Raw genomic sequence first — 60948 nt, forward strand, 5'->3', positions numbered from 1 at the left:
GAACTTACACAAAGTGCCACTGAGAATTAGACATATGGTACATGAGTGCCTCTATATTGTGCGTACGCGTTCAATAAGACGCAACAATAAAAAAGCCCTTTCTGGAATTCACAGAAACAGATAATATGCATACATTGTGAGTAAAAATATAGAGACAACGCCAACCTAAATAACGATGTCAGAAGGACAAGTACAGCTTAACAAAAACATGACCAGCTAGAGATAGAAATTATGCAATTGAAAGTTCATCTGAGTAAAGTCTGATTAAAATGGCTTCATAATTGAGTTGTGTTGGATATATTTGTATGCGTATATTTATTAAGTATTCACGGGAATTATGAGATAACAATTGCCACTCATATAAGGTAGGTGATATAGAGCCGGGTTTTTTGTGTTTAATACAGTGTTGTGATACGTCACTCCCGCTAGTGATGCTAACAAGAACTAATGGATGTTGAAGGCACATGTTTCACATGTTGTGAAATACACTGAATTTATATAGGCAGTCAGTTCTGATAAATTATGCTTCGGAATAGATACTGCGTACTCGGCGAAGGTTCAATCGTTTCAATATGCCCCGTAATCATATTTTGAAGAACCGAAATAATATGCGCATCGATGTGCGTAGTAGTCGAGTACACTATGCTGCAATAACTAATGCATGAAAAGAAAAGGGAGTATTATATTTGTAGTAAGCTTTAAGCGGAAGAGGACATTCACCGCGAGATAATTCCTGTCAGCGCGGAAGTTTCTTAGAGAGGTGGTCGATATGTGTGGGAGCGCAAGCTTGGAGAAGAAGTGGGCGAGAAGCGGAGGCACGGAGAGGTGCAGTCAACCATCAAAGGATCGTAACGGCCAAGCCGAAGGGACCAGAGCCGGTATGGCGCGACGAGCTTGTCTCGAAATCGAAGCAAGTCAAGGAACCGATCCGTCTCCTTCCCTCGCCTGCCACCTCTGAGAACTGAAACTCCATCGACCGCTAAAAGTTCGAGTGCAAACAACGGCAGTGCCCGTATATGGCCGGAAAACTCGAAGACGAACGCAGCAAAGGTAGGTTGGGTGACTGAAGCCTCCCAAGATGCAAATGCGGAGGTCGCAAAGGAATTGAGAGAACAAAATAGTGAATGATGGAGCAAAATAAGTCTATAATGGAGCGAAACGCGTAAGTGGAACGACAGCGTGACAAAATTAGGACCGCCATCACAGCGAAGGCATCGGAACAGGTAGCCGATTCGATGCAGGTAGTCCAGTTTCCTTCTCCCGAACAACTCGAATCCAAACTCAACGATTTTGACGAAAAACGCGGCGGTAAAGGATTGAAACAAGGAGAGATTTTCGTAGCAGTGTAAGAGTTGAAGAGCCCGAAAAAGGCAGAGGATAGACTACTGGAAATGGAGAAATGCATAGATCGGTTAGACAAGTCTAACATTAGACGGCAAAAGAGCGCGAAAAATCAAGAACCCAACAGACCCCATGGATCACAGACAACCGTCTCTTACAGCCTGGCAGTGGTATAATAGGGGATACGGCAGAAAGCGTTCGGTTTTGCACGCTTTCCTCGACATCGGCGAAGATCGTCCGGAAATAATTGCGATTAAAGCGTGGGGGAAAATTCCTAATTTTCGGGGTACGAAGCTTTCCCGGGTGTCGGAGCGACACACGGGTAGTCATGTTCGTCAAGGGAAACGTAACGGCCGTGCAGCGCAAGATTGGGAATACCGAGATAAACCCCTCGATGGTGGAACTCATCTCGCGCAGGAGCACGGATAAGAGTCTATACGTCTTGAATGTGTTTCAAATCCACCCTGCTTAGACCTCTATTAAAATTAGTGCTGCTCAGCATTGAAGACATGCTGTCCAAGTGCTAGTTCAGGAGGAGAAGAAGGGGGGGGGGAGGCGCTTTGATATCCACGAGCTAAAAGCGATTTGCAAGAGAGCTCCCTTCCTTCTTCTTTCCGTCTAAGTTCTGCTTGCTCCTTTTATCTCATGGGAGTCAGGCTAAAATGCGGAACCATAAGGGCACCCCTATTCGACCAACGATTGTATGGCAGTGGAATTGTCGGTCGTACCGAAGTAAACAAAGCTCGCTATCTCATTTCGTATTGCTATACTCACCGACAGTCATTGCGCTTCAAGAGAGAAATGCAGAACAAGTGACTCTCCGGGGTTACCAAACGTACGCTACTGATAAGACAGCGAGTACAGCGATCCTGGTTCAAGCAAGCCAAACAGCGCAGATGCATATCCTACCAACAGACTTGGATTATACATTTGTCGAGATCATCCCGGACAAGAAGATGCAAGCCAGCATCTTCATTTTGAATATTTACAGTCCCCCATCATCATCCCTGGGTAAAATCGATCAACTTTTCAAGACGGTTAAGCAGCGCTCCAAAGGACATGACTTGATAATCGTCGGTGATTTTAATGCACAGCATACTACGGGGGGTATCAAAGAGACAACACGAAAGGGCAGAAATTATACGAAGCGATTTGTAATAAAAATTTCCATCTGTGTAACAACATAGATACCCCAACCAGAATTGCCAAGAGCGTCTCTTGCGACACGACCGCGGACCTTACGCTGACCCGTGGCATCAAAGATCCAATTTGGGAATGCCTAGACGAAACACTCGGCAGTGATCATTACATCATCTAGCTGCAGCTACCCCATCATGCCCGACCCTTGAAAATAGGCACAGCTCGCATCACAGATTGACAAAAATTCCGCAATACAGCACCAGCCTGCCCCATCCAAGCAATAGAAGAATGGACAGCACAAATGCTTGCAGCCGCCCAAAAACACACGAAGGCAAGTACGCTGACCGAAGATTGCCCGGCTGGAGACACACACTTACTACACCTTTGGGAATCCCGAAGAGGACTAACCAAAAGGTTGAAAAAACCGTAGAACCAACAGGAAGATTCGGGTCAAAATAGCTCGGCTAACGAAAGAAGCAGTTGAATATGCAAAGCAGCTTAGCCAGCAAAATTGGTTCCAATTCTACACACCACTACAAGGTACACTCGGCACTCGTCGTACGTGGCACCTACTTCGGTCTTTAATGGAAAACAGAGAGAGTAAAATGCCAATAACACATCAGCTCAAAAGATTGGTACATGACTACCAAGGCACAGACGAAGTCCTTATCGAGGAATTGAAGAAACCGTGGGAGGATACAAGCAAAACGGCACCGCTCCCTATGGCACCGTACGCGGGCGCTCCTAACCCAGAAATGGACGCCCCTTTCAGCCTAGTCGAAATAGAGTCAGCAGCGCACCATCTAACCCAAAATACAACGCCAGGAAATGACAAAATACCCAACAAATTACTCCGGAATCTGGATACAGAAGCATTACAGGTTCTTCTAAATTACATCAGCGAACAATAGACGACCGGCAAGTTTCCTTCTTCATGGAAGCATGCAGACATCACACTAATACCCAAACCTGGAAAACCGCTCGCTCCCGGCAACCTGCGGCCCATCTCCCTCACATCATGTGTAGGAAAGCTACTGGAACACATGGTGCACAATCGCCTTTCTCCTTATATCAAAGATGGTGGACACTTCCCCGGCGCTATGTACGGGTTTCGGCCACACGTATCCACGCAAGATGTCCTGCTGCAACTGAAAGAAGAGATCATTGACCGCCTCACCAATACCCACAAGAGATGCATTTTAACCCTGGACATCAAGGGCGCGTTTGATAACATCAGTGATAAGGCCACCCTCCAAGGTCTAGCCTGCATTGATGGCGGACAGCGCAGGTACGACTACGTCGCAGGCTTTCTAACCAACCCTACGGCGAGAATTGGCATCGGACACCTCCGCTCAACAAAATTCAATACAATTTCTCGAGGCACTCCCCAAGGCTCAGTTATTTCCCCGCTCTTATTCAATATTACTATGAAGGACCTTCCTCCCCTACTGAAAGATATCCCGCATCTTAGACATGCCCTCTATGCGGAAGATCTCACCCTGTGGGCACCAACAGAATCAATAGGGGAACAACAAGATGCTCTGCAAGCAGCCATAGATGAAGCCCAACGTTACCTTCACGATAAAGGGCTCGAATGTGCTCCGGAGAAGTCGGCTCTCCTCATTCTCTGCACCGGGACGGCGCACCAACGAAAGCGCAGCGTTCCAGTCCCGGAGCTTACCATCAACGACCAGACAGTGCCAAATGTATCTAAACTACGCATCCTAGGTCTTACATTACCAAAAAATGGATCAGGCCTTCATACAGTTGCACCGCTTCAACAGACACTCAATCAGCTAATCCGCCTCATAAGACGCGTGTCAAACCGCCGATTTGGCTTGCAAGAGTCAGAAGCAGTGCGCATTGTCCCAGCCATACTCATAAGCCATGGAGGTAGCTTACGAAACATCTTATTTGGCCCTGAAAACAACCGAAAAATTCCGGCTCAATGCCACCATTCGTCAAGCATATAAGACAGCTTTAAGACTGCACCAAAAAACATCGACGAATAGATTATTGCATCTTGGACTACATAACACATGGGAGGAAATACAGGAGGCGCATCATAGCTCTCAACTGGAACGCTTACGCCTAACACCAACGGGACCAGCTACACTGCGACGGCTTGGATATGGTATACCGCCACTGCAGGAGCATAAGGAGCCGGTTCCACTCCAACTCAGACAAGCCATCCTAAGAAACATGCACCCACTACACAACAAAGCTCGACGCATAGCAAGAGTACGAGCCATGAATAATAAATACGGCAACAATCCAACAACAAGGTATACGGACGCGTCTCCATACATAAACAAGCCAGCCCACGTCGTGTGTGTCGCCAACGCAGCAGGGCAAGTAACAACCGCCCTCACCGTCCGCACAACATCAACGGAAGCTGCTGAAGAAGTCGCTATTGCCCTGGCCATCACGACGGAAAAAATGCAGTTACAATTTTGACGGATTCGCAGGCAGCGTGCCGCAAGTTACCAATGAGGCCGCATCAGCAAAACGGCACTTCACATTCTTAAGAATACTGCCCACATACCTGAAACGCGGCTCATCTGGATACCTGGACAGAATCTCTCGACGGTAATGAGGCGGCTCACGCCGCTGCCCGCGCGCTTATACACCGGGCCATTACCATATAGGGGCAAAGACCGCTTGCGGCCCCCAAAACAGAACCGCTTGTCAGGTATGCTGACATTCTCATATACTACCGTCAAGGCCGAAGAACCTTCCCGACTCCGCACTCCCAATTAACAAGAGCAGAAGCCACCACCCTTCGAAGACTACAGACAAATACGTACCCCCACAGAACCCTACTCCATGTGATTTACCCCACCCATTACCCGTCTACCTGCAATTTCTGCCTAACGCTCGGTACACTGTACCACCAGATTTGGGAGTGGCAGAAGACCCCAGGCCTTGCCCCAATAACCTCCCCCTTATACAAGCAGTGGGCGAACCGCCTGACGAGCCCGGACCTTGGGATCCAGTGTGAACTTGTGAAGAGGGCCTGGACCGCCAGCCGAGCTCAGGGTATCCCAGAATAGGGAAGCCCCCCACCGGGCGGTTGCCCTAACATCTGCACCAGCTTGACAAATAAATATTTATTCGTCATCATTGCGATGGTCGTCGAACATTACCGTAGTACTTCTAAAGCAGTTAGGAAACAAAGCACGACGTTTCGTCGTATTGCCACGGGAGAATGGTTTGTGGAAACTGCGGTCGGGATTTTGGCCCGCTGGGATTATGGCGCGCCGCAGTTGTCTATTGCAGACACGGGGCTGACGTCGCAAGGCTTTCGTGAAAGGGGTTCTGCGGCGGCTGTAGAGTGGTCTCAATTTCAGCGTCGCTGCATTTGTTAATCCAAAGTGTAGGGCCGTTGCCCTAGCAACCAAATTTACGATTAGGTATTTTTTGGAGTTATTGTGGGATCGGCAAGATGACTAGATTTAACAGTAAGGGGGAACATTCGGCGCCTTGTGGCGTGCGTTTTGAAGTGAGAGGCAAGTGCTGGAAGTGGGATTTAGTATAATAGCTATCCTGTTTCTGAGAAAGCGCCGGATGTAATTGAGTGAGCGTGATCCTAGGTCTATGGAGTGCACACCGTCGAGTCTGATTGTGTGTGAAACATTTTCAGGAGCTGCGGTTAAATGTAATGCTAGTATTGCGGCGTTGTCAGGTTTGATAGTTTGATAGTTTAGTTCTGAAGGAAGGAGTTGCTGGTGCTGAAAATCCTTTACGATGTTTCTATGTATAAGATGTTGCATGAGCCTTCCAAGGCAAGAAGTAAGGAAGATCGGTCGGAGATATTTAGGCTCGAGTGTTTTACCTGGTTTAATTGGGAATAAACGTGATTATACCACGGGAGGGTTGCCATGGGGGACGAATATCGCACAGCGGGAAATGTTTGAAAAAAAAAAGCTTGTGAATCCCTGTAAAATCAAGCAAGCAGACGGACAAACAAATGCACACGATCGTCTCGCGGTTCAAAGGTACCTGGATCTTCTGGAATGCGTTCAAGCGCGAATGACTACCGCCACCTCGAAGAGCCGGAGGCAACTTTCCACGCATGTGATTAGCGCGTGGACATGGAAAGGGCCCATTATGTTTTTGTTGAAGAACCACAAAAATACCCGTAAGGCTGGTCATATAGGATCAGAACAGATGGAGGAAGTAGGCAACTAATTTCTTCTGTTTTTTTGTTCGTTGAAATTTGAAATCAGCACATGGATTATCTATTTTACGCGACGGAAGGATGGTCAAGCTTTCTTCATGCTTTACACGTTAGCGTTTTAACACATGGTCACCGATAAACATGTACTCATTCCCATGTTTTAAAAAAGGACTGATATGAAGTTTCTGCACACTTGTTACAATTTATATTCGCCGTTGTTAAAATATTATCAAAAAGGTTTTTCCGCAAGTCGAACCACCTCTTGGGTCAAGCCTGGCTCGATTGTATTTCAACAGGCTTAACAGTACGAAAATACGTTTGTGGCCCCATATATGAGTGAAGTGGGTCAAAGCGCGTTGGAAAACTACTTCAGCCATCCAGCTGTGGCGCTTTATTCGGACGGCGGAACAAAACCAGCTGCTTTCTTGTCATATCCGACAAAAAGAGTGCAGCGGTGCACCTAAAGGCAGTTCTAAATGGTCCAAATTTCGCGCGCGAAGTCGCAGCTGCGGCGCCGAACGTGCGGCAAGATGACCTATTTCGCTATTTTCATTGCTGCGACAAATTTCCAAAGGCCACGCGTCGTTCACAATAAACGTTGGACGGTTCCAAATATTTGGAAATTTGACGCACCAACGGGAATAGATCGTCGTGCTGCCCGAGCGGCGCCGAAACTGCGAATTTGCACGCCACATTCGCACCATGTAGAAAGCGCTTTCGTGAGTGCCGGTGCAGTTGTGCACGAGCTCGCGAACACTGTAGTTCGTTGCGACCCTTGACCCCGGGGAAAGGTCAACGCATTAGGGCTTGCTGTTTTGTGATCAATTTAGCGCTGCCTTGCTGACGACGAAGTGCCGCTCTTAGTAAAGGTCCAACCTCAATTAGAAGCAACAAATTTTCGCCGTTCCGAAAATACTACCGTCAAAACTGTATCGATCAAAACCCGATATTACATATTTCCCAATCTAACGAACTTATTCAGATTCCCTCGGGGGTGCCCACACGGCTCAATGGATTCATGAATTCTCACTAACGAAAGAGAGTTAGGGCCATTCCTGATTTAATGAAGTATTTTGAGTAACAGGCACATTAAAAAGGAAAAATTTCGAAGGTGTGTCGTCCAAGCGCAACAAAGAACAGCGCCGAAAGCGGGCCCGGATAATCACGTGATACGCTTCGAGGTGTGTGTCGCAAGCGGTGTGTTTGGGGTAAAACGGTAAACTTGCGCATCCGCGGCGAAACCACTGTACGAAAGTAGTGAAGCTTTGCTTTAATCACCTCAGGACCTTGAATCCGGTTTCCGCTCACATCATGATAGGGAAGTCAGGGAATCGTATCTCATTCACAAATTCAAATCCATGAAATCGGTTTTAAATGAAAGCGTTGGCGCGCTGGCTTTCTTGTCGCACTGATCGCATCTGTGTAACCTTTTTACTGCTGTTTACCTAGATATATTTGTGTTTGAATTGGTCCGCGTGTATGTGGTAGCGTTCGTGCCCCAAATAAGCATTTTTTAAACATTTTTTTTCATCTTAGCTCCGGCATTAGTATCACAAGTGATGCTATATATACTGCATTCCTTGCGACCAGCTGACTGCTCAGATGTTACTGTTTTATCTTTTTCTCTTTTTTGCCGCTCTGCATTGTATATATTTTATGCTCACTCCGCTGTTCAGTAGAACGCTTGTTTTTTATCCAATACCCTTTACCCATTTTTCGTCACTCTATCTACCTTTTTTGTACAGCTGTCAGTGTATCTTGCCAGTGTAAGTCACCTGGCACTTAAACATCCTGTTAGCCTTGATCTGAAATCAAATGTTCATTAACTGTTGTCGTCCTGCCCAACACAACACGTGTCACTATGTTTACCGTGATTGGCTCCTGCTGCTTTATAAGCCAGTTTACTTGCCATTTGTATTTATTCTGACGAAGGCTTACCCCAAGCTGAAACGTGAATACATTTTCGTTCGTTACCCTTTAGTCTTCTCTTTTACTGTACATTTTTACCCGCCCCATTGTACTTTATTCATACCCCTTATATATATATATATATATATATATATATATATATATATATATATATATATATATATATATATATATATATATATATATATATATATATATATATATATATATATATATATATAGCCTCTGGCTACCAAACCCAACTGCAGCAATAAAAACATACCGTAACATAAATAACTGAGAAAGTGGAGGGGAAACAGCTACGCCGGTAGCGTAGTGGTTATCGCACCAGACCGGTATTCTGGAGGTCGTGAGTTCGGATCCCACCCGGCAGGCATTTTTTCACCACTTTCTTTCTGACTCAAAAAATTGTTCATCTGTTTCCATGACCTACCGCATTCCCCCCTTAGCTTTCCGAGGTTTTCTCGACTGCCTAACCTTATTCTGTCTTAATTCACTGAGCCCCTCAATTTCCATTTCTCATTCGGTGCATGCATAGCGAGGGCCTCTGTTCTGGCAGTCTTGGTGCCAAAGGTAGCTTAAGAGGGTTCAACGCTGGTCGACCACTCTCGACATGCCGTAGACACTCGAGTCACGGCCCGGGGGTTAAAAAGAAGGTCCCCTTCACCCCGAGTAGTCCGAGTGGCGCTGGCTACCACCCCCAAGTGCAGGAAACAAAAATACCTTAACATAAATACACAAGAAAGTGGTGGGGAAATAGCCCTGCCGGTAGCGTAGTGGTTATCCAACCGGACCGGTATTGTGGAGGTCGTGGGCTCGGATACCACCCGGCGGGCATTTTTTCACCAATTTCTTTCTGACTCAAAACATTCTTCATCTGTTTCTATGACCTACCGCATTCCCCCCTTAGCTTTCCGAGGTTTTCTCGACTGCCTAACCTTATTGTCTTAATTCACTGAGCCCCTCATTTTCCATTTCTCATTCGGTACATGCATAGCGAGGGCCTCTGTTCTGGCGGTCTTGGTGCCAAAGGTAGCTTAAGAGGGTTCAACGCTGGTCGACCACTCTCGACATGCCGTAGACACTCGAGTCACGGCCCGGGGTTAAAAAGAAGGTCCCCTTCACCCCGAGTAGTCCGAGTGGCGCTGGCTACCACCCCCAAGTGCAGGAAACAAAATACCTTAACATAAATACCCAAGAAAGTGGTGGGAATAGCCCTGCCGGGTAGCGTAGTGGTTATCCAACCGGACCGGTATTGTGGAGGTCGTGGGCTCGTTACCACCCGACGGGCATTTTTTCACCAATTTCTTTCTGACTCAAAACATTATTCATCTGTTTCTATGACCTAACGCATTCCCCCCTTTGCTTTCGGATGTTTTCGTGACTGCCAAACCTTATGCTGTCGTAAGTCACTGAGCCCCTCATTTTCCATTTCTAATTCGGTATATATATATATATATATATATATATATATATATATATATATATATATATATATATATATATATATATAAGGAGTTGAAACTTGATTTTAGAAACCCGATTTTACAAATACGAATTCTCCGATTTAACAAATTCGGGTTCCCTCCGCATTTGCTCATAGGCCTAATGCATTTTCGAACTCGAAATAAGGAAACAAACCTCGCCGTCAAACCCGATTTAACGAAGCATTCCGGGAAAAAAGATGCATAAAAAAGAGGTTTTTATAGCATTAGAATGTCTGGCAGTGAGCTGCCAACGCAGTGCAAGCACACGAGCTCGTGTGATGACGGCACACGGCCAGCACACGCGCTGGCAGTGTGTTGTTAGCTTGTGTTGCGGGCTCTACAAGCCTGCAACCCAAGCAGGAAAAGACGTCGCCCCGTTACCTGCGGCCACCTCGTCGGCGTGACGAGGTGGCCGCAGATCAGAACTTCGACGACTTCGTGAACGCTGATGCACACGCGCACACCGCAAAACAGATGGAAGTTTTGAACTACGAGGAGATAATGCAGATGTTTCCGGCGCTCAATAGAAGTCTGAAGATGCGAACGATTCGGGTACTATCAAAGCTCCCATGCCCTCACCTAGCAGGTGATGGACGCCGTCCACCTTCTGAGGCAGTTTGCTGGGGCACGTGAGGGTGCCGATGACGTTCTTACTTCACTGCCCTCTGAAGAGAAGGGTTTACTACCGCTGCTCACGAAGCGAGCGCAGGCGAAAATCACAAGCCTTATCTCCAGGCAATAAATTTGCCCTCTCAATTTTACGAAGTTCCTTATTTAACAAAATCATTTGAGGGTCTCGGAGTGATGAATTTTCGTTGCAGTAATTTCAAAGTAATTACATTACTTTTGAAAAGTAATGGTAATGTAATGTCATTACTTTCGGCCACCTGTAATTTATAATGTAATTTAATTATATTTTATAAAATTCTAGAAAAGTAATGAGTAACGTAATTTATTACTTTTTCGAAGTAGGAGGAAGGAGGAAGTGGTTGTTGGGGGGGGAAGGGGAGATAGAGGCCGGTAACTGTCTGGCGTTTCGCCGACACCTCAACCGGCCGATTTTCGAAGTAATTTTGCCATCTCTCGCGTACCTGTTTCCTTCTCTTTCACAGAGGACATGGCTAGGTCATTGTGGCAGACGCTGATATTAGCGGTATGGGCAAGCATGTGTTCAATGTTGATGAGGAAGAAACTCTCACTAAATGCACATAATGTACTCACAAGACAGAGAAAACGGGCTGACGTTGCTGCGCTGGCATCCGTGTCTGTTTTGATTTTCCGCACTGTGACTGTGGCAGCCACTTACTGCTCGAACTGTTGTCACCTCGCAGCAAACTCGTTTCAGCACGTTCCGTTTTGGTGCTGTCCTGTTCGGTGGTCATGGTAATAAATTCCCCGACAACAATGCATTTCGCGTCACTTTGCAAAGTGACTGGTGGTGGTGCGCGGAGTTTTTATTATGTTTTTTTTTATCGCTTTCTTATGTTTATGAGACCTATTGTAAAAATGTTGACCAACAATTTGCTTCCGGTTTCTGTGCTCAAACGTGTTCCGCGATAAAATTTATCCCGAATAATGAACGCACCCTTAATTTCACATAGAATTTTTCGGGGAAAAAATGTGCGATGATTACGCAAATAATACACAATATATATATATATATATATATATATATATATATATATATATATATATATATATATATATATATATATATATATATATATATATATGTCAGAAGATGATGCAACGGGCCCGGTGAAAATACCGTAGAGCGAACAGACGAAGGGGTAACGAACAAACTGTATTGACGTTTCGGCCTGGGACAGGCCTTCGTCAGAAACGAAGGCCTGTCGAAGGCCTGTCCCACGCCTGACGAAGGCCTCTCCCAGGACGAAATGTCAATAAAGTTTGTTCGTTACCCGTTCGTCTGTTCGCTCTACGGTATATATATATATATATATATATATATATTGTAACGAAGAAGAGAGGTCCGGGTCAAGGGATTAAAGCTCAGGCCGAAATTCAAGCTGAAGCAGGGCAATCCAAACGGACAATCCGCACGCATCAATCGCGCAGCATGCGCAGCGTGATCGAGTTCAGTTCTGGCTGCCCCTGTTTCTTCGGCTGCTCGAGCTCCTTCGGCCTACGTCGCTTGATCCCCTCGGTTCCTTGGCTGTCTAAATAAACCCCACTACATTTTGGTGGAGGTGCGGGTTCGAGCTCAGCTCCCATCACCCTGGAACTTCGAAATCGGCGGCTTCCAACCCCAACCATGCCCGGTAACGACAACGCCACTCAACCGCAGCCGACGCCCTTGCCTGTGATCTGCTCTGGCGCGCTCCGGGAGCAGGATCCTGCCAAGTTCACCGGCACTGGCGACTATGACGCTGACGATTGGCTTTCGTCATACGAGCGCGTCAGCAACTACAACAGATGGGACGACCCGATGAAACTCACCAACGTGAGTTTTTCCCTCGAGAAGGTCGCAGAGCTGTGGTACAACAACAACAAGACCGACATTCATACCTGGACGGACTTCAAAACGCGCTTTTTGTTTTTGGAAGCTTTTGATCGCCCTGCCGTGCGGAGAATTCTCGCCGAACAGCGCCTTCGCGGACGAGCCCAGCAGCTGGGAGAAAATTTCACCAGCTACATCGAAGACGTCCTGGACTTGTGTAGGCGGGTCGACCCCGCAATGACTGACGCCGAGAAGATCCGGCACATCTTGAAAGGCATCGACGACGGTGCTTTTCAGATGCTCATTGCGAAAGATCCGACCACGGTGAGACAAGTTATAAGTCTATGCCAAAGCTATGACGAACTGCGCAGGCGCCGGGTCGTGGCCCGTCAATCTTTGGGACCAGTGAATACCGTGTCGGGCCTCGCTCTCCCTTTGGAAAGCCCGTCCCTTTGGGCAAAAATACAAGATTTTGTGCGCGAAGAAGTGGCGCGCCAAATATCTCTTGTGCCCCACGTTCAGGAGACGTCATCATCTCTGGCTCCTGCTCTTCAAACTGTTATTAAGGAGCAAATCGCCGAAGCGCTTCCGACGTCTGAACTTACTGCTGAAGACGCCGCACCGCTCACTTACGCTCAATTAGCGGCCCGAGCTCCACGCTAGTTCCCCGCAATTCGTCGTCTGGGGCCAACGTTTTCTCCGCCCCCTTCTCACATGACGCCACCAGTCACCACTCCTTGGCGAACACCTGACAACCGGCCTATCTGCTTCGCCTGCCGCATACCGGGCCATGTCGCACGTTATTGCCGCCGTATGCCACTATCTCGTCCCGACGCACTTCGTGCAGCTGCCTACTCACCCCATCCCATGTCGATGTATCAGCCGCCGCTTCGTCGTGGGGCACACCCTGGTCCTACTCCTGATCGGTTTCCGCCCAATCGTGCCGTTGACGCCAGCCGCCGTTCACAGTCACCACGCCGCCGCTCACTGTCGCCCATGCGTCGCCGCCCCGAAGATGTGCAAGAGGGAAACTAACGTGCGCAGTTCACGAGGCACGAACTGCGCACCCATCTAAATGCACATGACCTCGATCGCCCCCAAGAAATGTCATCGACGTAACAATTGACGGTATACGCACAGTCGCCCTCGTAGATACAGGAGCCGCTATTTCTGTCATAAGTGAAAAACTTTGTCGCTTATTGAAAAAAGTTACCACACCCCTCACAGGCCTTTCGCTTCGTACCGCAAGCGCTGTACAAATCGAACCTTATGCGACGTGTACAGCCCGTGTAGTTATTCAGGACGCCATTTACCCCATTGAGCTCGTCGTCCTGGCCTCGTGTTCGCACGACATTATCCTGGGCTGGGATTTCCTGTCTCGCCATCACGCGATCGTCGATTGTGCCCGTGCCGAGGTCGAGTTATCTGCTCAATATGATGAGACTTTGTGCGATGTTTCCGATTCGTCCTCTTCCAGCGACAAAATCATCATCTCCGAAGACGCTCATATTCCGCCGTACAGCTCTATTCTTGTACCTCTGTCTTGCTACTCTATCTCCGATGACACGGTTCTGTTTACTCCTTCCGAAGTATTCCTCCACCGGAAAAACCTACCCCTTCCTTTCGCCGTTTTGGAGCTCCAGTCTGGCGGCACGTCAATGTGGATTACGAATCCGACGCCCTGCCCTTTGAGTTTGCTGTGCGCGAATCCCTCGGCAATATTGAACCCATAGCCTCCATTCTCTACTTCGACGATGCCGAATTGAGTACATCTGCCCTGGACATCAACGCTCTCACCACTCCGTCCTCCCATGCCCATCCGCTACCGGCCGACGCTTTCGCCTCTTCATTAGACAGCAGCTTGACCTTAACGCAGCGCACGCAATTGCTCGCACTGCTAAGCGCCTTCCATTCTTCCTTTGACTCGAACCAAACTGCCTTGGGCCGCACGTCAACTGTCGCCCATCACATCGACACTGGCGCACAGCCACCTTTGCGCCAGCGTCCATATCGAGTATCACCATCTGAACGCCGCGTCATTGGTGAGCAAGTGGAAGACATGCTTCGGCGAGGTGTCATCCGACCGTCGCAAAGCCCGTGGTCATCGCCGGTAGTGCTCGTAACTAAAAAAGACGGCTCCATACGCTTTTGCGTTGACTATCGGAGGCTTAACAAGGTGACCCGCAAAGATGTCTACCCTTTGCCCCGCATTGACGATGCCCTTGACTGCTTGCACGGTGCGGAATTTTTCTCTTCATTAGATTTGCGATCCGGCTATTGGCAGGTTCCGATGGCCGAATCTGACCGACCGAAAACAGCCTTTGTTACTCCCGACGGCTTATATGAGTTTAATGTAATGCCATTTGGCCTTTGCAACGCGCCCGCAACGTTTGAACGGATGATGGACAACATCTTAAGAGGTCTCAAGTGGAACACGTGTCTCTGTTATTTAGACGATGTTGTCGTGTTTTCTCCAGATTTCGAGACACACCTCATCCGGCTCAAACAAATTCTGACCTGCCTGACGGCCGCTGGACTACAGCTAAACTTGAAAAAGTGTCGGTTCGGGGCCCGAAAATTGACAATCTTAGGCCATGTGGTGTCCAAGGAGGGTGTTCTACCTGACCCGAACAAGCTGCAAGCAGTCGCGGAGTTTCCCAAGCCGACGTCACTCAAGGCCTTCCGCAGCTTCATTGGCCTCTGCTCTTATTTCCGCCGGTTTGTCCGAAATTTCGCTTCCATCATAGCGCCCCTAACCAGACTACTCGGCAGCGACAATGGAATAACTTCGTGGTCGCCAGACTGTGACGAGGCTTTTTCTACTTTAAGGCGCTTGCTGACATCACCGCCCATTTTGCGCCACTACGACCCTAGCGCCCCAACCGAAGTGCACACGGACGCCAGTGGTGTCGGCCTCGGTGCTGTTCTCGCACAGCGGAAGTCTGGCTACCCGGAATACGTCGTTGCCTATGCCAGCCGGACCGTCACGAAAGCGGAGTCCAATTATTCCGTAACGGAAAAAGAGTGTTTGGCCATTGTTTGGGCCTTGGCAAAATTCCGGCCTTACTTATACGGCCGCGCATTCGACGTTGTTACCGACCACCACGCCCTATGTTGGTTGTCGTCTCTCAAAGACCCCACGGGACGGCTTGCACGTTGGGCCCTACGTATTCAAGAATACGACATTCGCGTCGTTTACAGATCAGGGCGCAAACACTCTGACGCCGATGCCCTCTCTCGCTCGCCTCTGCCAGATTCGACGACGTGCTCCGATTCTCCGGAGTCCATCGTCTCTGCGCTCACGCTTACTGACCTGACCCTTCACCAGCAACAAGACCCTTGGGTCTCTTCTATTATGAAGTACCTTAACGCCCCGACGGCCACCTCCCAACCTCGAGCACTACGACGGCAAGCAGCTCATTTCGCTGTGCGGGAGGGTCTTCTATACCGTCGCAACTATATGACCGACGGAAGGAAATGGCTGCTCGTAATGCCACGCCATCTACGAGCCGAAATATGTGCAGCTTTCCACGCTGACCCCCAATCCGCCCACGCTGGAGTCTTGAAAACTTACGCTAGGCTTCGTCAGCGGTATTACTGGAAGGGAATGTATAGTTTTGTGCGCAAGTACATCCGTGGCTGTGAGGCCTGCCAACGACGCAAGCAACCCCATCCAAAGCCTGAAGCAGACTTGCAACCTCTACCGTGCCCTTCACGCCCCTTTGACCGGGTTGGAATTGACCTTTACGGACCTTTACCATTCACGCCTTCTGGGAACAGGTGGATTATCGTCGCCGTAGACCATCTTACGCGCTACGCGGAAACGTCCGCGCTTCCCAGCGCTACGGCACGCGACGTCACCCTGTTCCTTCTTCATCACTTTATCCTACGTCATGGTTCCCCCAAGGAGCTTCTCAGCGACAGAGGACGAGTATTTCTATCCGAAGTCCTTGAAGCTCTCCTCAGTGAATGCAAGATCGTTCACCGGACGTGTACTGCCTACCACCCGCAGACAAATGCTTTGACGGAACGATTCAATCGCAGGCTTGGTGACATGCTTGCCATGTACATAGCATCGGACCACTCTAACTGGGACGTGGTGCTTCCATTCGGGACTTTCGCGTATAATACCGCAACGCAAACCACCACCGGGTTTTCTCCCTTTTTCCTTCTTTACGGACGCGAGCCCTCACGCACCATGGACGCCATCCTCCCATACAGCCCCGATGCCTCGGAAAGCAAGCCCGTCTCCGAGATAGCGCGACACGCCGAAGAATGTCGCCAGTTAGCTCGTGCCTTCACGTCCCGTGAACAAAGTCGCCAAAAGTACCAACATGACCTTGGTGGGTAATCTCCGCCCTCTTTTCCCCCTGGATCTCTTGTTTGGCTATGGATACCGCTCACAACGCCTGGCCTGTCTTCGAAGTTCCTCGCCAAATATCATGGCCCGTATCGCATCATAGAGCGCGCATCACCGGTAAACTACGTCGTCGAGCCGCTCACACCATCTGACGACCTTCGTCGCCGTGGCCGCGAGACTGTTCACGCCAACCGTTTGAAGCCCTACCACGAGCCCATCGTCTCGCCCTCGCCATGAAGTCGCCAGGATGGCTCCTTATCACCCGGGGGTAATTGTAACGAAGAAGAGAGGTCCGGGTCAAGGGATTAAAGCTCAGGCCGAAATTCAAGCTGAAGCAGGGCAATCCCCACGGACAATCCGCACGCATCAATCGCGCAGCATGCTCAGCGTGATCGAGTTCAGTTCTGGCTGCCCCTGTTTCTTCGGCTGCTCGAGCTCCTTCGGCCTACGTCGCTTGATCCCCTCGGTTCCTTGGCTGTCTAAATAAACCCCACTACAATATATATATACACATATGTGTATATATATATAAAGGATCGAATACGCCGTAAAAACAGAGGTAGCCTGAAAGCAGTGAAGAGACGTCTTGGCGTGGGGAAAAAGCAGATGTATGCACTTAAAGACAAGCAAGGCAATATGTCATCACAAATGGGGATAAAATAGTCACAGTAGCAGAGGAGTTCTATAAGGATCTGTACAGTAGCCGGGACATCCAGGATAATGCCGAATGACAAAGTAGTTCAGAGGAGATGAACATCCCACCAGTAACGACAGAAGAAGTAAGGAAGGCTTTGAAAAAAATTAAAGGGGGCAAAGCACCGGAGGATCAGATAACAGCAGACCTCTTGAAGGATGGTGGAGAAATTGTACTTAAAAAACTTGCAAACCTGTATAAGCAATGCCTAATGACCGCGAATGTACCGGAATCTCGGGAGAACGCAAACACCATTCTAATTCATAAGGAAGGTGACATGAAGGACTTGAAAAATTACAGGCCGATCAGCTTACTGTCAGTCGTCTACAAGGTATTTACCAAGGTAATCGCTAACAGAGTTTTTGCAACCTAAGATTTCAGTCAACCTAAAGAACAAGCAGGGTTCCGTAAAGGATATTCAACGATGGACCATATTCACACAATCAATCAGGTGATAGAGAAGTGTGCTGAGTATACTGAACCCCTATATACAGCCTTCATAGATTATGAGAAAGCATTTGACTGGGTCGAAACTTCAGCAGTCATTCAGGCATTACGGAATCAGGGGGTAGATGAGCATTATGTAAGAATACTAGAGGATATCTGCAATGGGTCCATAGCTACCATAATTCACCATAAGGAGAGCAGTAAAATACTTATAAGGAAGGGCGTTAGACAAGGAAACACAATCTCTCCATTGTTATTCACAGCATGTTTACAAGAAGCATTCAGAAAATTAGATTGGGCACAGGTGGGAGTAAGGGTTAATGGAGAATACCACAGTAACCTCAGATTTGCTGATGACGTTGCCATGCTAAGTAACTCGCGGGACGAATTGCAAAGCATGCTTTCCGCACTGGACAAACAGTGTAGAACCGTGGGCCGCAAAACTACACTGTAAACGCAAACTAGCCGGAAATGGAGTTTTAATCAAGTAATGTGCCCTGAAAAGTACTTATAGCAAAAAATGTACTCCCTAGGCATGGTCTAAAAAAGTGGACGAACCTCCATGGTAGTACCGTTGCCCATACGTGTAGCAAAAGGGAGGATTTAGAACGACTTAACACCATTTGTGAGATGGCGTTCGGTTCCTTGTATACGACCACGTCCACAATAAACTCCCCATCTGGGGTAATCATCTCAAGCGGGCGGTCGCCGTGTTAGTCTTGTGTTGTTTCCGTGTATCAGCACTTCAATCATGGCCTAATGGACCTCTCCCTGTATGTAAACAACGTGACGTCACTAAGCGCACGTGCGCGACGGGTGGCGCCTACTGGCGGCCGCGAAGTGAGGTGGCGGTTGGCAGAAAGCGCCTGCGCCGACGGCACGGCCTGGCCGCGCGGCGCCCGAAAGGAACGATGTGCCGTTGGTTCGGGCCGTCACTGGCTTCCCACATTGCAGGTGGGGGTCTAGCTATCCTAGCTGTGGCCGTCGCACCTCCATGTAGCTTTCCGCATCTACAACCTCCGCAACACTTTCGTTTACCGTACGGTCAACTGAACAGCGACGCTCTCGGATAATCAGTGCACGGCAGAACAGCCTAAACGAGTCATTCTGAAGGTTGGTGCTGTTGCGACGCATCCCAAAATGTTTTTTAAGATTCTTTGTGTTCGGACACATACCAAGGAAAGCTAATTTATTGTTGCTTTTGAGGTCCGCTTAAGCTAAGCGCGGTGCCTCAGGCAGCTAAACGCTCACCCGCCGCGGTGGCTCAGTGGCTAAGGCGTTGCGCTGCTGAGCACGAGGTCGCGGGTTCGATTCCCGGCCGCGGCGGCCGCTTTTCTGATGGAGGCTAAAAGCAAAAACGCCCGTGTGTACGAGATTTCGGCGCACGATAAAGATCCCCAGGTGGTCAAAATTAATCCGGAGCCCTCCACTACGGCGCGCCTCATCGTCTGCGTTGCGTCGGCGCGTTAAGCCCCACAATCAATCAATCAAAATCAATCAGCTAAACGCTCCCTGTTCTTGGTCTCTTTGCGTCGCCCGGAGACAGTGGCGTACACACGATTTCATGTCGAGGGGAAAAAGGAAAGGTAAAGAGCATGAAAGGATTAAATAGCAAAATAAGCAGCAACGAAACAAAAATATGAAGAGCAAAAGGCAAAAATTATTCCAATAAAAGTATCGCGATGATGTCGTTCTCTACGTGATTGACCGATTGTTTTCTTACATTTACCCCAGTGAAATCTCGAAAAGGTTCATCGTCATTGTGAGAGTAACATAGCCGCCACATATGGCTATAGTGCGTATATCTTGCGACAGTGCACTGAAATATTTTCGGTAGTCATTATTTCATGATAGTTAAAGTTAGTGTCCATGTACGCCCGCTGCATACGCCAGCGTCGGGAGGCCGCAACAAATGAATACATTCACTGAGTCTGTTCGCTAAGGGCAAACACATTTTTCGAGTCGCGTGAGCGGCCCATCTCGCCCCGAAGGCACAATGCTACATGTGAGCACGGCAAGCATCTCAGTTTTCCGGCATCCTCAAGGCAGAATATAATTTATCAAGGTAAAAATTTATTGTACTTACAAGCAATGAATTTCGTTCGTCTTGAACAGATCCCCCCGTAACAAAAGACCAAACTTGTCGTTGTCGATCAGGCGGCTATCGCGGATCCCTCGTCGAAACATTTATTTCGCGTCGCTTAAGCAGGTTAGGCATTCATTGTGTTTTTAATACAGTGCTCTAGCCCCTCAAAACATGACAATATTTCGCAGCAAGAAAATTTCCGTCTGCCCCCTCCTCCTCCTCCTCTTCCCCCCCTATTTCACTTGAGCAAATTTCTGCTGGTGCTGCATGATAGCAGATGGTTGATAAACAGTATCATTTCATTGCACGAATCAGCGCGGACTGCCAATGTAGACGGTATGACTGCGCTTTGGAGAACAGCTGAAGTTCGAGAATGCGAAATGTTGCTCCGAGTAAGAGCAGACTATGTCGCTGCTTTGGCTGCCAGCCTCTTCGGCACATTGCGCGCATACACAATACACGCCGAATTTACCTCTGTGGGGACTCCGAAAAGTCTGATGCCGCTGATTTTGCTCGCAAAATTTGGGTAGCCGAGAGCACACCAGCCCACCGGCATCAAAAAGCCAACACGTAAACAAAAATTCCACTTTTGCGCGCGTCTAATGCAGCCTCACTGCATACGCGCCGCGCGCCGGTCCGAATGTTTTGCCAACCACCCTCCCGGCCACACCCAGCACGTGCGATTTCCGTGACGTCACGGCCGCCGCGTGACGTACCCCGGGAGAGGTCCATTCTAATTAGAACGAGTAAGCAGGACTCGACGGTTGCATGCAGCTACAAACCCGATACCGTACGTATACCCGTATAGATGCTTCAGCCAGCGCGATCACAGGCAGACAGCGCGGCCGTGTTGTTTCAATCTGCTTATTATGGCGAAAGGTGTTGTCAAACTCTGCTGATAACAAAGAGACAGTTCTCGCCGTTGCAAACAATTCCAATGCTCATCTGCTTCGCTTGCTTGCGCATATATAGACGATTAAAATTCTCGTGCCAGCGCGCCAACGCACCCGACTGCAGCGACTCAACTTGCCCTGGCGGCACGACTTGCTGCCTGGATGTAAACAACCTCCGTGCTATCAACTCAGCGCGGCCGGTGACTCGGTGCGGCCGGAGCTTCAAGCGTCGCCTTGGGCCATCGTTTTTTCTTATTTGAGAAGGACTAGTAGTGCCATTTGGTGGAAAGATTTTTATGTGCCCCTGTCACACGAGGAACGGCTGCTAACAGCATTTGGATACGGCGACAGCTGTGGACAGCTCGCTGGTAAGTGGTCTGTCATCAGTAGATGCGTTTGTCAAACGTTTGGATAGGGTTAACTGCGAAGTACCCGTGCCGCACACAGCACGTACACGCACGGGCCAAGAAATAAGCGCACGCTCATTTTATTGTACTTGTTTGTGGCTTTTGGGGTATGCATTCGCATTCTTTTGTAGGCCGGTTTGTAACCGGGCATTCGACATGAAATCGTTTGTCGCGCGCGGCGTCGTTTCAAAGCAACGTGACGGTTACTCAGGTAGCCGAATCGCCTCCGACAGCGGTGCATCGTCGGGCCCGGTCGGTGAATATTGTGGGACTCTGTCTCTCATATGCATCGAACTGCTCGTGTTCTTTTTAGTTAACTGCTCTACTTTGTAATATCTATTTGTTAACGCTCCTGATGGCTTGCCTGTCCAAATATAAGTCTTTGTGTTGTTTTCGTTCAAGGCTCTGACTCATTCTTAGCGCTCTGGTCGGCGAAAGCCGCAGATCAGACGGCCACCCCCTTCGAAAACTGTGCCCTGTAGATTCGGTGGGGTTGTTTGCTCGCTTGAGTCGACTCTTCGCATCTAACAGCGCACCCTATTAGGGAAACGGTGACATGCGTAAAAGATGCTATGAGCCTATCAAACGATTAAATGCATATAGTGTGGACCACGACGGCGACGTGGTTCGAAACCGAAATGTTTTTATTCCCTTTCGCATGATAATGAGGGGTCTGTATACAATCGGGGCCCGTCAGTCGCCAGCTAAGGCCACGTAATTAAAAACACAAATTCATACCCTTATGGAAGAGAACCGAATTTGCCGTAGCATGACACAAATCTGCCGGGCATACAAAAGGATATCATTTTTTAAAAGAACAATGCACACACTCTTTTGTTGGTAATAACTTTGTCATAATCAATAGTAAGACCATACCCAAAAATTACTCGATTCATCTGACACTGGATTTTGAAACGGAGCTTGCAGCTCCAACAAGTGCACTGTGGTTTTGCGTGACGAAAACTTCTACAATCACGGTAAATTAACTAAGGCAGGTGTGTGTGGCATGCAACGTTGGTAAGTTTGCGAGAATAGCGTTTCCATTTCAGCTGTTTTTTTTTGTTGCCATGCAATTACAAGTAATTTGGTGCCATGAACGAGGTTTACGATAGCTAACAAGGCTGTAGTAACGGTTGCGGCTACAAATGACCTTATGCACCAATCATGCTTGTCAGCTCGGTGACACAGAATAATAAGGTGTCAGAATACGGATGACTGAGTTGCCTAGTTTATCACTACTGTAAAAAAAGAAAGTGTTTTCTGACCCGGTGAAGGATTTCCCGTATGACTAGCTGTGTTATGGCAGATGACCATACTTGATGAGACAAGCCGTAACAAAGTAGCTTTGGATGTAACACCAGGAGGGAAATAGGTGGAGGTATCTGCAAGTATAACTAAAACAGTGGGTGCCTGTCCGGCATGAATTCATTATTTGCTGACACGATTTTCTTCTGCAGATCCTGATACATGATCGAGTTGAATGACTTCATTGGTCTTAAGGCAGGATAGGCTGTGCTGTAGAAGGCAAAGCTGCATTCGGAAACCAAGGTGGACCAAGTTGGCCCAAGTTGGCCTCCAGCAGAAGTGAGTATTGCTATGGCTTGCAACAGCCGTCCAGCTCGCAAAAGCTGCACTTTTTCTATGAAAGTGAGCCACCATGGTAGGGGAGAGGCAGTGTAAGGGTTTGCATGTTTAACTGTGTGCCCACTCACTTGAATAGATGCAAGCTGGCATCTTAAAGCAAGAGACAGCAGTAAACAAAATCATGCAATACCAAAGTGTTTTTCAGTCAAAAACAAACTAATCTATCAACCTACAGAGACTTGCATTGTATCTTCACTGTCATTTAAAGTTTTGCCCGAGTATATTGTGCGGAAGTAATATCTTTTTTATTGCTGCAAAAGCCACGACGGTTAATGTAGTGGCACTTGGTTTTATGAAGCCTTTGCATTCCTAATTTAGGTACAGGAATTCGCAGGGAACCTGGCCTTACAATTTTATTACTGTACTGAATTATGAAGTTCATTTACCCATAGTGTCTGTTTTGAATTTTACGTGTGGGGCATTTTTTTTTCTCTTTTGGTTTTTCAGGCAGATGTTCCTCTGACTCCCTCCCTGCATTCCGTGAACGGGGAAGTTAGCCTCCACATCGATGGCCAGCGTGTCTTGACTGCATCATCTTTACTGGGAGGACTGTGTAGTCTGTTTGCATTGTTCTGGGTTTTCAACATTCAATACCCCAAGAAGGCACACAGAGCTCTAACAGTTTGTGGAACATGCCTTTTTGGACCTTGCCAGCACCAAACCACATGTGAAGGATTTAGAACTAATTAACTTTTATCGCATCAATATCGCTCACTAATATTTGTTTTCAATTCTGTAATCATTGGATAGTAGTCAAAAAGAATTCCGTATTATATTTCTGACTTTTTCTTTTTTCTTTTTTTACTGAAAAGGGCATATTTGATGGGCCGTTCTGTATGCTGATAATACAGCTATCTTTCAGGGAAGCAATAATATTAACAAACTAATTTAACTTGAAACAATTATCTAAATAATATTGGCAACTGGTGCGAAATGAATCAACTAAAAATTATCCGAAAAACACGAATTTCATGGCTTTTTGTTCTCACTCTAAAGAAGCTGTCGCGATACCACCCATTCAGTTCTATATCATTGCAATTAACCCGTCAGACTCGGTCACTTTTCTTGGCGCATTTGTGTCTTTATCAAAACGCACTGGTATTTTCCGCAGCATATTTTTCGTTCTTTATATTACTCATTTATCCATAGCCATCTCACTGCAGTCTGTCTCCTACATCATTTATCTCTTGTGCCTTTACCACTTACAAAATGCTTGTTACCTTTCAATATCAAATCGTGTCACAGCTCTCGCTCATTTCACCACAAATTGAAAAATTGTTTTGTTGTTGTAAACCACTGCAACCATTTTTTCTTCACATTGTGTACATAGTACTCATTTCACTACAAATTGAAAAATTGCTTTGTTGTTGTAAACCACTGCAACCATTTTTTCTTCACATTGTGTACTTAGTACTGATGCGTACTGATAAGTTCTGATAAATACTGACGCGTTCTCGATCCTCTAATATTATATAATGATTTCACTTACCATGCGGTTGTGTTTGTGCCTATCTGTTTTTCAAGTAGTCCCAGTTCTTGTATTATTATTGTTTCTACAATTTCTTCAACTAGCACACAGCTCTCGCTCATTTCACCACCTACTGAATTTTTTTGTGGTTGTTGTAAACCACTGCAACCATTTTTTCACTTTGTGTACTGAGCGCTGATGCGTACTGATAAGTTCTGATAAGTACTGACGCGTTCTCGATCCGCTAGTATTATATAATGATTTCAGTTACCATGTGGTTGTGTTTGTGCCTATCTTTGTTTTTCGTGTATTTCCAGTTCTTGTAGTAATATTGTTTCTACGGTTTGTTCAACTAGCATCGTACTGCTGTCTTCGATTCCTAACTGGCGTGTTATTTAGCAATGTACCATTTGTGATTTCTAATATGAGGTCGCCATAAGTATTTATTTCAGGACCTCCTTGTGTACACCATGTACCATGTAAACTTGTCTGCGAAAGTTCGTTTGAAATAAACTTGAAATCGAGAAAAACCGTGTGAAATCAGTACTCCCGCAGGGAACTAGAAATTCTCCCTTGTGGCCTTGAAAACCTCCTTTCGGAAGGCCTTCAAAACTCCCCAAGCTTTCGTAAAACTCCATTCAAAAGAAGTAAATGCTTCCCTTGAACCTCCTGAAAACGCCCCTAAACTAACATAAGTACTTCCAAAGGGAGCCATAATAGGCTCCTATTCAACCGCCTAAAAATTCCATAAACATCACTTAAAAACGCCCTTCAGGAAGTAAAGAATACTCCATTTTGACCTCCTTAAATTCTCCCGAACATTGCTTAACACTCCCTAAATACCTTCTTTCTATAACCTAAAAACGCCCTGTTTTGAGGTGGTAAACAAAACCTCCCTGTTCCATGTAGTAAAAAAACTCCTACAAGGAGGACCACTAGACGACAGGCGAAAAAGAACCTCTAGGGAGTATATGGGAGGAAAAAAAGTTTAGAGTGTAATATGCAGAAAACTAGAGTAATGATCAATAACCTCGGGACAGCACAGCGGTTTGAGACAGGTGGCGAGGCAGTGGAAGTGGTAAGCGAATATATCTACTTAGGCCAAATTGTGACTCCGTATCCCAACCATAAGGCATAGATAATTAGAAGGGAAAGAATGGGGTGGAGTGCATACGGCATGCATTCTCAGATAATGAATGACAGCCTACCATTGTCCCTGAAGAAGAAAGTGTATGACAGCTGCGTCTTATCTGTACTCACCTACGGGGCAGAAACTTGGAGGTTCACTAAGAGGGTTCAACTTAAATTGAGGACGACTCAGTGAGGAATGGAACGGAAGATGATGGGTGTAACATTAATAGACAAGAGAGCGGAGTGGGTCAGGGAACCAACGCGTGTTAAGGACATATTAGTAGAAATTAAGAAGAAGAAATGGACCGGGGCAGGGCACATGTAATGCGAAGCAAGATAACCGTTGGTCATTAAGGGTAACAGAGTGGATTCCTAGAAAAGGCAAGCGTTCCAGGGGGCGGCAGAAAATTAGATGGGCAGATGAGATCAAGAAGTTTTCGGGGATAAATTGGTGGGAGTTATCACAGGACCGGGACAATCGGAAATTAATGGGAGAGGCCTTTGTATATATATATATATATATATATATATATATATATATATCATCACCAGCCTATCTACGCCCACTGCAGGGCAAAGGCCTCTCCCATTATTCTCCAATTACCTCGGTCCTGTGCCAACCGTGACCAATTTATCCCCGCAAACTTCTTGATCTCATCTGCCCATCTAACTTTCTGCCGTCCCCTGCAACGCTTGCCTTCTCTAGGGATCCACTCTGTTACCCTTAATGACCAGCGGATATATATTGTAAGGCCGATGGTAGGCGAGGCAGACCAGTACGCGCAAACCGCTTTATTCGCAGGCCGAGCTGCAAGGCGGCAAGGTTACCGATGATGATAGTTCGAGAAGGTAGAAGAATCGGTGATGATGAGTATATACAGAGGTGAAGAAGCCGAGGCCGCAACCGAGCGCCAGTGAAGATTGCATTCCACTGGGACATTGCATTCAGCGTTCCGAACTTCCACAAACAAGGCTACCACTAATCTCACAATATATGTATATATATATATATATATATATATATATATATAGCGAATCAGAATAGGAAATGAGGGGCTCGTTGAAAATAACACAGAAATAAGGGTTCTTCACTTTCTTTCTTTCTTTCCAAATTCTTAATCTGTTTCAATGATCTACCACATCCTCCCCTTTGCTTTCCGAGGTTTTCTCGTCTGCCAACCCTTATTTCTGTGTTATATATATATATATATATATATATATATATATATATATATATCAAGGTTGCAGTCGTCATTGCCAGTGCTATTCGGCTTTTTTCGAAATATTTAATAGGGCCGAATGACCTGTGCTTGTCACGTTTCTTTGATTCATTGATAGATAAGCGAAAATATAAGTCGAGAAAAAATCCGCCGTTTTTCCGGGAGCCCGCTCCCGGAAAAACGGCGGATTTTTTCTCGACTTATATTTTCGCTTATCTATCAATGAATCAAAGAAACGTGACAAGCACACGTCATTCGGCCCTATTAAATATTTCGAAAAAAGCCGAATAGCACTGGCAATGACGACTGCAACCTTGATATGTATCTTTACCGAGTCCCTCGTCCCGTATCTCTCTGTTCTGCTATATATATATATATATATACATATTCATAGGGAGAAATAAAACTTGGAAGATGGTAGAGAACAGAAGAAAAGAAAACTTCAAACGAAGTAGAAACCACGATTGTTGCCAACGTTTCAGCAAAGAGACTTGCCTTCGTCAGGACAAACCCTTGCGTTGCTGGCACGCTTTATATAGGTGTAGATCCCCTGGTGAGAGGATAGAAGGAAGTGGAAATGAGAAAGCGGAATGGTTTGGGAGTATGTAGGGGGAGATATTTCAGTAGTAAGAAGGTGGTATAGCTTGAGCCACGAAGTCGGTGAGAGGGACGTCAGCCGGGGGTTGATATTCCGGGAAATTCTTGGCGACAAAAGATGACAGGGGGTTTGTTGCCCCTCCGTGCTGCCTACAGAGAGGTAATCAGTAACACCGGAAGCAGAACAGGTGGTGAGAGGAGTCCTTATCAAAAGCTATCTGCAAGCCCCAGGTGAAAAAAAAGGTAGAGGAGGGGGAAAATAACTAGGTCATGGAAAAAAGGGAGGATAAACCACAGACACACACACACACACGCACACACGCTCACAGAAAAAAAGCAATAACCGCGCAACTGAGATGGTATGTGTCGCCAACAGCAATATTCCTGGAACAGGCCCGTTCTGAAACTCAAATACGAAAAAATAAAGTTAGAGGGACGCACGGGGCACAAGACAAAGCGGAGCAAAACAGACATACAAAAATGAAAATCAAATGGAATTTCAGAGAAAAAGTTGGAGGGATGCCTGCGTGTACTAAACTGGACGCTAAAGAATGAAAAGAAAAGGTATTAGGTGACCGCAGAAGGAACAGAGTAAGGGGTCATATTCTTTGGATAAGGTACAAGCAAGGCAGTGCTTAATGCTGCATTCCCTGTGAATATCGCAAAGATTCCAAGTTTCCCCTGGACGCATTAATTGCAGCAGGTTCAATGGAGTTAAATTTGCGAATTAAATAGTATTCTAGGTATTTCTGTCCCTAGGAGACTTTAAGTTTGCCTGAAGTCTATACAACTTATGGTTATCAAAATTGTGGCCTGGTTGGTTGAAATGCTGCGCTACTGCTATGGAGGATTTGCTTAGAGCATCTGCCCGGTGACCGTTCAGGCGTAGGTTCATAGGTTGACTCATTTCGCCTTATACTGTTTGTGGCACATTGAGCATTCTAACATACACAATGTTGGATGAAGCGACCGTACAACTTGAATTACTTTTGTGAACATAATTACTGGCTGTGCTTTTTACAATGCAGCCTGTGTGCAGGTGCCTGCAAGTATTGCATCCTGGACGGGAGCAGCTGGCTATGACTGGTTGCTTTGAATGCCCTGTTTTAGCGGGTGGACAACGAAAGAACCCGAACGCGTTTTACCTGCCTCAAAATCCCACTCTCTAAATAAACTGGCTATTTCCCCTCGTGTTCAAAATCCCTCCTCTCGTGTGCACATGTGAGCAATTGTCCCCTCTCGGGTCCCCTTGACCATCACCCTCTACTCAGCGAAAACGAAGGTTAGGTCGACTTTTGTTGCCGCCCAGAAAAAAAAGGAGCAGTGGCTGCCATGGAGCGCAAATCGCACGATGCGTTTGCGGAGACGTACAATGAGTGCTCTCCTGCTTTGCTGGTACGGGGATCACTTTCACTGATAAGGCCTTTCGCTCCATCTTAAAAACCGACTGCAACGAAATTTTCGGCTGCTTAAATGCACTGTTTTCCGGAAGTATTACCTTCAAAGGTGCTCCCTGCAAAATTTGGAGGCCCAAATATGCGTCTTGGCATCGTAAACGAATTTCAAAAGTGCTATTTTCAAACTGAAACTGCAAAAAAAGGGCGGCCATTACAGCTCGCCGGAAGTGACGTTACACTCAGGAATCGAGTGGGCACAGCCGCCCGATTCTCCTACGGCTGCCGGCGAGAAGACGGCGTGCATGCGATGTGTTTGGGGTCATCCGTTTTTTCAAAAGTGCTATGAAAAGGGCTTTGGAAGTTCGTGCAACCATTAGTACTTCGCTGTGAGCTGCTGAGACGCGCCTATTATCGCCATGTAAAACGAAAACACCGGTGTCGCGAAATGTCGTGGCGAAGCAGGAAGCGATGGGCGTCGGCACAACGAATATGCCCTGAGCCGATCGAACCATCCTGTGTTAGTGAGAAGAGAAAAAAAAAGCTACCGTGGGAGGAAAGTGTCGAAACATGCGCGTCTAGCGTGTAAAATACGGTTTCAGCGCATATGTTATCAAAGTGCAAATTCAGAACTTTATGTTTGTTTACACTGGCACTGGCAGTTTGTTCCTGGTAGCAGGGTGCCCGCTCCAAATCATTAGATAATTGTGCCGTGCAGCGATGAAGGCACTGCAGTGTCTTCGCTGGCATCGTGAAACAGTGACCTGTCCCGAGGCTCAATGCTGCCAAATGTCACCCCTTATCTTCTTTTTCGAACCGGTGAGCGAAATGTTGCCAATTGTGGCTAGTTTTTATTTTTTGACGAAGTTGTTTGAACTGAATCGATTGCGTGCATCGCGCCGCATGCTGTAGTTGTTCGCGCCCCGACCGGCGCATCCGCGTATCGCCTCGCATCGGCCGTACTCGCGCTCTCGAAGAGTCGACCGGGCGGGATCATGCAGTGGGCCGCACAGTCTGCTGTACTCGTTCCCGCCGGGACCAGCCGCGACCAGCCGGGACCAGTCTCGAATGGGCCGATCTGCGTATTGCGCACTCGTAGAGACTCCCGGCCACGAGCTTGCAGAGTGCCGCACAGCTGCCGTAGTCGTTCGCGCGCCACCTCACCGACCTGCCGCGCCAACAGCGTATCTTTTCGTGAAGGCCGTACGCGTGCCTTGTGTGCTTGTCGAGTCGACCGAGAGCCTGGTGCCCACGAAATCAACCGTTATGCTACTGCCGTACTCGCTCGCCGACGGCGCATTGCTTCGCGTCTACCGACTCCTGCGCTCTTAGAATTTGCTCTTTATGTCTCGAAAACCCAGCGCTTCTCAGCTGCTCGCATTACGAAAACGCGTGAAAGCAATTATTCATGCAAGATGCACAAATTATGCTGCTCACTCGCGTAAGCCCACACGCAAAAGGGCTAGAGGTGACGGCCGCTCGGGAGTCCTGACTGGAACGTCACACCCGGAAGTTCGCCGCAGTGGCGATCAGTTGTGGCGACGCTCCGCTGGTGCTCCATTGGCTGAAGCGGCGTGTTTTCGACCGGTTCTAATAAAAATACTGCGCGTGTGTGGAGCTCAAAATTAGGTCACAACGGACGTTCGTTGTATATACCACATGTTGAAACAGAATTTGGGGCAGGTAAATTTTCGTTGCAGTTGGCCTTTAAGCTGCGGAAACACGGAAAATGCAGGCGTCAAAAAGGACCGAACAGATCAAGTACAAAGCGACGAAATAATTACCAACAATATTGTCGAAATATAGTGGAGTAATAACAAGCAGATCATTTCAACATTAAGGGTGTAATGCCGTAATGCGGGGCAGTCACAGAAATGACTTGAACGAAAAAGGACTCGCTCTAAAAATGTTACCTACGCCATGAACATTATTGGTTGATTGGATTTTTTATTGGACCAAGGAGAGCGTGTGCCGTACGATGGGGAGAGGGGATAAAACAAAGAATTGAAGAATATTTAAAAAATTATCTGAACAAGCTTTGCTGATCATAGAAACAGAACGCGCGGAGGAAAAAAAATTGCCAGCAAAAATTTTGTTAAATAAACAAAAAGCTGTGCAGACAAACTTTGATCCTATTTATATATGTTGATATTTATCTGGCTCATATTTATCTACAGTTCTTTATCTATGATGACCGGGCTTAAAATTTACTGTTAATATTTGCAAGTTAACAGGGGAAAGAACAGCGTAAAAATCAAGGAAGTACCCAATAAGCATTTCGAATTTTTTTACTGAAGTGAGCACACGGACTGAGAGTGTTACAGAAAGTGTTTACAAATTGTTGTGAAGGAGATTATTCATAACTTCCGGCACGCCCGCCTTGGGAAATTTTTTGTCGTAGTGGGTGGCCGTTCCTTCTACTTCCGAAACTGCTGTGTTGCTTGCCTCCGTGTTAATCTAAAGAAATGAAGTTGCTTATGACTCTCATGATAGTTTTTTTTCTAGGCATGTTGGAGAGTAACTTGCCGGGCATGCGCCCAAATGTGCCTCAGGACCTAGAAATGAGCCCGTATTTAGGCCGCGTCGTCAAAGTGCAGGTTCCATGCTATTATAGAAAGCCCAACTATCGCTTCTCTTTAGCGGGCCTACAGTGACGACCCGGGCGTACCGAAGCACAAAAATTTCGCCACAAAGGACAGAGACCTGATTCCTCTGCTGCAGTCCTTTTAGATGCGACGCTGAGAGGAGCATCTCTTGCCGGCGGCCCTGTCCTGCGTGCGTCCGTCGTCCGCGTCCGCACAGCTGCGTCTCCCCTCCACTCACCTCCTCTCCTCTCTCCGATAGCGAACACTCTCTCCCAACATCTGCGGTCACGCTCCGCGCGGTTGCGCATTGTGCGCATGTGCAGTACTCTCTCTCCGCGGTCTCCTCTCCTTCGGGAGCGCTACGCATAGAAGCGGAGTGCCGCACTCCGGCCGGTCTCTCAGTCGACGGTCGTCCGCGCTTTCGCTTGCGCTTGCTCTCTTGCCGTACCCGACGATTGCTTGATTCGACGCCAATGGAACCTCCTTCAGTTTCGCATCACACCAGGGTTCCCGCGAGGGGAGGTGGGCGTAATTTTTCATTGCTTGCAGGCGGGGATGCACGACCGTCTTTTCTCCCCAGTCGGACCGAGGCCGCACAATGCCAGGCGGGGCTCCCCTGCTCCTTACCACTAAAAGGGTCGTTCCCATCTCCAGCTCATGGAGTGCTTTCGAGGCAGGGGGAAGCGCAACACGTAGGAAGGAAGACAGGGATTGCGGGCAGTGGGATTTTGAGACAAGGGGCAAGCGGGGCGGGAAAACTTCGATGGGGGAAATGCGCCATGGGGAGGCGTACTACACCCGTTTTAGCATTTTAGCATGCACTTAAATATCTTTTAGATTCCTATTTCTTCTGGTAGGTAACCCATGGTGCTTCCGGGAACGTCTTTTTAAGTCGGTCGTTGCTGGCTAAAATCGGGTAGTATTTCTGCAGGATATTGTTTACATTAGGGAGGGCGTTTGAAAATTTAGTTAGTAGGGCAGGCGGCCTGGCGCTTTCGTTTTGTCGCTGTTTGTTGAGCACGTCATCCCTTTTGAGATTAGATGCACCTTGGTACGCCTGATCGAGCGAGCTTTCGGGGTGGTTCCTGTTCATAAGGGTGGCCTTGAGTTCGTCTAGGTGCTTTACGTAGTCCCTGTCATCACTGCATACCCTTCTAATTCTGGTGGCTTGTCCTACAAACTCCCTTGTTTGCAGTGTCTTGGGTGATGGCTTTTATAATATAGATACTGATGCCTGTCTGTTGGTTTTCCAAAAAACGTGGTTTTAAATTTACCGTTGTCTACAGTGATGGTAGCGTCCAGGAACTTCAGTTTCAGAATGCTGGCAGGAGAATTTAATAGTCAGATGCGAAGAATTGAGATGAGATATAAACCTTTCTAGAGTTGCGCGACCGTGTTCTCTAATCATGAAGATATCGTCTATGTAGCGGAGGTAAACCTGAGGTTTATGCGGAAAAGAGTTTAATAGGGTGGCTTTAAGTTGCCGCATGAAAATATTGGCATAGGTCGGCGTGAATAGAGTGTCCATGCTGGTTCCAAAAACTTGCAAGAAGTGAGACGAGTGAAATTCAGGATAATTGAGAGTCACAACTACTTTTAACAAATTTATGTACACTTCTGGTGCATGTTGGTGCGGGTTCTCTGATAAAGCTTTTGAAATACCTTCGATTCCTTCGACGAAAGGGATGTTTGTATACAATGCGGCAACGTCAAGAGTAACAAAGAGGGTTCCATTGTGTAGGCGCCCACCCTTATTTATCTCCTCTATTATGCGGAGGGCGGGAGGGGCGTCCTGAGCGAATGAAGGAAGAAGAGCCGGAATGTCGGATAGGTAATGATTCAAAAACAGAGATAATGCTTGGGTAGGGGTATTGTTATTCGAAACTATGGGTCCGCCAGGAATGTCGGAGTAAACAATGATTCTACGGGTACTTTGTGGACTTTTGGGAGGAGGTAAAAATGTCCTGCCTGCCTATTATTCGGTTTCATGAAATTTAAGTCAGCGGTCATAATAATTCTCTAGATCGCAGATTGTTAGGCTGTACGCCTGGATCGGATCGTTATCTAAGGGCTTGTAGTGGCAAGGGTTGTTTAGCTGCCTATAAGCTCATCTTTGTATGTTCCCATAAGTAAAACAACTACGCTACCACCTTTCTCGGCTAGCTTTATGACTATGTCGGTTCTGGCTGATGGGCTATTCAGGGTAACTTCTTCCGACGGAGTTAGGTTCTTGGGCTTGTTTGATTGCTCAGTTGTGGTTAATATTTCTCTTGATACTGATTTTAAGTACAGATCTAATTCTGGAGATTGATCTACATTTGGGGTCCAAGTGCTAGGCGGGTGGAGTTTTCCGAAAAAACTCTCTTAGACTCATTCTCCGAGAAAATTCAGTGAGATCTTTATGCAACTCGTATTCATTCACACGGTTATTTGTGGGACAGAAAGTTAGACCTCCTTTTAGAATACCTTTTTCTTCGGCTGTGTGAATAATTGTGAATAACGTTGCTGGGGCAGGTACCGAGGGAGCTCGTTTCTTCAATAGGATTATTTCGGGAGGGAGGTTCTACTACAGCAATCTCTGTATCGAGGGGGACGTTACATGACCTAATACTCCATAGTTCGGATTATTGAGAAACTTATGTTCTACAGTGCAAGCTGTATTTCGCGAGGGAGGCTTGTAACGTTAAAACGTAACCGCTTCCTCATTACTTAGATCATTTTCCTTGCGATTTATAAAAATATTAAGATCTTGTTTCTCCGGCTCAGTTAGCGGAAGAGCTTCAATCTGGTCATTGAAGAGGCTGAGTTGGCTGGTACAATGGTCTCTAAGGATTTCTAGGAGGGAAAGCGAAGCATTATTCAGAATACCTTGCCACCTGGCGGCTAGTTCAGGAGGGAGCACACGTAGGGAACAACTAACTTTTAGGCGGAGGCCTTTGGGAATCTTTTTGCTTTGGAGATACGAGGAGTACGTTTTGAGATGAAATCTGTAGTTGGTTTGTTTGCCGGCTAGTTTTCGAGCTTTAACGAAAGAGCGAGATTTAAGGGTTGGAGCATCCGGTTTACTCCGTGGTAGTCATTTGTGTTTGTTTCGAGCAGATCTCTGGGGTGGCACTTTTTTGCTTGGAGTCTGTTGTTTAGGGGGGCTGCTAGCGGTGAGGTCCACATCAATGCCTGTTTTGGTGCTTGTTTGCGTTCTAGTACGTGTTGGGGTCTGCGTGAACACTGAGCGTGATGTCTTTGGTGGGTCTGGTTGTTGTTCGCTTGTGTGATGTACAGCTGGTGTTGCGGCCACGTCCACAGTTTTTGTGCTGACGTCAGATGTGCTACTCTTTGGTGGACATGGCATTTCGCTACTGTTGGAGATGTTGGGTTGGTTCTGTTCTGTGATGGCCGCTGACGGGAGGCTGATGCATGTAGTGGGGAGCGTCATCTTAAGTGAGTTCCTAAGCCTATACCTAATGTTTTCGGAAATCAGTCGGACGCCTCGAAAGTTAGGGTGTAGTCCGTCCTCGGCCAGGTGTCCTAGGGGGTCGTGGTAAATTTTTGCGTGGTGGAGGACGTCAACGTTTCATCTGTAGTGTCCCACCTCCACGAGAAAATCGTTAAGCTTAGCTGACCTTTGTGAGTGAGCTATAAGTATGCGCCTCTGGGGTATGTCTGGCTTGTGTTTGTTTTCGATCCTGGGAAGTACTGTTGTGACGATTATCTTTGCGTTGGGCCTGTTAGTGTGAAAGTCCTCGACAAGAGTTTTCATGGCCGCAATAGTGCTTTCAGAGGTGTTCTCTTTTAAGCCTTTAGTGCCAAAGTGAAAATGAAGTGACTGATGTAGCGTGGGGCGGCGTCAATGAGCTTTCTGATGTCATGGGTTGTGGCACCGCTTTGAAAGCTGATGTATATTGGGTGTTCTCCGGAAAGGGGGCGGTCGTTCGTGATGTCCTTTTAGTGGCTATCACCGATCAGACCTACGTGTGCCAAGGAGAGCAAAGGGGGCTTACCTTGTTCCGTCATCTTCGTACACGAAATCCAGGGAAAAATAAAACTTAAAAGATTGTAGAGAACACAAGAAAAGAAAACTTCGAACAAGGTAGAAACCACGATTGTTGCCAACGTTTGTGTGTGCACATACCGTTCACAGTCAAAAGTTGTAAAAATGGAAACAAAATACGGATTCTGCAAGCACCAACGGCGATTTCAGCGCGCTTGTCGTGCTGTGGTCAGAAGTAAATTGAAATATACGAATAAAATCCGTGCAGATCCACACCAACAACGATGCAGTGAGTCTTTCGCCAGCCACAAAAAAATTTTAAGTGAAACAATAGAGGCAACTCCAAAGCTACATAATGATGTAGGTAACAAAAGTCTGGCAATGCCAATGTGGCGTTAATGGAAGGAATGAAGGAATGGGCTTTGCCGAGGCGGGTATGCATTCCCGAAAACACCAAATTGGGGCTCTGGCCGCCGAGCCTCCCCGTACTAGGTGCCGATGACAAGGATTTCTTCAATCCCTTGCCGATAACGAGGTGCCTTTAACTGCACCTACTTCAGTCTAACCTAATTATCTACCTCTAACTCCCTCTATGTACAATTATAAAGAATAGGTTTCTCTGGTTTGCACCAATGACTACATCACCTGTGTGTGTAAAGTATCCACGAGGTCGACTTTAGGTAAGTATTAGTCACGTGGCCAGTGTCTACTGACCCCTATTTGAGCAAACGTGGCTCAAAACGAGAGCACATGGCAAAACTTGAATTTTAAATAATTGTTTAGCCAATTTAGCCAAACGCAAAAAAAGTATAGCCATAAATGCGTAAACAAGCGCTCATGACTAAACTTGAATCGCAAATAACTAAGCTGGACGAACTGCAGAACACTGTCCGGAAGTACAAAGAAGTCAAAGTATTGCGAGAAGCTCAGCTGGAATATCTGGTTAGTAACGTATATGACCACGGAAACCGGAGCAGAAAGAGCAACTTGCTTTTTTGTGGCGTGCAAAATAACGACGTGCAAGAAAAGTATCGAGAGTCTGAAAAACACGTTTAGGGAATCTGTCGGTCGAACTTGTATTTGGACGCTGCCACTGTCTCGGAAGATTCAAGTCCGGAAGAAATCGAACAATCGTTGTCGAGCTTGCCACGTTTAAAGACAAGCAAGAGGTACTATAAAAATGCAAGGAAGTTAAAGGAAAATATTTTATGCATATCGGATGTTTTTTAAAGAAAATTTGGGAGGAAAGGAAGCAACTGTGGGAGTACGCGAAGGTTCTTTAAACTGAAGGCGATCAAGTAACCCTTAGGTATGACACACTGAATTAAAAAAAAAACTAAGCATATGTATGATGACTCAGTTCAGCCAGTTAGTGCCATCTGCTTGTCAGTTACGCCCAAAACACTCTCCCTTCAAAATACTTGTAGTAAATTTCAGAAGTATTATATTATTCTTTTAGGCGATTTTAATTTCCCTGACATCCATTGAAACTTGCCTTGTACCATACCTGGCTCCAGTAATTCCGAGTCCACCTCTTTCATTAATACATGCTTAGAGTTTAACCTTAGCCAGTTGGTTAACACCCCAACCCGGGTCACTTCTACTAGTTCTACCATATTAGATTTGGTGTTCACAAATAACCCTGATCTCATCCAGTCTCTGTCAGTCGTACCAGGTCTCAGCGATCACTCAGCCATTCACTTTCTTGTACCGAACACGCCATCCAAAATTAGTAAAACTACAAAAGTAATCAGGGACTACGGACGAGCTGACTACACGTTAATTAATGCTGAACTGGAGACATTTTCACACGACTTTTTTTCTAGCTTTTCAGAACACTCGGTAAACGAAAACTGGCTACGTTTTAAAGCTAAAATCGCGGAACTTACCGACCGCTTCATACCGCTCCGTAAAATAACCGATAACAATCGATCTGCTTGGTTCACGCCAACTTTAGGGCGGCTACTTAATAAAAAGAAGCGCATCTTTCGAAGTTCAAAGCTCTCGGGCAACATCAAAAGATGGGATGGTTATCGCCGTGTAGCCGACGAGTACGCACGCGCACTCTCACTTGCCAAGCACTCATATTTTGAACAAACGTTGCCTTCCTTGTAAGTAACTAATCCTCGTAGATTCTGGCAGGTGATCGGTGGAAATAACAAGAAACAAATTGACCTAGTTTCTGGGAGCGAATCATTCATTCCAAGAGAAAATTGTTGCCTAGCTCTTAACAGTGTATTCGCATTATCATTTGTAAACGTGGCGCCTACCTCTGTTCCTAACTTGTGTACTCACAACTATGATCTAATGGAGCCAGTACACATTGATTGGCAGGGCATAAGGAAATTAATTCAAAATCTCAAGCCTTCTTCTTCCCCCGGAGAAGATGGAATTAACCCCAAGTTTTTAAAAAACACCGCATTGTTTTCGTCCTTAATACTGTCCAGAATTTTTTCACAGTCTTTGGAATCAAGTACCCTGCCAAACGACTGGAAATTGGGGAAGGTGATTCCGCTTCACAAGTCAGGTAACACCAACGATCCCCACAATTATAGGCCCATCTCACTAACTAGTGTGCCATGTAAGCTATTAGAACACGTCATTTACTGCCACTTAGTCAACTTTCTTGAGAGTAATTCTTTTTTTACCAACTTTCAGCATGGTTTTAGAAAAAGTTACTCCTGTGAAACCCACCTTTTATGCTTTACTAATGATTTGTTCTCTGCTATTGATCGTGGTGCTTTTATTGATTGTGTATTTATTGACTTTTCTAAAGCATTTGACACAGTTTGTCACGAATTACTACTTTTAAAGTTGAGTAAACTAAGTCTTGACCCATACATCTTAAAATGGATCGAGTGCTTCTTACATAACCGCGAGCAATTTGTGACTGCTAATGAATGTAACTCTCCTCCTACTGCCGTAACCTCGGGTGTGCCCCAAGGCTCTGTTTTGGGTCCCTTACTTTTTTTAATATATATTAATGACTTGCCTCGTAACATTTCCTCTTCCATTAGGTTATTTGCCGACGATTGTGTTATTTACCGTGAAATTTCGTGCTCTAACGCTACTGACACCCTGCAAACTGACCTGGATAATATTTCTTCGTGTTGCAATACTTGGCTAATGAAACTTAACACAAATAAATGCAAATCAATGAGGATAACTCGTAATCCGTCAAAAGTTGCGTCCCCCTCGTACCAACTTAACAACACCCCCCTAAGCAACGTTTCTTCTTACAAGTACCTCGGTGTTAACATCTCTAACAACCTGTCATGGCAGGCTCACGTTGGTTACACAACATGCAACGCTAACCGAACTCTTGGCTATTTACGTCGAAAATTTTCTCTTGCTCCAATTAACCTAAAGCTTCTTCTGTATAAAACATTAGTGCGGCCAAAACTCGAATATGCGTCTTCTATCTGGGATCCTCATATTCACATGCTCATCGACAACATTGAATCCATTCAGAATCGCTCAGCACGTTTCATATTGTCTAATTACTCTCGAACTGCAAGTGTCACATTAATGAAGGCTCATCTCAATTTGTCTAACCTCTCAATACGACGCAAAAATTCACGTCTCTGCCTCTTTCATAAGATCTATCACACTAACAGAACCCTCTCTGATTCACTGTTTTTTCCACCAGCCTACATATCAGCACGCAATGACCATCGATACAAGGTTGGCGTTGCCTTCTGCCATACGAACCAGCACTTCAACTCTTTCATCCCTAAAACATGTACTGACTGGAACCACCTTCCCGCATCGATCGTTTCAATCACAGACGCCAACGCGTTCAAATCAATCATTTCTGAGAGTGCATTGTAATTTGTTTAATCCTGCTGTTTTGTTTTACTTTATGTTTGATATTTGTTGTCCCACTCCTCTCTGTAATGCCCAGTGCCTTGAGAGTAAATAAATGAAATGAAAATTAAATGAAAGTATTTGAATAAGACGGACGACATCTCCAGACTCCTGGAAATGGTTAAGACAACTGCAGTTATTGGAACTGAGTCTTGGCTGGATGGCGACAGAGAAGATACCGAAGCATTTTCTGAGGGTTACGATAGCGACAGTGGGGCAGGAGGCGTCTTTATTTTAATTTGCGAAGCAGTTGACTCCCGGAGGCTAGAAGTTAAGGTCTGCCAAAGCGAGTTTTTTTTTTTTTGCGTCCAAATTAGGCTGAATAATTGAGAATCTTTTTCGCAGCGTTCGTTTTATCGCCCTCCTGGAAGCCCGGTCTAAGTGCTAAGTCACCTGTATGATTTTGTGGAGACCATGGACGCCCATTGCTAAGTCGTCGTAAAGGATTTCAATCTACCTGAAATCTAGTGGTCAAAACACACCTTACTTAAAACTCGGGAAATGCATAAACTCAAAAAATTATAAAGACATTCCACTCCTTTGCATTGGCTAAGCTAGTGCTGCAACCCACACCTGGAAACAATATATTCGATCTGTTTTTCACAAACGTTATCATGGCATCGCTGTCTACGGTGGTTGTGCCAGGAAAGGGAATCATGACGCTATAGTTTGTAAAATGAACCTCAGATATACTTAAAGGGCAGCTAGCAGCCAACGGCGCATATATAGTTACAAAAAGGCCCATACACTTGATATATCCCGAACATCAGACGATTATTGTGCCATTTTTTAAACGTTATCAGAAACACGTGACGTACATGCGTTGTGGCACACATTACAGAGTTTCATACTAATATACGCTAGAGGGGACACTGGCGCTAGTGTCTATGCGAGCTGCCGAATGGCGGCTTCAACCCCCCAGTACACGGCCATGCCCGGAGGACGCGCGATTTTTGAACTTGGCTTGACGAAGCCGTTATCTTGACTTGACTCAAAGAACTTTTTCTGAAATGCGAAAGCTATGACTAATGTTGATTGGAGCATAAATTCTCATTCGTGAAATCAAATGGTCCTTCCTGATAATTTTATATTGAAGTTTAGGAAAATTATTAATAAGAGGGGAAGATATTTGTAAAGTGTATACTCGGCTGAGCTTAGCGGTGGCGACGATTAGGCCGACTAGGCGGTGAAGCGTTTCTTCTTTTTTGCGTGCGAGTCGGCAATGGTGTGCGGCTGAAGTACGGCAGCTGTAGTCCATTCCACAAGTTTGCATGGTCATGGGCGGTGATAGCGATTGTGCCTGCGCCTTGGTCACGTCAATATTAACAGGATTCTGATTACCGGCGGGAAAGGGAAGCCTATCAGGCGACGGTTGCATTGGCGGAATCGTTCTGTGCATGCGACCTACCCTTCGCCGCTTTCTACCGTGTTGAGGCGCTGACCACGATCAACTTGGTGTTTACCCACCCGCAGGACGAAGCTCCCGCGATATTTCTTTGTTGAGAAAAATTAGTCGGCTGTACATATGCACTTACTGCTGGCAAATGTTTTTTTTATTTCGCTTAGCCGCAACCCCACTCGGGTTGTTCTAGCAAGCGTCGTCATGAACTGGACTAGGATGAAACAGCGTGCTCGTACCGTCTACTCTGTGCGGAATCTCGAGTGCGGGTCCGTTTTCAGAAATGCCGTAGAACATGACTAGTTCTAGTGTTGGGGCTACACGGCGGTGCTACTGCTTTCATCATCTATTCCACTCCAACCAAGCAGTATTTATTAATTGCACCCTCTGGAATCGGGCGCTAACAGACATTTTACACCGGAACGAGCCCTTGACGCTTTGGACCCCGAAACCGAAAATGATGGCGCAGAAAAACCCGAAGCCAAGTTCACATAGCAATCGCCAAGCCTCAAGTTAAGCCAAGTTCGAATATCACTAGTTTACGTCATTAGATTGAGCGCAAGCAGCGCCCGAACGATAGCAGCGCCAGTGTCCCCTCTAGCGTGTATTAGTATGAAACTCTATGGCACACATTTAAACCGAAACTTTATGACGTGCGTCAACGTTACGTACCATCACAGGTGATGATGTCCCGTCACTGCAAAAGTAACCTGTGGTATAGAAAAAAGTGCGCAAAATCGGCAAACAAAGGCAGTTTGTTTATGCAAAATACAAAGCCAGTCAGTCATCCGCAAGAAAGCTTAAATTGCGGCCCTTTACAAAAGAAATGAAACTGCGGTGAAACAGACTAAGGACCCATTTTTCGGCTATTTTCACCCACGTATTAAAGCGAGCTTAAGGGGTCCTGGAAGCGTATTAAAATCAACAGAGAAGACGACCTATCAGTTCCCACAAAAGACGATTCCGGCAGCATTGTTCATGCCAACCTTGCCAAAGCAAACGTCTTTAACTCAATCTTTGCTTCGGTGTTTTCGGGGCGTGGATGTGGAAGTAATGTACACATGAATTACGAAAAATGGACGGCCACGGAAGCCATTGTAATAGATCAGGAAAAAATTGATACAGTACTGAAGCGGGTGGATGGGGGTATGGTTTGTGGATCTGATGGTATACCAGCTGCATTTCTGTCCCCGTGCACTGAGTCAAAATTGGAATACGTTTGCGTTATTTTTAACAAGTCCTTACACGAAAGCTCCTTACCTGAAGACTGGAAAGCTGCATGTGTCGTTGATAGTTCTTCCTCCACAGGCATGAATATTTTACCGGAAACTCGTGTAGTTACGTATATTGACCCGTATAGCAAGCTCACTTCGATAATACTGCTGATTGTATAAATGAAATTCAGAACTGGATTTCCGCATGAAAAGCGTGAACATCGAAATTTTTGTTAAAATTTTGCAATGGGTTTTAACATTGTGGCGAGATGTTATAATGATGCAGTCTAGTTGGGGCTCTAAAGAACTTTGATGGGCCTGGTGCCACCTCAAAAAAAAAAAAAAAAAAAAAAACAATCGAGAGCAGCACTTACCCGACACATGAAACCGCGCCCGGACTTTTTAAAAGGCAATGAGACAAGCGCTGACGAAACGTTTGTTGAACCTTCGGGGGGCCATGTGCCTAATTGCAGAGTACCCACCTGCCAAGCAACATATTCTTCTGCATTAGCTGCTCCCACGACGATCTCAAAATTGTTGGAAGGTCATGGCCGCAGCCAATTTTGAAGTTCAAGCCGGCGCCTCTAGCCTGACGTTGTGTGCTGCCGACCAGTGGGGTGTAGGGCCGACAACCGCCCCATATTTTTTGCATTGGGAAATTCTTTGACGCTGTGGATTTCACTAGCAGAGTTCCATGCCGCTCTCAGAGTAATCTGCGCTAGCAGCCCTTGATGTCCCTCAAGTGCCTCCTGGCTTTTTCATTACCAGCTGTCTCCTGCTTCCCCCACCCAAAACACAAATCCCTCTCGCCCCCCCCCCCCCCGCCCTTGGTGGCTCTTCCATACTTCAACTGCTTTTAATTGTGGGTGAGATGAAAAGAGGTGTTTAATATTTTGTAGCCAATATTAGGAGCCTTCATAACATGTCTTTCTGAGTAGTGATCATCACATTGAAGCAGAGTGCCCTTTTTGTCTCCCTCATCCTTGGGCACGCACTTAATTCTTGAAACCTTACGTGACTATAATGCGGGGTGCCCTTGCCAATAGTGGCTCGACATCTCGAAGCGCTGTTTGTAATCAACCCAGGCAAGCATGCCGTGTAGACACTGCAATATTGAGCATGTTTTAAGGATGCAACAAGGTGCATTGGAATGTTTTTTTTTTGTTTTAGGAATCGCATTTGTGTAAAAGGGACTAGTACACCCCACAAATGCGGCAGACAGCAGTAGGTTAGGATGGCTGGCATATATTAGCAGTTTGTAGGAGAGCGTGCATGTGTTTCACTGTCTGGGAGTGACAGCTGATGTGCTACATGTAAACGCTGGCGTATTGTATAGGTCAGATGAACTGGGACATGCAATACTGCCGCATCCATGTAGACGACCTTATAGTAATAATATTTGTGTGCTAGCTCCACAGCATAGCGCTTTTCAACTACTTGGGACTACTTGTTTCTTTTGTGCAGGTACCAGGCAGCACACATTCGCACGAGAAACATTTGGAATCTGGAAGCGTCGCTTCCCTTGTTTGGATATGCGGCTGCAGCACCGGCCCGAACGCTCAGCTGTCATAACAACAGCCTGTGCTATTCTGCACAATATTGCCTGCCGACGCCAGGAGCCGACCCCACCTGCAGTGCCTGCACCAGTATTGCCAGAACCAAACCGGCAGTTGTGCCTGCAAGTACCTCGGCCTCCTGTAGACCCGGTCGTTGGCTCCCGTCACCGGGCAAATCTGATTGCCAGGTGTTTTTCTTCGTGAAAAACACTGAAATCCTCCTAGCTGCCCGTTTTGAAAGCATCTGCGGGAGGCTACGGCCCACTCCCCACTGTCGCCGCGGCTGTCAGGGCACATTCAAGACAGATTTACAATTTGCATGCGCTCGAAACCCACAATTATGTGGAGAAGTCACTCTGTTTGAAAATGTGGTGTATGTGCGAGAGTGATATTTCGCTGGCCCCACATGTACAAAATAAATGTGACAACAGAAAAATTCTGGGATTATCAGACTTGTTTATTTACCCTGCAACACAAGTGCAGGGGCTAATCTTTTATGCTTGGAAGCAAGCTGCGCTCAACGTTGTGCAAGCTGCGTCCTGAGCAATTCCAGTTCAATTTGGCTTTTTTCTAGATCAATTTTTTTTTTGTTCCAGGGCAACTGCCTTCTCCTCAAGCGCAATGTTCTTCTCCGACATGTCGTGAACCAGTTGTTGCTTGTTGCGTCGTTGCGCCAGTTTGCCCCGCAGCAGCCTCAATGTAAGTCGGTGCTCCTGGAACTTCCGCTGCCTCTCCTCGTTGACCGCGTCAGCCTTCGCATGGACAACTGGGGCAAGATCACTTTCTAGGGCCTCGTCCTGGGCTCCTGCTGCACTGGCGGCTGGCGCAAGGGCACTGCGAATGGCCGGCCTATTACCAGGAGGCCCTGTGGCACGCTGTGGTGTGGCACCCTCAAAGCTACTTGCAGCTGGCACATGGACGCTGCGAACAGCCGGCCTGTTGATAGGAGGCACTGCAGCACCTTGCGAGATACTGGTAGGCGTGGCTGCCGACGGCCGCCTCACGGTAACTGGTAAGCTTCCTGTGTTCACAGGCCTGTGCACCCCAGTGGCAAGCTGCCTCACGGGCACAGAGGCAGGCCTCGCCTGTGCAGCAGGGGCATTGCTCCCTGGCCTGCGCCCCGCAGCGTTTGGGTGGATGTGGTGCAGTTGTGGTGCAGCGGTGAAGGACGACCTGGCTGTGGTCTGCTGGGCTGGAGGGGATACGGGCCTCAGGGGCGATGGCGGACTCCAATCTGCACAATTAGGCAAGGAGACACCGTATAAAAAACAAAGGCGAATAAAGTAGCAGTGAGGGAACAGCACGTATAAAATTAGTGAACACGTATTCAGTGATGGAATATGGAATTAATAACTAGCAATACTGAGTGATATTTGTGAATTGTTCTTTTATTTGTTCTACCATTCTGATTTTTTTTTAGGGTGGAGCCCTTTGTTGCCCGTTCATGGGCTGAGCTGCGTCACCGTTGTCGTGACAGAGCGAACGATCAAAGAAAGTGGAGGACAGTTTTGCGAAATTGGGAGGGGAGGGCGGTTTGCCGTGGTGGCGCGAGCCAGCACTCTCGGAAAGTGTGCGGTGGGGGAGGATAGGGGGCAGTATGCTGTGCCCGCACGAGGCGCTCGACGCTACGCTTGGCGAAAACATGAGGGGGGCGTGCGTGTGGTGATGGTGTGCGTTCGCTTAAGACGCACTTCGCGGTTCCTTCCTGAGACGCACTTAACGTCGCCGACGAAGAGACTCATCATTGCTGCTCTCTAGAAAACCCACGAGTGAGTGCTGCCTCAGCGCACTGCTGCTGCGCCCAAATATCGCACTAGGGAGTATCTTAACCGCCAGTCAATTTTTTATAGTATGTGATTTAGAGTACTCCTTTGTCGTGAACCAGTAACTTATGCTCTTCTTTTGTTTAGTTCCAGTTCGGGTTTGGCATGCTGGAAAAAGTTTGGGTAGGGTTCAGTGAAAGCAATGTTTACTGCTGTACGGTGAGACCCAATCCTCCTGTGTTCACAATGACTTGCTACAGAAAATGAGATACTCGCCGACGGGCTCCCAGCACCTCCTAGAGGTGCGAGAAAAGTTGTGTTCTGTAATTCATGGTATGCACGACTGCGCCACAGCTGGGCATCTGGGCTTTGCATGCCCTCTTCACCGCACGCATCGTTTCTTTTTTTAACCGAGCTGTACGTGGCGAGTTGCCTCAAGTGTCAACGCAACAAATGCCCATTAAGATGGAGTTACGTAATTGCGAGCCACTTTTTTATAGTACGTGACCTTAAGGAACATTTCTGGAAGTGAACGCAATCTACGCGAATTCCATGGAAGGTGGCACTAACAACATTCAGTGTCAAACTCCAATTTGTTTGCAGGCATACAAAACCGCAGCAATCTGTGAAACGCATACACAATGATATCTGTGAATGATTTAAAATACACAAGATCCAACCTGGGAGTACTGTAGAGATGTTGAAACATGAAATAACACAGACAGCAAACCTGTTATAGAATGCAGGTAACACTTGGGAAGCGACCATCTCCATGTGCAGGTAAATGTGAGAGCTAACTCACCAGAATTTTCATCAAAACTTGTGGGGTGCCCTGCCACCATTGGCTCGAGGATACCAGCCACCGAAGTCATCTCTGGCAGATCCATGACTGCTTCACCAGCATATGCCCCAATGCTGTCGAACTGGTTCTCTAGTTCAGTGCTCATGTGTGAGGCGGCTGCCCCCACCAATTCCAATGTCGGACTGGCGGTCTGGTCCTGGCGTGGCCCACCTCCTGTAAATTAACAAAGCAATGTCGCATGTGGACACAAAACACGCGGATGCAACATAACAGAACGGGAATAACATCATACTGTAGTCGAACATTTCAGTAACATAACACAGTAAACAAGCTCTCGCAGGAAGAGAGAGTGCTCCTTCCTAAGTGTGATCCCACAACCAAATATTCTGAAGTACCTACACATAACGATCCCTTCCCTATTGATTGCTGTTGCATAATAGGCAGGTTTAGCATATCGTTACCGTGTTTACGTTACCGTTTACCGTGTTTGCGGGAGTAGACTGCGCAGCGCGAGAAATACCGCGAACGGCAACTTACCGGCAACAACATTTGGGTCAGCGTTGGCGAGCGAACACTGCGTTGTTTCAATTGTATCGAGCAGGTCACTCACCCGTGCGGTGCTCCTCCCGCTTATCTTCGGAGCCCTTTTTCTTCCACTTTGCTTTTTCGTTCTCCCACAGCTTTCTCAGCTGTTTCTCGGTCCTCGGGCGCATACTTGCGTCGCTGCAGTATTCGAGCCAAAGGCGCTCCAATGCCTTGTTTTTTGCTCTTACCGACACATTATCCGTTTGCCGATTTTCGAGCACATCATACTTCGAGACCAAGTACGCCGCGTGCTGGCGCTCTTCCCTCGTGTACATAAACCGCGGTTCACTCATGGTGAACGAAGAACGAGGCGCGCCTCCCGCGCACGCGGCCGATGTACGAGCGGAGGCGGCAGGTTGTTGCCCGACGGGAGAATGGTTTCGGCCGTTCAGCAGCATAGTTTATGCTACGTTAAAGCAAAATCTCATAGACAAAGAACACCTCATTTATTTACACCTTGTTTTATTGCACACCAAACAACTACGCGTTAATTTTAAGCTTAGCGTTTGTTCTATAGAATGAGCGTAAACACGTAGCCTCCACCCCAGGTGACTGTCATGTCTATCATGTGGCGAGGAGGCTTTCTCGAGGAGCGACTCCGCTGAGGAATCCGGGAGGGCCGTTTGGGAAACGCGTTGGCCACTCGAGTGGAGGATCCCGTCAGATCGCCACTTGCTCAAGTTGAGTAGAAGTGCGGAGTGGAGGCGCGATTAAGAATACGGGGGTAAGACTTCGATATCTGTCATCGCAGTCGCTGGAACGGAAGCTTCCCTTGTGACCGGTCAGGACCCAATCTCTGAGCGGTCTCGGCGAGCGCTCGTTGGCTCGGAGGGAAAGTGGGTTTCCTCGGACTGTTGAGGAGAGGGTGGTGTGAGACGAGGCGACAAACTGGCCCTCCGTCCTCCGCGCCCTCCGCAAGCGTTCGCGGCGAGCCGGTTCGTTGCGTCGCATGGGGTCACGAAGGGGTCATGGCTCACGTGACGCGCCGGCTGCAAAAATGGCGCCTTCCAGCTAGCCAAAACATGTGCGGACGAGGCGTAGGGATATCAAGATCCCCACAACGTCGAGACACAACATGGCGCTACCTTTCATCGTACACAAATTGACGTGCCAAATAAAATTATGTACGCAAATTTATTTAGAAATTCCTTGCAATTGCCCCTCTATTAAAATGCTGGCGCTCATGTGAGCTAGCACGCCGCAATAATCTGACTCATATGTTTCGGCCGCTGAACTGCGATCAAAGAAGTCAAGACGTGAACGCTGGTTCCCCTCTGCTTGCCTTCCGCGCGTTGTATATGGCCGCTGATGTGCCTGCTACCGCTAGTGCGCTGTAAATGTACGTTGTAAATGTTGTAAATGTATCTACGCTGCGTCTCAGCATCGTAGCGATATTTCTTTTCTTCGCGGAAACGCCGTTATTATCTATTTCGCAACGAGCATGTTTGCGGAAATTTATTAAATGTGGGAACGGAAATAACTTATTAGAACGTCATGCTACTCGTAAGCATTGTTCGTTTTCTGTTGTTGCTATTTAATGGTTGGGAATACTGCACCTGATGGTGAAACTGTATATCAAGCGGGGGACCGCTATACAGTGAAATCTCAATATAACGAACTTCAGGGGACCGCGAAAAATTGCTCGTTATTCTGAAAGGTCGTTGTAGCGAAAATCGAAAAATTTAAGGCAACAAATAATATTCCAATGCCTAAAACGACCTACAGGTACAGCAGTGCATCCTTGAAGTCATTTTTCTCAAAAAATGCACAAGTGATCATGAAACAATGCACGTTTATTTAAAGTAGTTGGCAATTTTCTTCAGGTGCATGCAGCACAAGCTTCCTAGCACGAAGGACTACAACTCTTCCACATTCCTGAGGACTTAGTCGCTGGCCATGCGGTTTTTCCCCGGAAATGTGCGGAGTTTTCGTATGCTGTCCAGCACATCCGCAGTCGTCACGAGCTCGTCGTAGTCTTCGAATGCTGCCACTGCCCCCTCAGGGGCATCGTCGTTCATGCCGTCTTCGCTGCCTTCTTAATCCTGAACGCTCACGCTCTGGAGAATGTCTTCTGTTGTTAGTTCCGCTGATGTTCGTAAAGATCCAGCAAGCCACCTGAGCAGCGGCGGAACGTAGAAAAACTTGGGGTGGGGCGCGAATGTCGTGGTCGCGGCTTTCTGGACGCAGAAGGCCACCCATGCTTAATTTTTTGTCTTCTCCTCACATTCTTTTTTCTCTCTCTCCCATAGGCTCGCGCATTCCGAGGAGCAAGCTGCAAGACGTCCTCTTCTGCGCTACGCTTTGCCGTGTCGTCTGCTAGCATATGGCTCCGGTTGTCGCGATTGTTTAACGGAAACCTAAGAATCTCTGGCCTTGAAAATATGAGTTCGTAGTACTGAGGCGTTGTTAACATGGCACGGAACTAAATAAAATGATCGTTATTTTGAAAAGTTCGCTATTCTGAGTACGTAGTAGTGAAATAATTTTACATTAAATATATAAGCAGTCGGTGTGGGACTTATTAAATGCTCGTTAATCTGAAAAGTTCGTTAATGTGGTGTTCGTTGTACCGAGATTTGACTGTACAGCCTTTTGCGATTTACTTCTTTCTTCGTATAACGTACGATAAATAAATAATAAAAAATCACTTTGAACTCCAAACAATTATAGCGTTGTATTATATAAGCAACATTCCCCATCGAAACACGTTTGAATTCGTAAAAGTACAACTAAAAGAAGAGCACTTGACATCGTTTTCGCGACAAGATAGAAACACTTCTCACAAGGTAATGTCATTAAGCTGCCAAGGTGTTTGTCCGTTGCTCACCTTGGTTAATTTTTCGCTCCGTTTTGAAGGTTGTGCATTGTGCACTCTATGTTCCTTTCCGCAGACAGTTTTTAACTAGTTTATATACAAGCATGGGGCAAACGAAGCGGAAGCCAACCTACAATCTGGCGAAAAACAGGTAGGTGTTTTCACAAGAGATCGGACAGGCGTGTCCGGTCGACATGTTGAAGTTCCTTCTTGAGGCAATTTTTTTTGTTATACCCTCAAGCCCGCACTACTCCCTACTCTTGGGCTATTAGCCTCTCTCTCTCTCTCTCTCTCTCTCTCTCTCTCTCTCTCTCTCTCTCTCTCTCTCTCTCTCTCTCTCTCTCTCTCTCTCTCTCTCTCTCTCTCACACACACACACACACACACACACTTCTAGCCGTCTGATCCTGTTATCACTGACGGCGGCTGAGGTCATGGTTATATATTGCCGCGAACCATGCATTGCGTTTATTTGTGTTTTGCTTTTACCGCCCGGCTGCGCCGGTCTGTGTTATCGCTGTGCCAAGGGAAGCGCGTGTTCCATTCTTTCTTTCTGTGCCGCATGTGTTATCTGTTCTGATAGGGAGAGCATTCAGATCTAACGTGAACAGCCCAGAATAGTCTTCTTGGATCTACAATGTTCTAGATGGGAACCCACGGTTCGAGAACCACGCGCGCCGAAAGATAAAAAGCCTGCAGAGCAGACGCCGGGGTATTCGATCGCCGACGCTCGCTTGCGTATACGTCACTTTGCTGACTGCTGCTTCGCCGCCTGTGTATTCTTTTAGTTGTTAAGGGAGCACAAGTTCGCTCCAATAAATTAGTTTTTCCTCAAGACCTCTTCGTTTTGAATCCTTTAGTTTTGCTGGGAAGCATGAGATCATATCTTTCTGAAACTAAGCACGAGCTCAGCTGCCGTCCTTCAGTGCCGGAACACTTACCCCTACGCTGCAAGTTAGACTAAGATCGAGCATAGCCTCTGCTCCCCAGTCACACCCGAAGGGTCCGGATCTCATCTTACAATCTCTGTGTATGCGAGTGGGCCTACAAAGCGCGCGCACAACATGGAGCAGCGCATGAAGAGATGCATCGTGAAGAGCGAGTGCGACAACTGGATCGATCCACGTGGGGCGCTCATCTACAACTTGTTAAAAAGCTACTTTGTTCACGCTTAATATCAACAAAGCATGCTAACCGCAATGCTTATTTAATGGTTTTATCTTTTTAAAGGCCATTTCCCGCCCTAAATTGCGGCCACAAGCTTCTTACAAATTTCCGCTAGGGTATGTCCAATACTAACATGGCTTAATTTGCCGCTTTGTAGCTGAAAAACAACAAAAATAGTGCAAAATATTTTAATGTGACTGCTAGACAAATATCTACGCTTTAATTTGGGAAAGTTTTATAAATAGCGAAAATGCCGTTTTTTGATTGGCTTTCAAAATATACCAACTGCTAGTAAAGGGATTTTTTTTGATATTGTAGAGTCTTGACCACATAAACTAAAATTTGCATGGAGATTGAACAAGGATAGATGATTAATACCAAAAAATGTCAACTAGCTAGCTTGTTTAGATTCTGAGAGAAAAAGCCCGACATATCAGGAATTTTTAAATGTTTTTCTAATATGGCAATTTTTATTCAAAGAAATTCGCTCTGCAAGCCAAACAGGGATATGTTAAATCGTTTGAGAGTATGCAAAGTCTTTGTACAAAAAGAACTAAGGTGATAGCTGCAGTGTTTTTGTGTTTTACAGCGGTAAAAGTTTCCAGTTACCCGCGAGCCGCTCAACGCGCGAGGGATCCGAGCCGGCTTTTGTATTTTTTTTTTTGAGAAAGGGAAACTTATTTCTCACAAAATAACTTCACATATGTTTTTTCATCCACAAAAGGAGCTTTGTACAAAATTTTCGTCTATATTAAATTGTCGACCGGACGCGGCTATCCGATCTCACGAAAACCCGCAGCTGCGGGTTCAGTGGCACAGCATCCGGCCCTTGCCGGATGTATGAGTGGGCGAGTGAGGGTGCAAAAAAGTACACAGAGAAAAAATTCTTATTGGAGCCAAATAAAAATAAAACAAAGAGACGGGCGGCTTTTTCACAGTCGAGAAATCCGCGCGCTGTATCCGCTGCCCGGCCCGTGCGATGAGGTAACAATAAAAACAATCCGCAGAACTGTCGCTCTCTCATGTACACTGCTGTTTCTCTCACTATGAGTATTAAAAATGCATGACCATGCAGCTTTCCACTTCTGCAGAAGGCCTCGTCCGTATTGCAATATTTTTGTATTGCGTTTTTTGAAATAAACTTTACACACAAAAATACTCATAAAGAATTGGGACTTACTTAAAAATCAGATTTGAAAACACAGAACAGGTGTGACTACATCCGTACGGCTTAAGAGTAAATATTTACGAGTACAGCGACTCGACCCGCCACTTCCCGGACGTACCTTTTTATACTGTACGCGTGGTTCAACGTCTGATATTTTTTTGCACAGCACAGCGCAAAATGCACACGTGGCGGTTCCTAGGACTGTTGTTTCTATTTCTTAAATCGTTGCTCTCCTCCAGATGCACGCTGATTTTGTTAGGCACGTTTCGATGTAAGCTGACTTTATTGTTCTGCAAACTTTATCGTGGACTGAGTCGCACTTTTACGCAGATAGAAAAGGGGTATTTTGAGTTGCTTATTGCAGTCTTTATCTTTGTAATGATCAAAACTAACGAGTTAGAGCGCAAGAGAAATTCGGGTATTCGCAAAAATCCCAGCCAGGAAGATATGCTGTGCTCAAAAATTCCGCTGGCCCTTACACCACAGGCATCTTAAGCCATCCTTGAAGATAAAATGCTGTGAATTCTTGAGTTTCAAATGACACGGCACTACAATTGCTATTGTATTTATTTATTTATTTTTACGGGTACGTGCAATGGCCTCACGGGCATTGTTGTTTTGGAGAAAACAGGCATTGCCATACAACACACTTGACATATTGATGTAAAGAGTTGCAAGTAGAACTCTACAAATTGAACAAAAACGTGTTAGCTTCCGCTGTTAAAAATCACGCATTGCATTGTAAATGCAAAATAAAAACAAAAACCGTAAGATGGTAATATGTTGTGAGGGAAAACCCCGCCGGTTCTTTGTTATTCAGTGGCGGCTGGTACTTGCTCCAGTGCCAATAACCAGACGAGGGCCTTTGCAGAGAACATCGCAAAACATATTCTGGAATCAACACATGCGCAGCCAATTACAACACAGACCCACACCAGCTTTCCATGGCCCCAAAGAATACCAAGCCTAAATAACAAACCAAGAACAGCCCACACAAAATGTTCGCAGTGATAAAGCGCTGCCCGCTGGGCGTCGTGGGTTCTGGCGACGATGCGAGGCGAGGCGTGAAGGCGCTGCAATGTCGGTGTCCCACGTACCGAGACGTCAGCTCGGAAGATTCACCGTTGTCCTCGTATACAACGGCGTGCTCGGCACCCGTTCACGATCATGCGCCAGGTAACAACACCTAGCGAAACGACGGTCGTTCAAGGGCGGGGTACGCCGAATTTGCGCGCCTTCACGAATCAGGAACAGGGTTTCGGCCCCAGGATACCAAGGCGCCCGTTAGAGCCTTCTACAGCTTCGATCTCGAAACCCCGATGATCTGGACGTCCCGCTCCTCGACCGTGCTCTGTCCACTCCTACAGGCGTTATCCTGTTCAGCCTGGCCTCACCAGCTCCTTGCTTGTGGCCACTTGCCATTGGCCCACGTCATTCCCCCTTGTGGCTTCCCGTTTCCTCCTCCTCGTGGAGGGCACAGTTAGGGCAATCCTCGCAGCCCGCATTCGCACCATCAGCACTGCGAGCATGTTTCCGCTACGTTGTCGTCGTCGTCGTCGTCGTCGCTACGACCGCCTCACTTCATATATGGGTAACAACTCTGAAATTTGCGGTGTATTTTTTACCTTGTCAATGTTCTAAGTAGTCTTGAAGTTCTTAAGTTCATCCAACCTTAGTTATCGCCTATTTATATTCATGCATTCTAAGCCATGCCAAGTATCGGTTCTGGATGTTAGTCAAGCTGTCATTAACAGCTTTTTGACCGCAATCCGTATTATGCTGGCGGGAAGATATAACTGGATTGAATTTAATTGCTTACTGAGGGCAGCGAAAAAATGCATAACAAATGCGGCACCTAAGCAATATTTTATCGAGAAATGATGGCAATTTCAAACAAAAGGTGACGGAAGCTTAGCAACAGTTTCTTCTGGCAATAATGTTTCACTGATGCGTGTTGATTCGAAAAGAGGCATGTTTGAATACGTCAATTCTAGTCACGTAAACACCATGTTTTCAACAATGCTTAACACGAAGTAGGTTAGGTAGGTATTTAGGTAGGGAGCTTTTATATATACCGTTACGATGGCTCCTCTTTTGAAGATTACGCTGTTGCGCCGGTCGGCCATCTTTTGAGGGGGATGGCCAGGTTCCAAAAAGACGACATGGCCGAGGGCCGGACGCCAAGTCTTGTGGGTTGGAGAGAGGGGCTTTGCAGGCAACAAAAAATAATCCGGGAATTGACAAAAATATGAGACAGTAAATGACAATATTCTGGCCAAGTGTGAAGCTGGTAGTCAATGCCCAATGGAAGCGATCAATTCTCTGTTCTTGTCTCCCGTCTAATCCCCCAAGCAACCCACTACTTTTGGTCGCGGAAGCACACAGCGCAAACAAGAGCGCTAGATTTGACAGCGCTGCACTTGATGTATGAAACGGAGTATAGGTGTTTGGTTTTGTTTTGGGTTTTTTTTATGATTTTTGTGGTTTTGGGGTGGTTCCCATCTGATTGTAGGAGACGCATGCGTGTTCTGATGACTGGGAGGGTATTTGTTCTTTGTCGTTTCTGATTAAACTTTAGTTGTGAGTAAGCGCTCGCCGTGTGTTCCCTTTTTTGTGTCGCGTTTTTTTCAGTGTTGCGCTTTCTTAAGGTTTCAGAATATAGTAGTCGAGCGGATTTAAATCTGGAAAACTAGGCGGCCACAAGTTGACCGTGATGTGGTTGTAGAAGTTGTCAGTCAGCCACTTTTGGGTGACGCAGGTGATGTAGGCAGGAGCCGAATCTTGCTGAAACACATTAGGTCTTCCCTTGGAAATACTCTTTTTTTCAGGGCTTTACAACAGTGGGAAGGACATCCACGTAAGTGGCAGCATCAAAGGGGAGTGCTTCTGCAAAAAAAGTGTGGCAGCATGGCGCCCCGTTGCTGATGACGGATAACACCATCACAGATGACGGAAATTTTGTGTGCATCAGTGTAGGCACCTCATCAGCGCTTAAGCAAAGCCACCTGTTGATACTGCGATAAACGTTTTGGTCTTGGTCAAAGTTCTTTTCATCTGAAAAAAAAAAACCACAGCATTCCAGGCTCCTCGGGTATTCTCGACTTGTTTAGCCAGCGCCTAGACTGCAGCAGACAATTCTCCCGAGATTTATCAGACATGAATTGCCCCTCCTCATGACGTAGGAATGGTAGCTCAAATCCTCTTTCACAGCGAGCCTTACAGTCTATTCCGCCACATGAAGTTCCTTTGCAATGACCCACATTGGCTTCCCTGGGTCGTCATTCACGATGACTTGCAGCCGCCAGAAAAAAAGCAGTGGTTCTCACGACGTATGACCGCTGACTGTGCTTTTTACTTTTCACCAAAGATGCCATGTCACCGCCCCAGCACATCTGCTCTGTCCGCACTTTGTAAACGAAAGACTTTGCTGCGTTGAGAAAGGTTCAATGTCCAAGTCGCTGTGGTGCGCGGCCAGGGCGACGAGGACTGCATGGCGCTCCATTTCCTGCTCCGACTTCTACACTTCCATCTTTGAACAAACTGCGTAGTGTGAATGACAAGGGGTCGACGAACAAGAAGCAGCGCACATACATATGATGGGCCTGTTCGTGTAGATGGCGATAAGGATTAGCGTTCTCAAATAACTCGCGCATCCTGTACATAGGCGTCAACATTGCTGAGAAAAAGAAAACATTAGGCATATTTGAGATGAAAGATCAATTCATAACTGGCACCAGCAGGGTTCTTTTAGATGCGGAGCATCTCATGCTCGGGGCTGTGTCCCTCCCACCCTTGTCGTTGTTGTTCGCCGTCCGCACCCCCACTGTGCATGCCTGGGCAGGCACCGCTGATGATTGTGGCAGGATGCCCCTAGAGATTGGCCAACCAAAGAATCCATCATGAGATAGCTTCGCGTTCAACCCCCGTCGTCATCTTCCCGTAGGGGAACCACTGAAGGAGAAGAAGGAGAAGGCAAAGCTGCAAGGAGGAGGGCCTGTACGTTGCTCTCAGCTCATGCTCGGGGCTGTGTCCCTCTCTCCCTTGTCGTTGTTGTCCGCCGCCCGCACCTCCACTGCGAATGCCTGGCCAGGAACCGCTGATGATGATTGTGGCAGGATGCCCCTACGGACTGGCAACCAAAGAATCCATTACGAGATATCTTCCCGTTCAACCACTGCCGTCATCTTCCCGTAGGGGAACCGCTGAAGAAGAAGAAGGAGATGACAAAGCTGCAAGAGGAGGGCTTGTACGTTGCTCTCAGCCGGTGACCAACGTCAACAACCTTTACCTCACCAACGCTGACGGAGACTACCGATTCTACCACAGAGACGACAACATCGACAAGAACATGATGGACGAGTTTCGGCGCCTCGAGAACCACCGCCTACTCACCGTCACACAACAGTAATTGCGTGCCTTTGCCACCTGTGTGGACCCGGACGCGGAATTTTCTCTTGCGCTACTAAACACGACATCACTCAACATAACGGCAACACAATGGAACCACACGGAACCCCCGTGATGTTTCGCATCCTCATCAGGGTTTCCCACGGAAATATGGTGTAATTTTTATTACAGGGGCAATGAAGAGATAATACGAGAGTGTTTTATTCCAGAGATTCAGTGTTTCATAGTGCCCTTAGCACTTGTCCGGCGGGAAAAGGTGTTTTATTCACTGAGAAATTGAGCAGTTCAAGCAAAAATGTCAATTCTTCCGCTGCATCGTGCATTTCTTTACGTCAACTGAGCACGAGGTCGCGGGTTCGATTCCCGGCCGCGGCGGCCGCTTTTCTGATGGAGGCGAAAAGCAAAAACGCCCGTGTGTACGAGATTTCGGCACACGTTAAAGATCCCCAGGTGGTCAAAATTAATCCGGAGCCCTCCACTACGGCGCGCCTCATCGCCTGCGTTGCGTCGGCGCGTTAAACCCTACAATCAATCAAATCAATTCTTTACGTCAACAAGGACGTATTCTGTGCAGATACATAAGACAGTTTAGTGTGTTCACTGAGAAAGCTACTAGAGGCGAAATGTATTTTGTTACCTTGGTTTCTGTCTGCCCTCCTAGATGCTGCAGCGATACCACTCAACGATTACTGTGCGTCATTTTTTTCTTCTGATCGGTCTTGTAGCTGGCATATTTTTGTTGATGTTGATAACAATCGTTTTGTGAAACATTGGGTATGACTTGATGGGCAGAATTGTGTAAGTGGCAGTGTCACTTATGTCAGATGCCCAGTGTCGTGTCCCACAAGCCCGACGCACCCAACAGTTGTGCAGCATCTGCCAGAATACCTAGTGAACACCATACACAGAGCTCCTATGTTCAAGTGTTCGTTTGTAATTTTCATTGTTTACCCCACCATTCTTACTTCTTCAAAAAGAATGGGCCCAGAATCCAAGCAGACAAACCTTCTTTTGTGAACTTATAATCCCTCATTAGTTTGTACTTGTTTTTGTTGGCCTAAGAAAACTGCAAAAAGCAGCTCTTAATAGGTCATAAATTCAGTGCGGAAAAGAAGCTGGTGAGTTGCATGGCCATTCGCTTCTTCCAAATTGCATAGCTTATTTGAGTGAAGCTTGCGTTAAACGTAGTGTTAGTGTTATTCTAAGGAGTTAATCTTTCAAATGAACCAACCTTTTCCAAGGTTGGTTCATTTGGTTCAATGAACCAAGAGTTTTCTCTGCAGCATAAAACGGTGCGGACAAGTGAGGCTAAATATTCTGGAACAGAACAAGTGTAAAGGCTCCTGCGATACAGATTAAAAAGCGAGCATCTGAAGTCAGGCCGCTGCATAAAAATGCTTAACACTACTGCTTAACACTACTTAACACTGCTTCCTGTTGGGAATGCTGGAGACCACGGCAAGTCCACAGAATGGTGAATGTCTGTGGTCGGTGCCGACGTGGAGCAAAATGAATGTGTAGGACCGAATGAACCCTGTCGATCTGGGGGCCAGGAGTGGGTGACAGTTGGCGTAAGTGTGGCACCGACGCAAATTCTTTGTAGCAACACTTCCTAGCGGTGGCTAAGCCCATCGGGGAGGTTAGATCCACACGATGGGATAAGTGCACGGGTGGAGCACCGAAGGTATTTGTCAAAGGTAAACTCTGTAATACAGTCAACTGGAACTAAAGGTAGTAGACGCATCATAGCAGTATATGTGTTGCCACCATCCACACGTCACTGCCCAGGAGTTGACGCCCTCTGGGCCCAAGGAATCTTCCCTTTGAAGCTAAGAGTTGCAGCCTTTGCGCAGGTGGCTTGGAATACGGGTAATTGATGGGGTACTTTCTAAGAGTATTGGGCGGCTTGCATTGAGTCTGTGAAAATCACAAAAGGTTGTGATTATTCTAGACGCCTAAAACGCTCTACAGTCGTCATTGCTTCGGAAACCACTTTTAGTTCAGCGAGTGTTGACGGGGGGCCTCTGAGTGGCATAGTAGTGGCGGTTTTGACAAAACTGCATGTCAGGGTTCACAACTACTGTCTTGACGACGCTGCCTGAAACACTGGCGTCGGCATAGAATGTGTCTCAACTAGCATTGGTGCAAGTTGTGGAACAACATGGCTAGACCAACCCAGAGGCGTGCAGTCAGTAATATTTGTGTTCAAGAAGGGGGTTCGGAAGAGGTAGATGATGGTCTATTGGATTGGAGGCTCATATATTACCTTAAGGCAATCACAGACGAATACACCTTCATTTCAACATAGCATGACTGTCGTTACTGGTGTTAAGGCCAGATTCTTCCTGTAGTGTAGAAACGGGTGTTAGGGGAGGAAGGCAGGTAATGGTTGTGATCGCTTCTCTATTGATGGTGTCTCAGCGAGCCCACTCTGCCCCACTCATACACGCAAATTGAGCGAAATGTCACTGCCAGTTCGCGTCTATCTTTGTACGAGCTCCTACTGCTTTTTGTGGAAATCCAGCAAACTAATTTAACGATTGAAAGGTGTGCTTGTGAGCTTCTTGGAGCCATGACATTGCTGTGCCGGAGGGCAGAGCGCAACAGGTGGGCCTCAACGAGAAGAGAGGCACTTACGTGGCAGGAGCGGCACACTATTATTGTCTTTACCAGATATTTTTGGTGAAGTGAGCACGTACAGTGGAACGTCGTTGATACGTTAAAAAAACGCAAGGGAAAAACGTACTATCTGAAAAAAGCGTATGATCCACCGCAGTAAAAAAAGCAATCGAGAGACGAACATGAGCATTTAATGACCTTTTCCACTTGTACATGCCTGTCAACATCTGCTGGTGCATGCTGCGGCCATTTGAGAGCAAGAGCTCCCTTTCTAAACATTCCAGACTTTTGTCTTCACTGAGATTGTCCTTCATGCGAAAGTAACGCCGCACCGCTTATAAGCTGACTACGCCCTGAGAATATGTATGGCCGTTGGATACGCCACCTCTTCCTCACTGTCCTCGCCGCGATCTTTCTCGGAGGTTTTGTCCTGTGCCAGTGCTGCTTCATGGCGTCATTCCGCTGCGATTTCTTCCAGGGGTAGCGTTTTGGGCATTGGGTTGTGGTTATACAGGCGACACTGGGTAAAGGCAGCCGCGTTACCAAGTGTCTGAGGCAAGCCCAGCACTGCGGGAAAGCAGCCACGGTGACCCAGGCGCCCGCCGGCCACTCGGCGCCTGCTTATTGCGCCGTGTGCACTGAGGCTCAGTCCGCACACTTGTCAGCACGTTTTTTGTTCACCGTAAAATGTATCATCCGGTCGTAGTTGGATAAAATTTTTAAAATTTTGAACATACTTACCTGGAAATTGTGTTATCCAGGGAAGTAGTAACCAGAAAAAAAACACCGTAATGCTATGGAGCATTTTTAGCGTTCACAATTGAGAGCGTAGTCAACAGGAAATTGTATGAACTGGGAACGTATCAACATAGTTCTACTTTACATGGCCAGTTTTATTAATGTACAGAAAGTGATTCCAAGGCCGTGAGGGTCCAACACAATTATTTAATGAGCACTTAATTCTGAAAGTGTAACTGATTCCTCGTAAAATTCGCAGGCACCACCGTGACTGTCAGCAGCAGCGACAGCCGTGCCTGCTGGGCGGTTTTGGTGGCGACACCCATCATGTGGCGAGCCGAGGCACTGGACGTGGGGCGGGACATCATTTGGCCGGGAGGCTTACCTGGTTCCGGGGTATCCGTGATCATCGAGGACGGTTGGGTTTCATTGTTTGCTCAGAGCTTTCCCGGGGCAGCCCTACGTTTGCGTTGGGTAGCCCCTCCCCCTACCCGCCCTCCCGCATTGTTGGACGTTTGCTGCCTCCTGGACTAGCCTCTTCCTTGACTTGTGGCCAAGATGGCCTCTCCCCAGCCCGCCGCCGTGCACCACCGGCCTCCAGTGCCGAAGTCACACCGCTTTAAGTTCGATGCGCCGAAAGACGCCTCTGTTGACGACATCACCGATGCCATAGAAGACTCCATGGGTCCCCACAGCCTGAAGGGTCTCCAACACCAAGAAGGCATAAAGTTTTGTGCTGCGGGCACATCCGCTGCTGCAGCGAAGTCCCTGAATGAGCATTCTGCCATCGTCGTGAATGGCATTTCGTGCCCAGTTACATGCAGTGGACCCCATATTGTGTACGTAACCATGTACCGTTTCCAGTAGTACGTGAACGACCTATACCTGGGGGCGGCCCTAGCGCCTTACGGTCGTGTGCTCAGCATTCAGTACCCGAACTTCAATAGTCGGCCGCGCATGAGAACGGCATGCGCCTCATCCGCATCCAGATGAAGTCGCCCATCCCCAACTTCTTGTCGGTGCGAAGGTACATGGTGCAGTGCGAGTACAAGGGCGTGAAGAGAGTTTGCTCTCGTTGTGATCTTGAAGGTCACAAGGGCACGGACTATAAAACGCCGTGGTGCCGTCGGTGCGAGACATTCGGCCATGAGTTCAACTCGAACTTGGCCCGATGTCAGCGTTGTCGGCGAGATCACGCCACGGCCGACTGCCTTCGTCCGCGTTCTTACGCGCAAGCGGCAAGCGACTTTCCCGAACTGCTCCGAAATACCCGCGATACCCCTCAAGCGACTTTGACCCCCCTACAGGCCCTACCTGCCGACATCCCTTGTAGCCCTGCACAATCTTCCAACTATGACACGTCGCAGGACACGAGTACAGTTGATGAGACGCTGATG

At 47.1% G+C, this 60948-nt stretch overlaps 1 protein-coding gene across 1 annotated transcript; it reads right to left on the reverse strand.

The window, feature by feature from the left end:
* Positions 1–44063: 44063 nt before the first annotated feature.
* On the reverse strand, positions 44064–46300 carry LOC144144828 (uncharacterized). Its single transcript, XM_077676337.1, has 2 exons — positions 46054–46300; positions 44064–44722 (listed from the first exon to the last, which is right to left on the reverse strand). The coding sequence occupies exons 1-2, from the start codon at positions 46196–46198 to the stop codon at positions 44064–44066; spliced, it is 804 nt and encodes a 267-aa protein (XP_077532463.1). The 5' UTR covers positions 46199–46300.
* Between the last annotated feature and the right edge of the window lie 14648 nt (positions 46301–60948).

Source organism: Haemaphysalis longicornis, unplaced genomic scaffold (genome assembly GCF_048455015.1).
Source record: "Haemaphysalis longicornis isolate Haplotype H1 unplaced genomic scaffold, Haemaphysalis longicornis Haplotype H1 scaffold_7, whole genome shotgun sequence".
Lineage (NCBI taxonomy): Eukaryota > Metazoa > Arthropoda > Arachnida > Ixodida > Ixodidae > Haemaphysalis > Haemaphysalis longicornis.

Bases quoted from the DNA above. Each gene is read 5' to 3' on its own strand.
- LOC144144828 (XM_077676337.1), bottom strand. From the start codon at position 46,198: ATGAGCACTGAACTAGAGAACCAGTTCGACAGCATTGGGGCATATGCT. The intron at 44,723-46,053 runs GTGAGTTAGCTC...CTAATTGTGCAG, and splicing joins AAGTTTTGATGAAAATTCTG to ATTGGAGTCCGCCATCGCCC.